Source organism: Rattus norvegicus, chromosome 1 (assembly GCF_036323735.1).
Source record: "Rattus norvegicus strain BN/NHsdMcwi chromosome 1, GRCr8, whole genome shotgun sequence".
Taxonomy (NCBI): domain Eukaryota; kingdom Metazoa; phylum Chordata; class Mammalia; order Rodentia; family Muridae; genus Rattus; species Rattus norvegicus.
The window spans coordinates 148,810,739-148,882,827 of record NC_086019.1 but is presented as its reverse complement, the minus strand read 5'-3'; the positions used below and the strand labels follow the sequence as shown (position 1 = coordinate 148,882,827).

Here is a 72,089-nt window from a genome sequence, read left to right as displayed (position 1 = left end):
CTGAGATTCCAACTCATACCAGTCAAAATGACTAAGATAAAAAAGTCAGATGACAACAGATGCTGACAAGGATGTGGAGAAAGAGGAATATTCCTCCATTGTTGGTGGGATGGTAAACTGGTACAACCACTGTGAAAATCAGTCTGGAGGTTCCTCAGAAAATTGGACATTGCACTATATGAGGACCCAGCTATACCACTCTTGCACATATACCCCAAAGATGTTCCAACATACAACAAAGACACATGCTCCACTATGTTCATAGCAGCCTTATTTATAATAGCCAGAAGCTGGAAATAACCCAGATGCCCGTCAACACACGAATGAAGACAGAAAATATAGTACATCTACACAATGGACGATTACTCAGCTATCAAAAATGGTGATTTCATGAAATCACAGTAAAACACATATGGTATGTCCTCACTGATACGTGGATATTAGCCCAAAAACTGAAGTTACCCAAGATACAGTACACAGACCACATGAATCTCAAGAAGACAAATGACCAAAGTGCAGATGCTTCACTCCTTCTTAAAATGAGGAACAAAAATATTCATAGTAGGGGATATGGAGGCAGAGTTTAGAGCACAGACTGAAGAAATGGCTATTCAGAGCCTGCCCCACATGTGACCCTTATATATACACCTACCAAGACTAAATAAGATTGAGGAAGCTAAGAAGGGCATGATGACAGTAACCAGATATAGATGTCCACTGAGAGACACAGTCAGAGCATATCAAATACAGAGGTGTATGCCAGCAGCAAATCACTGAACTGAGAACGGGACCCCCATTGGAGGAATTAGAGAAAGGATTGAAAGAGATGAAGGGGCTTTCAATCCCAATAAGAATAACAATGCCAACCTACCAGAGCTCCCAGAGATTAAACTACTACCCAAAAACTATACATGGACTGACCCATGGCTCCAGCTGCAAACGTAACAGAGGATAACCTTATTGGGCACAAATGAAAGGAGAAGCCGTTGGTCTTGCCAAGGTTGGACCCCAAGTGTAGGGGAATTTTGGGGTTTGGGAAGAGGGTATGGATTGGGAGGGGAACACACTTGTATTAGAAGGGTAATGGGATGGGATAGGAGGCTTATGTCCAGAAAATCTGGAATGGCAATGACCTTTGAAATGTAAATAAAAAAATATCCAAAAAAAAAAGAATGAGGACATCCTGAGTTTTGCAGGCAAATGGATGGAAGTAGAAAATGACATGCTGAATGAGGTAAGTTGGAGCCAAAAGGACATGCATGGTATGTTCTCACTAATAGGTGGTTATTAACAGAAAAAAAATTAGAGAATATCCAAGACACAGGCCACAGAATTCCAAAAGGTCACCAACCTGAAGGGCTCAAATGAGTTTGCCTCATTCCCACTTTGGGGGTGGGGGGTGATAAAGCAACAAAAAGCAGGGAGGAAGGTAGGGAAGGACAGGAGATGAAAGGGCATTGGTGTTAAGGGAAGGGGAACATGATCTTTTATTGGGTGGGGGAAAAGATTTAAATCCTGAGGGCCAACAGAAAGAATGGAAACAGGAGACCTCTGGAGAAAGGACTTTGGGAAGACCCTCTAGAATGTACTAGAGACCTGTGAAGTGAGAGACTCTCAGGTCTCAAAGGTGGGAACCCTAGATGAATGGTCCTACAGTGGAAAGAGGGAACTTATTTAATCCACCCCCAGCAGAGAGACAGGGCATCAAGTAAAGGATGGGGTTGCTATCCTACTGCTAAAGCTCTAACCCATAATTCTTCCTCTCTGAAAAAAAAGCAGGGATGGATGTGGAGAAGAGCCAGAGGAAAAGCAGGTCCAGTGACAGGCCCAATGTGGGATCCAGCTCAAAAGGAGATCCCAAGACCTGACACCATTTCTGAAGCTATGGGGTGTTCACCAAAAGGGACCTACCATGACAGCTCTCCAAAAGACCCAACATGCAGCTGAGCCAGTTCAGATATGTGTACCCAACCAATGAATAGAAGCTGCTGTCCCCTCTTATTGAATTAGGGAAAAGCTGGAGGAAGGTAAGAAGGAGGGAAATCCTATAGGAGTACTAGCCATCTCAATTAACCTGGAACCCTGAGATCTCTTTGACATTGGATCACCAACCAGGCAGCATACACATACCTCTGAGATGAGGTCTCCAACACATATACTGCAAAGGACTCCTGGGTCTGTGTTAAGTCAGTGAAGATGCACCTAACCCTTAAGAGACTGGAAACCCTAGGAAGTTTAGAGTTCTGTTGGGGTTGGTTGGGTCAAAACATCCTTGTGGAGATGGGGAGAGGGCAGGAAGGAGTGGGAGGAAGTATGGGATTTGGGACCTTCATGGAGTGGACAGTTGGACCAGGCAGGGAATAAAATTTATAGTGTAATATGTATATGTATATGTATACATGTATGTAAATGTATATACAATCCTGAAGGGATTAGGGATACAAGAGACATACCTAAACATAATAAAGACAGTGAACACCAAGCTCATAGACATCAACTTAAAAAAGAAACAAAAAGGGTCTTCCTGGTTGCTGCCGCTGCAGAGAGCCCGTGGGGAGCACCCCACGAGCGAACCTGAGCCTCGGGACCACAGGTAAGACCAAATTTTCTGCTGCAAGAAAGCTGCCTGGTGAGCTTGGGACACAGGAAAGCAGAATTTCTCTAGGACCGGGCACGTTCTGTGTTTACCGGAAGTCCCACACCCGCGGATCCCGGCCCGCAGCAGCTCTCTGCTCCCAGACCCTGTGAGAGAGAGACCCAACCGCCTGGTCAGGTGGGCACTCCTGAGGCTGCAGAGCAGAAGAGACCGCCAACTCTGCTCACCCCTGCCCACATCCCTGGCCCAAGAGGAAACTGTATAAGGCCTCTGGGCTCCCGTGGGGAAGGGCCCAGGAGCGGCAGGACCCCTGTCCCTGAGACACCGCCGGAACCTGAAAGAAACAGACCGGATAAACAGTTCTCTGCACCCAAATCCCGTGGGAGGGAGAGCTAAACCTTCAGAGAGGCAGACAAGCCTGGGAAACCAGAAGTGACTGCTCCCTGCACACACATCTCGGACGTCAGAGGAAAAAGCCAAAGACCATCTGGAACCCTGGTGCACTGAAGTTCCCGGAAGGGGCGGCACAGGTCTTCCTGGTTGCTGCCGCTGCAGAGAGCCCGTGGGCAGCACCCCACGAGCGAACCTGAGCCTCGGGACCACAGGTAAGACCAAATTTTCTGCTGCAAGAAAGCTGCCTGGTGAACTCAAGACACAGGCCCACAGGAACAGCTGAAGACCTGTAGAGAGGAAAAACTACACGCCAGAAAGCAGAACACTCTGTCCCCATAACTGACTGAAAGAGAGGAAAACAGGTCTACAGCACTCCTGTCACACAGGCTTATAGGACAGTCTAGCCACTGTCAGAAATAGCAGAACAAAGTAACACTAGAGATAATCTGATGGCGAGAGGCAAGCGCAGGAACCCAAGCAACAGAAACCAAGAATACATGCCATCATCGGAGCCCAATTCTCCCACCAAAACAAACATGGAATATCCAAACACACCAGAAAAGCAAGATCTAGTTACAAAATCATATTTGATCATGATGCTGGAGGACTTCAAGAAAGACATGAACACACTTAGGGAAGCACAGGAAAACATTAATAAACAAGTAAAAGCCTACAGAGAGGAATCGCAAAAATCCCTGAAAGAATTCCAGGAAAACACAATCAAACAGTTGAAGGAATTAAGAATGGAAATAGAAGCAATCAAGAAAGAACACATGGAAACAACCCTGGATATAGAAAACCAAAAGAAGAGACAAGGAGCTGTAGATACAAGCCTCACCAACAGAATTCAAGAGATGGAAGAGAGAATCTCAGGAGCAGAAGATTCCATAGAAATCATTGACTCAACTGTCAAAGATAATGTAAAGCGGAAAAAGCTACTGGTCCAAAACATACAGGAAATCCAGGACTCAATGAGAAGATCAAACCTAAGGATAATAGGTATAGAAGAGAGTGAAGACTCCCAGCTCAAAGGACCAGTAAATATCTTCAACAAAATCATAGAAGAAAACTTCCCTAACCTAAAAAAAGAGATACCCATAGACATACAAGAAGCCTACCGAACTCCAAATAGATTGGACCAGAAAAGAAACACCTCCCGTCACATAATTGTCAAAACACCAAACGCACAAAATAAAGAAAGAATATTAAAAGCAGTAAGGGAAAAAGGTCAAGTAACATATAAAGGGAGACCTATCAGAATCACACCAGACTTCTCGCCAGAAACTATGAAGGCCAGAAGATCCTGGACTGATGTCATACAGACCCTAAGAGAACAAAAATGCCAGCCCAGGTTACTGTATCCAGCAAAACTCTCAATTAACATTGATGGAGAAACCAAGATATTCCATGACAAAACCAAATTTACACAATATCTTTCTACAAATCCAGCACTACAAAGGATAATAAATGGTAAAGCCCAACATAAGGAGGCAAGCTATACCCTAGAAGAAGCAAGAAACTAATCGTCTTGGCAACAAAACAAAGAGAATGAAAGCACACAAACATAACCTCACATCCAAATATGAATATAAAGGGAAGCAATAATCACTATTCCTTAATATCTCTCAATATCAATGGCCTCAACTCCCCAATAAAAAGACATAGATTAACAAACTGGATACGCAATGAGGACCCTGCATTCTGCTGCCTACAGGAAACACACCTCAGAGACAAAGACAGACACTACCTCAGAGTGAAAGGCTGGAAAACAACTTTCCAAGCAAATGGTCAGAAGAAGCAAGCTGGAGTAGCCATTCTAATATCAAATAAAATCAATTTCCAACTAAAAGTCATCAAAAAAGATAAGGAAGGACACTTCATATTCATCAAAGGAAAAATCCACCAAGATGAACTCTCAATCCTAAATATCTATGCCCCAAATACAAGGGCACCTACATACGTAAAAGAAACCTTACTAAAGCTCAAAACACACATTGCACCTCACACAATAATAGTGGGAGACTTCAACACCCCACTCTCATCAATGGACAGATCATGGAAACAGAAATTAAACAGTGATGTCGACAGACTAAGAGAAGTCATGAGCCAAATGGACTTAACGGATATTTATAGAACATTCTATCCTAAAGCAAAAGGATATACCTTCTTCTCAGCTCCTCATGGTACTTTCTCCAAAATTGACCATATAATTGGTCAAAAAACGGGCCTCAACAGGTACAGAAAGATAGAGATAATCCCATGCATGCTATCGGACCACCACGGCCTAAAACTGGTCTTCAATAACAATAAGGGAAGAATGCCCACATATACGTGGAAATTGAACAATGCTCTACTCAATGATAAACTGGTCAAGGAAGAAATAAAGAAAGAAATTAAAAACTTTTTAGAATTTAATGAAAATGAAGGTACAACATACCCAAACTTATGGGACACAATGAAAGCTGTGCTAAGAGGAAAACTCATAGCGCTGAGTGTCTGCAGAAAGAAACAGGAAAGAGCATATGTCAGCAGATTGACAGCACACCTAAAAGCTCTAGAACAAAAAGAAGCAAATAAACCCAGGAGGAGTAGAAGGCAGGAAATAATCAAACTCAGGGCTGAAATCAACCAAGTAGAAACAAAAAGGACCATAGAAAGAATCAACAGAACCAAAAGTTGGTTCTTTGAGAAAATCAACAAGATAGATAAACCCTTAGCCAGACTAACGAGAGGACACAGAGAGTGCGTCCAAATTAACAAAATTAGAAATGAAAAGGGAGACATAACTACAGATTCAGAGGAAATTCAAAAAATCATCAGATCTTACTATAAAAACCTATATTCAACAAAATTTGAAAATCTGCAGGAAATGGACAATTTCCTAGACAGATACCAGGTATCGAAGTTAAATCAGGAACAGATAAACCAGTTAAACAACCCCATAACTCCTAGGGAAATAGAAGCAGTCATTAAAGGTCTTCCAACCAAAAAGACCCCAGGTCCAGACGGGTTTAGTGCAGAATTCTATCAAACCTTCATAGAAGACCTCATACCAATATTATCCAAACTATTCCACAAAATTGAAACAGATGAAGCACTACCGAATTCCTTCTACGAAGCCACAATTACTCTTATACCTAAACCACACAAAGACACAACAAAGAAAGAGAACTTCAGACCAATTTCCCTTATGAATATCGACGCAAAAATACTCAATAAAATTCTGGCAAACCGAATTCAAGAGCACATCAAAACAATCATCCACCATGATCAAGTAGGCTTCATCCCAGGCATGCAGGGATGGTTTAATATACGGGAAACCATCAACGTGATCCATCATATAAACAAACTGAAAGAACAAAACCACATGATCATTTCATTAGATGCTGAGAAAGCATTTGACAAAATTCAACACCCCTTCATGATAAAAGTCCTGGAAAGAATAGGAATTCAAGACCCATACCTAAACATAGTAAAAGCCATATACAGCAAACCAGTTGCTAACATTAAACTAAATGGAGAGAAACTCGAAGCAATCCCACTAAAATCAGGGACTAGACAAGGCTGCCCACTCTCTCCCTACTTATTCAATATAGTTCTTGAAGTTCTAGCCAGAGCAGTCAGACAACAAAAGGAGATCAAGGGGATACAGATCGGAAAAGAAGAAGTCAAAATATCACTATTTGCAGATGACATGATAGTATATTTAAGTGATCCCAAAAATTCCACCAGAGAACTACTAAAGCTGATAAAGAACTTCAGCAAAGTGGCTGGGTATAAAATTAACTCAAATAAATCAGTTGCCTTCCTCTATACAAAAGAGAAACAAGCCGAGAAAGAAATTAGGGAAATGACACCCTTCATAATAGACCCAAATAATATAAAGTACCTCGGTGTGACTTTAACCAAGCAAGTAAAAGATCTGTACAATAAGAACTTCAAGACACTGAGGAAAGAAATTGAAGAAGACCTCAGAAGATGGAAAGATCTCCCATGCTCATGGATTGGCAGGATTAATATAGTAAAAATGGCCATTTTACCAAAAGCAATCTACAAATTCAATGCAATCCCCATCAAAATACCAATCCAATTCTTCAAAGAGTTAGACAGAACAATTTCCAAATTCATCTGGAATAACAAAAAACCCAGGATAGCTAAAGCTATCCTCAACAATAAAAGGACTTCAGGGGGAATCACTATCCCTGAACTCAAGCAGTATTACAGAGCAATAGTGATAAAAACTGCATGGTATTGGTACAGAGACAGACAGATAGACCAATGGAATAGAATTGAAGACCCAGAAATGAACCCACACACCTATGGTCACTTGATTTTTGACAAAGGAGCCAAAACCATCCAATGGAAAAAAGATAGCATTTTCAGCAAATGGTGCTGGTTCAACTGGAGGTCAACATGTAGAAGAATGCAGATCGATCCATGCTTATCACCCTGTACAAAGCTTAAGTCCAAGTGGATCAAGGACCTCCACATCAAACCAGACACACTCAAACTAATAGAAGAAAAACTAGGGAAGCATCTGGAACACATGGGCACTGGAAAAAATTTCCTGAACAAAGCACCAATGGCTTATGCTCTAAGATCAAGAATCGACAAATGGGATCTCATAAAACTGCAAAGCTTCTGTAAGGCAAAGGACACTGTGGTTAGGACAAAACGGCAACCAACAGATTGGGAAAAGATCTTTACCAATCCTACAACAGATAGAGGCCTTATATCCAAAATATACAAAGAACTCAAGAAGTTAGACCGCAGGGAAACAAATAACCCTATTAAAAAGTGGGGTTCAGAGCTAAACAAAGAATTCACAGCTGAGGAATGCCGAATGGCTGAGAAACACCTAAAGAAATGTTCAACATCTTTAGTCATAAGGGAAATGCAAATCAAAACAACCCTGAGATTTCACCTCACACCAGTGAGAATGGCTAAGATCAAAAACTCAGGTGACAGCAGATGCTGGCGAGGATGTGGAGAAAGAGGAACACTCCTCCATTGTTGGTGGGATTGCAGACTGGTAAAACCATTCTGGAAATCAGTCTGGAGGTTCCTCAGAAAATTGGACATTGAACTGCCTGAGGATCCAGCTATACCTCTCTTGGGCATATACCCAAAAGATGCCTCAACATATAAAAGAGACACGTGCTCCACTATGTTCATCGCAGCCTTATTTATAATAGCCAGAAAATGGAAAGAACCCAGATGCCCTTCAACAGAGGAATGGATACAGAAAATGTGGTACATCTACACAATGGAATATTACTCAGCTATCAAAAACAACGAGTCTATGAAATTCGTAGGCAAATGGTTGGAACTGGAAAATATCATCCTGAGTGAGCTAACCCAATCACAGAAAGACATACATGGTATGCACTCATTGATAAGTGGCTATTAGCCCAAATGCTTGAATTACCCTAGATCCCTAGAACAAATGAAACTCAAGACGGATGATCAACATGTGAATGCTTCACTCCTTCTTTAAATGAGGAAAAAGAATACCCTTGGCTGGGAAGGGAGAGGCAAAGATTAAAACAGAGACTGAAGGAACACCCATTCAGAGCCTGCCCCACAGGTGGCCCATACATATACAGCCACCCAATTGGACAAGATGGATGAAGCAAAGAAGTGCAGACCCACAGGAGCCGGATGTAGATCGCTCCTGAGAGACACAGCCAGAATACAGCAAATACAGAGGCGAATGCCAGCAGCAAACCACTGAGCTGAGAATAGGTCCCCCGTTGAAGGAATCAGAGAAAGAACTGGAAGAGCTTGAAGGGGCTCGAGACCCCAAAAGTACAACAATGTCAAGCAACCAGAGCTTCCAGGGACTAAGCCACTACCTAAAGACTATATATGGACTGACCCTGGACTCTGACCCCATAGGTAGCAATGAATATCCTAGTAAGAGCACCAGTGGAAGGGGAAGCCCTGGGTCCTGCTAAGACTGAACCCCCAGTGAACTAGTCTATGGGGGGAGGGCGGCAATGGGGGGAGGGTTGGGAGGGGAACACCCATAAGGAAGGGGAGGGGGGAGGGGGATGTTTGCCCGGAAACCGGGAAAGGGAATAACACTTGAAATGTATATAAGAAATACTCAAGTTAATAAAAAAAAATAAATAAATAAATAAATAAAGAAACAAAAAGCAATTCCAATAAAATCAGGAATAAGACAATTTTGTCTGCTCTCTCCATACCTATTCAATATAGTGTTTGAACTCTGAGCTAGAGCAATAAGACAATTAAAGGATATATAAGAAATATGGGCTAGAAGTTAGGATGGTTTGAATAAAAGTAGTATCAGAAGTTCAAGCCAGGTCAATATCTCTCCCTTCTTAGTGCCTAATTCAGATTAGAACTCTCAGCTATCTTTTTAGTACCATGTATGACTGCTACTACCTTGTGTCACAGAATAAGTATAATGAACTAATCCTCTGAACCTGTATGCCAGCCCAAAATTAAATATTTTCCTTTATAAGTTTCAACACAATCATGTTGCATCTTTGAATCAATCAAACTCTAAAAGAAAAACTGGTACCAGGGATTATGGTAATGCTGTGATAAGCTAGACTATGCTTTTGTTTGGAGAAATGTGAACTTTGGGACTTCTGTATAGAAAAGCAATTGAATTTTTAAGCTGACCTTAAGGGGCCATAGTAGTATGAACATGGAAGACAATTGTGCAGAAAGTGATATGAACTATGACATGCTGGCACATGAAAATTTACAGCTTAGAAACATTTATTGTTATATTTTCATGAAGAATGTGACTGCTTTTGGCCCTTGGCTAAAATAAATCTACCTGAAGCTAAATTGAAGAATTTTGGATTAACAGCAATAGTAGTATAAAATAATTCTAATACTGACTATGTTGTCTACTTATTAGTGGACAGTCTTATAAATATCTATAATGAAAAAGAACAATCTAATAATATATACACAGTAGGTGAAAAAATGAATACTAGGAAAATGTTTGAAGAAAAGTCTGATCCTGCATGGAAAAAAATGAGTGGTGATTTAATGGTAAGACCCCACTCAACCAAGCTTACAAATTATGGAAAGAAAATAAAAGCTTGGGCCCCAGTATATTGATGCATACTTTCAATACCAGCTCTTGGGGGAACATATGTAAGCATATATCTCAGTTCAAAACCAGTCTGACTACAGAGAATGTTCCAGAACCACCAAATGCAGACAGTTAACAAAGCCATTGGAAAAAAATGTAGTGAACTTATAATTGAATTGGGAAGGACAGGACCAGCCCCAGAAAGTAGCAGAAATCGATAGCTTTGGCCATGTAGTTCAGGATTAAGAGTTAAGGATACAAGAAAGTAGATATGGAATATCCCACCATGAGTAAGGAAAGCTATAAGGCAGGTGTTCAACAAGAGAGTCCTGGAATGGATAGGTATGCTGCCTACAAGTTATGTTAATTCTATGGCATAGAGAGAGAGAGAGAGAGAGAGAGAGAGAGAGAGAGAGAGAGAGAGAGAGAGAGACAGACAGACAGAGAGACAGAGAGACAGAGAGACAGAGAGACAGAGAGACAGAGCGACAGAGAGACAGAGAGACAGAGACAGAGAGGCAGAGACAGAGAGGCAGAGAGAGACAGAGAGGGAGAGAGACAAGGGACAAGGAGGGAGGGAGGAAAGGAGGAAGAGAGAGAGATGACAGAGACCAACACAGAGAGACAGAGAGACAGAGACAGAGATAGCCAGAGAGAAAGATAGAAAAATGCAGAGAGTGACAGAGCAAGGCAGAGAATCAATAAGCTGACTCCTTCACTATATTCTGGATCAGTACCTTGCTTAGCAAATGTCAGAGCTTTCTCTCGCAGCAGATGAGAATAAATACAGCATAGCCAAACATTATGCAGAATGAGAGACCTTATAATAATCCTTGGCCTTAAATTGAATATCTCTATCAAATCCTTCTACTCAGGACTCAGAGAAATCTGAAGAAGGGTAGGCAGAGTATGAGAGCCAAAGAAGATGGAAGATCCTCTAAATCAGTCTGATAAGTCTCCATATGGACATAGAGAAACTGGGCACCATGTACAAGGCCTTCACTGGTCTGCATCAGATAGGTGCCCAAAACTAAAGAGAGAGAGAGAGAGAGAGAGAGAGAGAGAGAGAAGAGAGAGAGAGAGAGAGAGAGAGAGAGAGAGAGAAAGAGAGAGAGAGAACATACATTCCTACTCCTACCACAAAAGGATTCATCAATTGATAAATACTTTTAAATGATAATTTGGCTTACTCAAAATGAGACATACCAGGGTGGGGGTGAGGGAACTACTATACTAAGGATAGACTTCATGCCAGTATTACATGGTAAATAGAAAAGAAACTCAAGTGCACACTTTGGAATATCTTATCTCATAATGTAATATAAAATGTTTGCTTTATATTTGGTAATTTTTTATTATGGACTAATTTTATGTATTTTAGTATATTTTTTCTTCTCTTTTCTACCCTGCAAATCCTTTTCATGTACAATGTGGCTTCCAAGTTACTATTTTTATGGGGTTTCTGAGTCTCAAAACAAGTAGCTCTGTGATTCCTGTGCCTTCCTTTGGCTTCTCTTCTTTACGTTTATGTTTATCAGTTTCTCCCAAGTACCAGGGATTAGTTTTTGATTGTTGTGTTTTATTTTAGTTTATCTTAATTATCCCTAAGACCTTAGATACCTGTTTGTTTCCTGGGAAACGGAAATTTGGTGAATAACAATAGGAGGTTTTATGAGGAGGAAAGGAGAAAATTAGTAAGGGGAAAATGTGATCAAAATTTATGAGTTGAGAAAACAAGCTATTTTCAACAAGAGATAAAATTAAAACGAGAAATAATTCTTCTTAAAGAGGAAAGGAAAAGATACCCAAATGTATTATTTTATGACCAGGAAGAACTTATTCTAAAACTACTGAGTCCATTCCAGGTAGTACTCTATTCATATAAAAAGAATAAATAATGAGTAGAAGTACTATTTCAGTTAGGGAAATGTCACATCTTAAGATATCAATCCATGGGAAATGAGACCCATATTATGCACAGAAGTCAAACAGCATTTTAACGTCTGCCTTGATATTGAAAAACTGCTAGGTATTTCTGATTTCAGAATGATGATTGGTTCTCTAATACCTTCTATTTTGTGAGATTTAGTTCATTATAAGGGTAATTAGGTATGAGGGAAATGAGGGAATGTGCATGTGAAAATGTGTGTACATGTGCATAAACATTTATATGTGTGCATGTGTGTGTGCATGTGTGTGTGTGCGTGTGTGTGTATGCATGTGTGAAAGACAGGAAGAAGAATGTATGTTCTGTGGGTGTGTAGATGTCTGGACACCAAATATATTCCATATCACATCATATCACAGATATTCTAGGACATGGTACCTCTATGTCTATAGTACACTCTGTCTAGGAGTAGTTGTTTCCTAAGTTCCATAACAAACTTGCTGATTATGTCTGATATAATCTGCATCGAGTACTTAAAATTGTGATTTTATAGTTTACCCAGGAGGATACTTGCCTGGAGACGTCAAGTTGACTGATATGTACAGAATCATAAATACTATTGAAGAATGACCCTTAAACAAAATTACTGAACGTTGCTTGCTCCTGGGCATAAGAACACAGATGCAGAGCCCGAGGCCCGAGAATGCTGATGAGTTCTCCAGAGAGCAAGCTAAGAAGAAAAGAATTAATATAAATGCAGTGATTAGCAACTACGATAGTAAAAATAGGCATAGATATGTATGTGCCTATCTTGAAGGTGCTTTTCTGTGTAACTTGCTTTGCTGCACGTTTACAAATTATTTTTTCTTGGTGAAATTACTAAGATGTTCTCGTTTCTGTTTGCAATTCTTGTCCTGAAGCTTTCTTTTCCTTTGTGCAGTCCAATTGACAACCGTTGTTTTTGGAGATTAAAAACCAAGACATTTTGGGAAGGAGACAAAGAAATTGATTGCTTTTTTTTTATTTATACAAGGTTTGGTCATGTAAAGAATGAACAGTTCAGTGGGAATCTAGACAAGCGGTAAGAGCCTTTAATGTATTTCTTCTTAATTGTATATCAATGGAAATAATACATAGCATGGATATACTTTGCCAGACCTTAATACTCCATACTCTATGTCTTCTCTCTTATTTGCTTTCCCCCCTAAGACATAACCAAGATTTATTTTGTTTTATACCTGACAATTTCCATATTTATCATGCTTACTGTATCTGTTCCAACATTTCAGAGTCATATTTTTAATGCAAGAGTCTATATCACATATACTGCCTACCATTTTGTATATTCATACATTTTTATAGGGGCAGTGACATTTCATAATGTAAAGTGATGTCCTTGATCAAAACTCATCAGCATTGAATGGCAATTCTTGTCAAGTGAAGTATTAATACTTCCTTTTGGCTTTACGTGCACATTCCTTTTTTATTGAATATTTCATTTACATCTTAAATGTTATCACCTTTCCAGATTTCTTTTCCATAAACCCTCTATATCATCTCCCTTACCCCTTCTTCTGTGAGGGTGTTCTTCCACCCAACCTTGCACCCCTTCCTGCCTGCCCACCCTGACAGTCCCCTATACTGGGGCTCCAGCTTTGGCAGGGCCAAGGGCTTTTCCTCCCATTGGCGCTCAACAAGGCCATCATCTACTACACATGCAGCTGGAGCCATGAGTCTGTCCATTTATATTCTTTGGGTCATGGTTTTATTCCCTGGGAGCTCTGATTGGTTGGTATTGTTGTTCTTATGGGGTTTCAAGCCCCTTCAGCTCCTTCAATCCTTTCTCTAACTTCCCCAATGAGAACCCCATTCTCAGTTCAACCATTTGCTGGTATCATTCTCCCCTGCATTTGTCACATTCTGGCTGAGCTTCTCAGGAGACAGCTACATCAGGCTACTGTCAACATGTACTTACTGGCATCAGCAATATTATCTGGGTTTGGTGGCTATATATATATATATATATATATATATATATATATATATATATATATATATGACTGGATACCCAGACAGGCTAAGGTCTAATTGGCCTTTCCTTCAGTCTCTGATTCAATCTTTTTTCCTTATCTCCTTCTATGAATACTTTTGTTCCCCATTTTAAGGAGTGAAACATCTGCACTTTAATTGTCCTTCTTGAGCTTCATGTGGCCTGTGGATTTTATCTTGTGTAATCTGAGCTTAGGGGCTAATATCCACTTATCAGTGAGTGCATACTATGTGGGTTGTTTTTGTGTTTGTTTGTTTGGTTTTCGGGTTTTGTTTGTTGGTGGTGGTGGTTTTTTGTTTTGGTTTTTGTTTGTTTGTGGTTTTCTTGTGATTGGTTTACCTTACTCAGGATGATATTTTCTTGTTCCATCCATATGAGTATAAATTTCTTAATACTGCATTTTTAAACTAACATCACAAATATGGTATATTTATTAGTGTTAATTTTAAATTTCCATGTGTTGACTCTCTGCTGATTCCCTTTTCCTTGTTTCTGATTCATCAAAAATGTTTTGCTTATTGTGATAATATATACACAATGCATTCTATATCTGTATTTTTACCATAATTTTTCTTTATTAATGAAGTATACTGGATTTAAGATCTATTTTGTGCCATCATGGCAATGCCTCCTATGGCATGCTAAGGACATTGCATGTACATCATAAAGGAGAGTGCACAAAAAAATACTATAAATATTTGGTAGTGAACACTGCAAATGTGAAACAGAACTTCATCTCTGAGGCAAATCACAGTGAGGTTTTAGATGAATTTGCATTAATTATTTATAACATATGGATAAATGCAAAGATGATTTTAGGGACTGTGGAAAAGAAGCAAGACAGTTTCATTAAAACAGTGGAAACAATTAAAAATCTGCAGTGATCTGGTCTAGAGATATAAAACATATCCACAGAGATGATGAAAAATGAGAAGTGATACTAAATGTCATCATATATTGGTTAAACAGACAAAATAATATTCATGATAAAATGGAAAAGCAAAGAGATATTTCAGAGAAACAAGGAATCAGAGAAATAAAAATATTAGAGGTAACAATCAATAGACTTTGAATTTGAAGATCACTTAAATTAGGCAAAGTTCTGCTGTATGCTATCTTAAGTATTCTGGAAGTTAAAGAGAAACTGTTTTCTTAGAAGTTGAGGTAAGGGTATTTGCAATTCCTCAGATCTGATGAATTAACATACGTCAGTGATGTGATCTCCCCTGTGTTCAAGTATTGCTAGAATACTTTTCTATCCAATAGTGAATTATGTTAGCATAGATTCCACAAACTACAAAAGTTGCTGTAATAGTATTGATCATTTCTTAAACTTTGTAAATAAAAGCACAAATTTATTGAAAACTATTATTATATATAATCTTCTCTCAAATATCCATTTATGATATAAATTATCATAAAAGCATGTTTCTATACCTGAAATTTGTCTCCATTCATATATTTTTCCGACACATTTGAATGATGTTTAATAACTATTTGGATACTTCTATTATGGTTAATAACATGAAAAAATAGTTAACAAAGTCTGACATTGTACAAAATATATTGGAGCACATATATACCTATACATTACCTATATGCTCTTTTGTCAAATTTAGTTAAGATATAATTTATGGAGTCAGTGGAGTAATGATGATTTTGTAAACAGAGCTAAATTACAAATTATTTAGCTGAAATATATATATATATTCATCATTTTGGATGTATACCTATATGCCTTATGGAAATTTATTTGGAATTATGACTAGCTATTCTGCCCAATTATTTTCTTTTAACATTTTTATGGTATTTTATTTATATAGACAATGAATATATATTATATACATGATTATATACATAGGTGAGCAATCCATATATTTTCAAAATGTTTATATAAATATAAACAAGTAGTCATGATGATATTAATCTATAATATTTCATATACTTATACATTTATATATAACAGTTTTCTAAAATCATTATGAAAAACAATGAAAACACAGATTTTAAAATAATATTCTCTTTTTATGTTCTAAAAACTTCATACATATGCCGTGGATTTTAATTATATGGATATGCTTCTTCCTACCTCTTTTCAACTACTACCTACCAGGACATCTCCCTCTCAAATTTCTGCTTTCCTCTTTGTTTTAAATCAATAACCCCTAAGTCCAATTAGTCTTACTCATATGCACAAGGATATAAAACCAACCACTTGTGAATGGGCTACCTACCAGTGGCCGCATAATCAAGGAACTGACTTTCTCTCCCTCTACAGTCACCAATGGTGATCAGCACCTCTGCCAATGATGAGGCATGTGGAGTCCCTTCCCAGTGAACATTGGAAGTTTCCTCTGCTTGACCTTGTATAAGTTTTATGCAGGAGACTCTTGTGAGTTAATGAAATTTAACAGACATGTCATTTCTGTAAGTTAGTATTTATTTTACCGATTTCCTCTCTGTTCCCTAGCTTATGCATTTTTCTGCCTCCTTATACTTCATTTTCTGAATGTCACATGGGGATAAGTGACTCACCTGCAACTGAACACTCAGTGTTATTTATGTTAGATACATTGAATAGCCATAAGTTTCTCAGTACTTACTACTCACTGAAAGAAGAAGCGTCTCTGACAAAGCAGAAAGCAATACAAACTGCTGTAGAAGCATCAATACTTAAAAAGCAAATTGACAGTATGACCACTTGGCAAAGCAGCTATCTCCCCAGTCAAGAACATTTGGCCATATTTACAGTACCAGACAGGAACAAAAATTGCAAAGTGCTTGGAAAATCCCATAAATATCCCACTACAATGTGACCAAAAGACACATAACAGGCAGGTCAGTATTATGAAATGCTGAGCACTGTGTTGGGTAAGACCTTTGTTGTCCTCCTTTCTAGATGCCTACAGACCACCTTCTGGAACTGTGTAAGCTAGTTATTAGGGAAATCATTCCTGAATCATAAAGGATGATTTATTTACATCCTACATTCCAAGTGAGTGGATGTAATCAGCAATAAGTACATAGTAGAAGGTACGATCTAGATATGGTGAACAGCAAAGAGTAAAGGCAATGGTCTATGTTTTGAGAAGAAAAGAGTTTTGTTTTATTCACAATTCAGGAAAGATGATCTAGAACTGTCAGAGTCTTGACGTTACTGTGGATATCAGGGCATATAGTATCACAGAGGTGAAAGCAAGTGCAGAGATACTGAAATGAAAAACAAGTAGCGAGAGAACAAGACAGCAAGATCTCAAAAGAAATATGTTAATCTTTTATAAACAAAAACCAATATCCTTACAACTTAATGTGTCCATCATTACTACCAAGCATCAACTTGTGGAATATTCAATGTTTAAGGGTCTCTTGAATAAATTCAAGTCTAAACTGTAAGATCATGAATATAAGAATTGTACAGTATTGACATTAAAGCCCATCCAGTCACTTTACATTCCAGTCACTGCGGTCTTCTGGTCCTCCATCATAGATTCCTTCTCTCCATCTCCCCTTTCTCTTCTCTTCAGAGAGGGTTGGGACCACCTGGGCATTCCACCCACGCTGGTACATCAAGTTTCTGCAAATTCAGACTCATCACCTCCCACTGAGGCTAGACAAGTTAGCCCTGTTAGGGAACAAATTCCAGTCAGACACCAGCTTTAGGGACAGCTTTTCTTCAGTTGTTGGAGTATCCAAATGAACACCAAGCTGAACATCTGCTGTGTATGTGCCAAGGACCTTAGTCCAGCTTGTATATGCTCTTTGGTTGGTGGCTCAGTTTCACATAGCCCCCAAGGGTCCACGTGGGTTGACTCATTTGGTCATCCTGGGAGTTTATACCAAATACAGGCCCTGTAATTCTTCCCTGAAATGTATCATGAAAGTGCCTGAGGTCCACACAAAGTTAGAGTATGGGTATGTGCATCTGTTTCAGTTAGCTGATGAATGGAGCCTCCCAGAGGACAGTTATGGTAGGGTCCTGTCTACAAGCTTAACAGAGTTTCATTAATAGAGACGGATTGGTGCTTGGCCATGGGATGGGTATCATGTCGAACTGGTTATTACTTGGCAGTTCCTTCTGTCACTGTTCTATCTTTGTCAATGCACTTCCTGTAAACAGGATAAATTTTGAGTCAAAAATTTTGTGAGTGGGTTGGTGTCCTTATCCCTCCACTAGAGTTTTTGCCTGGCTCAGGAGGTGACCTCTTTGGGTTCCATATCCCTACTGATTTGCATCTAGGCTAAAGTCACCTGCATTGACTCCTGGGAACCTCCCGCATCCCAAGTCTCTGGCGCATCCTAGAGATTCCCCCAGTCTCCACCACTGCCAGCTGCAGATTTCCATTTATTCTTCTGGCTCTCTTGCCCTTTTCTCTGTCTCTCCACACACTTGATCCTGACTCTCCTCCGCCCTCTCCATCTCATCTTTCAACCGTTGTCTCTAGTCTTCTGCATTGTATGACTATTTTACTCACCCATCTAAGTGAGATTCAATCACTCTTTCATAGCACTTCCGTCATGTTTAGCTTCTTTGGGTCTAGATTGTATGGTGGATATCTTGCACTTTATGGCTAATATCCATTTATCAGTGAGTTCATAACATGCACATAATTTAGGGGCTGGGTTTTCTTGTTCAGGATGATATTTTCTAGTTCAGTCGACTTGCTGGCAAAATGTATGTTCTTCTTGTTTCTAATAGCTCGTATACCATTGTGAATGTGAACGTCATTCTCCGTATACATTCTTCAGCAGAGGGACATCTGGGTTGTTTCCAGTTTCTAGATATTACAAATAAAACTGCTATGAATATAGCGATGCATGTGTCCCTGTGCAATGGTGGAGCATTTTGGGAGGTATATGCCCTGGAGCATTATAGATGGATATTTAGGTAAAACTATTTACTATTTTATGACTGATTTCTAGATTGCTGCACAAGCGTGCAATCCCACCAGCAATGGAAGAGTGTTCCCCATTCTCTGTATTTTTGCTAGCATGGGATGACATTTGAGTTTTTATCTTAGTTATTACATCTGGTATAAGATGGGATCTCAGGGTTCTTTTGATTTGTATTAACCTGAGGACTAAGGACTTGAACATTTCTTTAAGTGTTTCTCGGCCATTTGATATTCCTCTGTTGAGTATTCTGTTTAGCTCTGTTTGAAATTTTTTTTCTTTTTTTTTTTTTTATTAACTTGAGTATTTCTTATATACATTTCAAGTGTTATTCCCTTTCCCGGTTTCCGGGCAAACATCCCCCTCGCCCCTCCCCTTCCTTATGGGTGTTCCCCTCCCAACCCTCCCCCCATTGCCGCCCTCCCCCCATAGACTAGTTCACTGGGGGTTCAGTCTTAGCAGGACCCAGGGCTTCCCCTTCCACTGGTGCTCTTACTAGGATATTCATTGCTACCTATGGGGTCAGAGTCCAGGGTCAGTCCATATATAGTCTTTAGGTAGTGGCTTAGTCCCTGGAAGCTCTGGTTGCTTGACATTGTTGTACTTTTGGGGTCTCGAGCCCCTTCAAGCTCTTCCAGTTCTTTCTCTGATTCCTTCAACGGGGGAACTATTCTCAGTTCAGTGGTTTGCTGCTGGCATTCGCCTCTGTATTTGCTGTATTCTGGCTGTGTCTCTCAGGAGCGATCTACATCCGGCTCCTGTCGGTCTGCACTTCTTTGCTTCATCCATCTTGTCCAATTGGGTGGCTGTATATTTATGGGCCACCTGTGGGGCAGGCTCTGAATGGGTGTTCCTTCAGTCTCTGTTTTAATCTTTGCCTCTCCCTTCCCAGCCACGGGTATTCTTTTTCCTCATTTAAAGAAGGAGTGAAGCATTCACATTTTGATCATCCGTCTTGAGTTTCGTTTGTTCTAGGGATCTAGGGTAATTCAAGCATTTGGGCTAATAGCCACTTATCAATCAGTGCATACCATGTATGTCTTTCTGTGATTGGGTTAGCTCACTCAGGATGATATTTTCCAGTTCCAACCATTTGCCTACGAATTTCATAGACTCGTTGTTTTTGATAGCTGAGTAATATTCCATTGTGTAGATGTTTGAAATTTTTAATTGAGTTACTCAGTTTGTTGCAGTCTACCTTTTTGAGTTCCTTATATATTTTGAGTATTATCCCTCTGTCAAATATAGGGTTAGTGAAGATTTCTTTTCTCACTCTGTAGACTGTTGTTTGTAGCTATAGACTGTGTCCTTTATCCTACAGAAACTTTTCACTTTCATGAGGTTCTATTTATCAACTGTTAATATTCAAGCATGAGCTATTGGTGTTCTTTCCAAGAAATTGAGCCCTATTCCAATTTGTTCTCAAATATTTAAAGTTTCTCTTCTATTAGACACAGTGTATCTGATTTTAAGTTGGTGTCCTTGATCCACTTGGATTTGACCTTTGTAATGGATGATAAATATTGGCCTATTTGCATTCTTCTACATGTTGACCAAGAGTTAGACCAGCACTATTTTTTGAAGTTTTTTCCTTTTATACTTTTGGTTTCTTTGTCAAAAAAATGAAGTGTTCATGGGCGTGAGGGTTTTCCTAGGTCTTCAATTATATTACATTGATCAATATGTCTGTTTCTATACCAATACCATCCAGGTTTTATTACTATTGTTGTGTAGTGAAGCTTGAGATCAGGGATGCTGATTCCTCTAGAAGTTTTATTCTTCAGTAATATTTTTTCTGTCTGGGTCTATTTCATTTTCCATATAAAGTTGCTCTCTCAAATTCTATAAGACTGTCTTGATGGTTTGATAATAATTGCATTAAATCTATTCATTGCTTTTGGTATGATGGTCATTTTCCTTATGTTAATTCTACTAATGCATTAACATGGAAGATTTTTCCACATTTTAATATCTTCTTCAATTTATTTTTCCAGAGACTTGATAATTCTTTTCATGCAGGTGTTTCACTTTCTTGGTTACAGTTAAACCAAGATACTTTATACAATTTGTTCCTACTGTGAAGGGTGTCATTTGTATAAAGGAGGGTTATCACTTTGGTTGAGTTAATTTTGTATCCTGCCACTATGGTGAATGTATTTATCCACAGGTAGGAGGTCTCTGGTAGAATTTTGGGGTTGCTTATGTGTAATTTCACATTGTCTCCAAATAGGAATGCTTTGACTTCTTTTCCAATTTGTATCTACTTGATCTTTTTTAAGTGTTTTGTTGCTCAGGCTTGAACTTCAATTACTATAATGAATAGATAGGGAGACAATGGGCAGCATTATCTTGTCCCTGATTTTAGTGAGATTGCTTTAAGTTTCTCTCAAACTTAATGTTGGCCATTGCCTTGCTTTATGTAGCTTTCATTATTTTTAGGAATTTGTCTTGTGTCCGTGATCTCCGAGAACTTTCTTTTACTTTTTTTAACACAAATGAAATATCAAAAATTAGATGCATTTAATGAGATAATCATTTGATTTCTTTAACTCTCTGTTTGTTTATGTGGTGGATTATATTGAACTGTCCCTTTATCCCTATAATGAAGCCTATTTAATCATACTAAATGATGTTTTTGATGTATTCTTGGAATTAGTATGTGAGAATTTAACTGATTGTTTTTTCATAGATGTTCATAAGATATATAGGTCTGAAATTCTTATTCTCTGATGAGTCTTTCTGTGGTTTAGCTATCAGGATGACTGTGGCCTTATAGAATATATATGGCAGTGTTCCTTCTGTTTCTGTTTTTTGGAAGAATAGCTTGAGGTGTATTGGTATTAAACCTTCAGTTTAAAGTCCATTAGAATTCTGTTCTAAAACCATCTGACACTGTGATTCTTTTCATTGGGAGAATTGAAACTACAGCTTGGATTCTGTTTGGGGACTATAGGATTATTTAAGTTGTTTGCTTGATCTTGATTTAATTTTGGTGTTATCTGTCTAGAATACCATTCATTTTGTTTACATTTTGAAATTTTGTGAAGTACAAGCTTTGGAAGTAAGACCCAATGACTTTTTTAATTTCCTAAATCTCCCTTGTATCTCTATCTTTTCACTTCTGACTTTGTTACTTTTGATGCTTTCTCTTTGACTTTTGGTTAGTTTTGATCATGGTTTGTCTATTTCTTGATGTTTTCAAAGAATCAGCTCTTCCTGTTAATTATTTGTATTGTTTTCCTGTTTCTAAGTGATTGGTTTTGACCATGAGTTTGACTAGTACCTGTCCATTGACTATGACATATCCATTGGTGAGAGTGGGATGTTGAAGTCCTCATTATTGTGTAATGTTCAACGTGTGGTAAGACCTTTAGTAATGGTCTTTTATGAATGTTGGTTTTGTTGCATTGGGATACAGACATTCAGAATTGAGATGTCATCTTGGTACATTTTCCCTTTGATGAAAATGAAATGCCCTTCCCCAAGTGTTTGGATTAATTTTGTTTTAAAGTCTATTTTATCAGGTACTATACTAGATTCCACAGCCTGCATCTTTATTCCATTTTATTAGAATACCATTTTACACCCTTTATTCTGAGGTAGTGTCTATCTTTTCTCTGAGGTATATTTCTTGGTATGCAGGAGGATAATGGGTCCTGTTTATGTATTCAGTTTGATAGGCTGAATCTTTTAATTGGTGAGTTGAGTCCAATGATATTGAGTGATATTAATATCCAATGACTGTAAGTTCCTGCTTTTATGATGTTGGTGATGGCTCTGTTTGTGTGTGTGTGTGTGTGTGTGTGTGTGTGTGTGTGTGTGTGTGTGTGCATGGGGGGTGTATGTCCTCTTTTTGCTTTTCTGTGAAATGATTAATTTCTTGTGTTTTCTTAGTGTAGTTATCCTCATTGTCTTGGCATTTTCCTCCTAGTATTCTCTGTAAGGATGGATTAGTTGAAATATATTGTTCAAATTTGGTTTTGTCATGAAATATTTTGGTTTCTCCATTTACAATGATTGGAAGTTTTACTGAGTAAAGGAGTCTGAGCTGAAATACCTGGTTTTTATGTCTCTGTTGAAAAAACAGGTGCACTTCTCATAGTTCTGTATTTATATATTACTTAGTCATTTTCCCTTGAAGCTTCTAATATTTTTTCTTTGTTCTATATATCTCATGTTTTAATTATTATGATGTAGGAGGATTTTATTTTCCAGTCCAATATATTTGGTGTTCTACAAGCTTCCTATACTTTTGTAACCATCTATTTTCTTTATTTTCAAATTTTGTTAGATAACCATATTACCATCATATTTAATTTAAAACATTTTGACCATTTGTACAAAGGGAAAATCTTGTTAGTATTATAAATGCCACCTTTTAGTATTTAGAATTAGCCCAATATTGTGTGGAAGTTTTGTTTGTCCACTCATTTTAAGAGTTAAAAACAGATAAAATACTCTTTAATGTTGTCCTTGTTTTTTATATAACTGTGGGGGGTGTTGACCATGGCATCATAAGAATCTTCTTCTGAGACCAGCAGGATCAGAACTCACTTGGTCCTGGGTTTTGGGATTGCTTCAGATCATGTAACCATGTAACCAAGGGACCTCAAACCAAGTGGTCACAGGTAGTATGCCAAGTCACTTACCAATGGAATTCTTACCCAGGCAAATAGAGTATCACTATCATCTCAAACTCAGTTAAGAGAATGCACTTACCTACCCCTCAATACCATCCAACTCAGTAAGTTTTATATAATTCCTGACCTTATGTAATAAACACCATAAGCTAATTCACCAAGAATTGTCTTACACTGACTGTTTTTAATTGAGCAGTAACAAATAATGGAAGTCTTTCTTTCCTCAAGCACTCATCATTGTCCCTTTGGACCTACCTGTTGAGGCAAAAATCAGAACCACATATGCCTTTTATTTTCAAAGACTGTTTACTAAGTGATTAAATGTCATTTGTGATTGAAGACTTAATAATATTCTTTGACTATTATTTGTGATACACATTTGACTGTATCATGTTATGGCAATAGTAACATGACGTTTTAGGAAGCACAAAATATCAGATTCTGTCAGACAGTTCATATGAACATCCTCTGCCATTTTAGTGTACCTGAAAAAGTAGTCATACAATAATCCTATACATTGTTTTCTATTAACAGACCAAATAGAACATTGGAATTTTACTCTGAAAATAATTAGAGTATTTGGAATAAAACAAACATTGGAATCTATTTTAATAAATTTATTGAATTAAAGGAATACATTCAACATTCTGGATTAATATTCTATATGTATGAATGTTCACAAAACATATCCCTTTAGAAGGGTTATCCCTTCTACAAACATATTCCTCAACATTCAGGATGTCCAGGTGTTGCAGTTACAAATGCCTTGGACAGAACTGTGGGAAGTATGGAATAGTGAGGTCTGTTCTTTCCCCTAATTTCTGACAAGTTTACTAAACTTCTGACTTGAAATAGCATTTCTTGGTATACGGTTAAGAAATTTAAAACCCACATATGTTAAAATATCTCATGTGTACCTAATCAAAAAATTGCTGTGAGTGAGAAAATATGCTTTCCTTGAGGTTTTTGTTATTAACTAGAACTTGTAGGGTTTTTTAACTGTTTCTAATTAATTTTTTACTCTCCAAATTTTATTCCCTTTCTGGTCCCCCCTCCAACAGTTCCATATGGCATACCTCTTCCCAACTCACCTTGTCTCCAAAAGGATGTACCCATTTACATCTCCCACCCTACCAGACCTCTAAATGCATTGGGTCCCCCAGTATTTGAGTTTAGGTGCGTATTCTCTGAGTGAAACACAGACTCAGCAGTCCTCTGCTGCTTATGTGTTAGGGCCTCCTATCAGCTGGTGTATACTGCCTAATTGGTAATCCTGTGTCTAAGAGATTTGGGGGTCCAGGTTAATTTAGACTGCTGCTCCTCCTACAGGGTTTCCCCTCCTTCTTATCTTCTTCCATCTTTCCCCTAAATAGACAAAATGGGGCAGCAGCTTCTGTTCTTTGGTTGGGTACACATATCTGCGTCTGACTCTTTCAGCTGCTTATTGCGTCTTTTGGAGAGCTGTCATGGAAGGTCCCTTTATGTGAATGCCCCATAGCTTTAGTAATGATATCTGGTCTTGGGGGCCTCCTCTTGAGCTGAATCCCACTGTGAATCTGTCACTGGACTTTCTTTTCCTCATGTTATTCTCGATTTCCATCCCTGTGGGGCAACCCCATCCCATATTTGATGCACTGTCTTTCTGCTGGAGATGGGATTTACAATTCCTCTCCCCACTCTAGGCCATTTCATCTAGAGTCCCTCCCTTTAAGTCCTGAGAATCTCTCACCTCCTGGGTTTCTGGTACATTCTGAAGGGTCCACTGAACCTCCTACCTACCAAAGCTGCCTGTTTCCATTCTTAATGCTGGCCCGGGCTTCAGTGCTTTTCCCCCACCCAATACAAAATGATGTTAATTTTTCTACAAACACTCACCCCCTTTCCCTCCCCTGTACCTTGCTCCTCCCAACCCACTTGTAATTGCTTTCTTCTCCTCCCAAGTGGGACTGAGGTGTCCTCACTTGAGCCCTTCAGCTTGTTGACGTTTTTGAGTTCTGTGGACTATATTTCAGGTATTCTGTATTTTTTTAGCAAATATCCACTTATTAGTGAGTACATATCATATATGCCACTTTCTATATGAGTTACCTCACTCACGAAGACATTTTATAGTTACATTCATTTGCCTACAAAACTAAGGATGTCCTCATTCTTAATAGCTGAATAATATTCTACTGTGTAAATAAACAGCATTTTCTGTTCCCATTCTTCTGTCATAAGACATCTGGGTGGTTTCCAGCTTCTGGCTATCACAAATAAGGCTGCTATGAACATAGTGAAACACGCGCTCTCATAGCACAGTGGGGCATCTTTTGGGTATAATCCCAAGAGCGATATTGCTGGGTCTTCAGGTAGATCTATTTCCAGTTTTCTGAGGAAACTCCAAATTGATTTCCAATGCGATTGTATCAGTTTGCAATCCCACCAGCTATGGGGGGGGGGTGCCTTGTTCTCCACATCCTTGCCAACTTGTGTTATCACCTGAGGTTTTCAACATAGCCATTTTGGTTGCGAAAAGTAGGAACTTCAGGGTATTTTTGATTCACATTTCTCTGATCACTAAAGACTTTGAACACTTATTTAGGTACTTCTAAACCATTCAAGATTCCTCTGTTATGAATTTCAGTTTAGTTCTATACTCCCTTTTTTAATTGGGTTTTTTGCTCTTTCATGGTTAGTTTCTCGAGTTCTTTATATATTCTGGATATTGGCCCTCTATCAGATGTGAGGTTAGTGAAGGTATTTTTCCAATCTGTAATTTGCAAGTTTGTCTAATTTACTATGTCAATTACAGAAGCTTCCCACTTTCATGAGGTTTCATTTATCAATTCTTCATCTTAGAGCATGAGCCATTGGAGTTCTCTTTAGGAAATTTCTACCTGTGTCAAAGAGATCAAGGCTCTTTACCCCTTTCACTTCTTTTAGATTGACTGTATCTGGCTATATTTTGGGCCCTTGATCTACTTGGACTTGAGATTTGTGCAAGCTGACAATTATGAGTCTATTTTCTTTTTTTCTACATATAGACAGCCAGTTAGACAGCACCCTTCATTGAAGACACTTTTTATTCCATTGTATATTTTTGGCTTATTTATGAAAACCAAGTGTATGTGTCTGGTTTTATATTTGGGTCTTCAATTTTATTCAATTGTTTAACCTGTCTTGTCTCTATACCAATATTATGCAGCTTTATCACTATTTCTCTGTAACAGACTTTGAGATCCAAGATGGTGTTTCCCTTTTTTCCTGGTCCTTTTTGCTGGAACAGACTGCCAACCATTCTGCTCCCCTAGAAGACACCATATCCTGAGGCATTCCATAAATTCCCTTGTACTCAGAGCATTTGGTAAGAAAATTCCCAAAGTCCAAGCTGCAGCTGAGAGCCCAATGGACTAAGGGACCTACCCCCCCCCAGTACTTCAACCAAATAAATACTACTCCCATTTTCCCTGGTCTTTCTGCTGGGACAGACTGTTAGCTAGACTTCTCCCTGGAAGAGACTATATCTTCAGATATATCAAAGGATCAGCTGCACTCAGCATTTGGTAAGAACAACCCCCCAACAAGTCCCAAAGCAGCTTCTGCAGTCCAGTGGAATCAGGAAACCACCATCTCCCCAAACCCCCGACCCACCAAATACAAATCCCCTACTGCTTGGTCCTTTATGTTGGGACAGGATGCAAGCATATCTGCTCCCTGGAAGAGGCTATATCCACAGACACACCAGAAGACCCACTGTACTCAGAACATTTGACATAATATCTTGAAATATCCACAGACATACCAGAAGAACCACTATACTCAAAATATTTGATATCACATACTGAGGCATTCCAGAAGATCTGCTGCACCTGGGGCATCTGACACCATTATTGGAGACATCCCAGGAGATCTACTGCACTTGGACACCACAGCTTGAAGCCATCACTAGGAGAACTCAAATGCCTGCCCTGGTTGCTATATCCAGCAAAACTCTCAATCAGCATGGATAGGGAAACCAAAATTTTCCAGGACAAAGTGAAATTCAAACAGTATCTATCTGCAAATCCAGTCCTAAGAGATCAGGAATTCAAGGCATAAACCTAAGAATAATAAAAGCAATTTACTGCAAACCAACAGCTAATATCAAATTAAATTAGGAGATACTTGAAACAATCCCACTAATATCATGGACAGGACAAAGATGCCCACAGTTCCATATCTATTCATTATAGTACTCAAAGTACTAGAACAATAAGACAACAACAACAACAACAAAGATTAAGTGGATACAAATTGGCAAAGATGAAATAAAGAAATAAAGGTATGACTACTTGCAGATGGTAAGATAGCATACAGAAGCGGCCACAAAATTTCAACCTGGGAACTTCTCCAATGAAGAAACAACTTCAGTAAGGTAGCGAGATACAAAATTAACTCAAATCAGTAGTCTTCTTTTATACAAATGATAAACAGCCTGAGGAAGAAAGTAGGGAAACAACTCTCTTCACAGCCATAGATAATATAAAATATGTTGGCGTAACTCTAACCAAGCAAGTGAAAGATCTGTATGACAGTAACTTCAAGTCTCTCAAGAAAGAAATCCAAGAAGATCTCACGGATTGGCAGAATTAACATAGTAAAAATGGCCATACTACCAAAGGCAATCTACAGATTTAATGCAATCATGTTCAAAATCCCAATACAATTATTGAAAGGCATGGGAAAGCAATTCTCAAATTCACTTGGAAGGCAAAAATACCAAAGTATCGAGAACATGTAATTTGTTGATAGATGGAAGCGGGATATATATATATATATATATATATATATATATATATATATATATATATGCATGTATGTATATATATGGTTTGATTTAGTGGTCTCAGAGTCTCAGTATACTTGTAAATCAAAGGATAGAATTTCAGTTTGTCAATATCTATATCGTATATAAGTATTAAATTATTCATAGTGTGTATCCTCTATTGTAACTGAAGATATTTTTTCTTTTATATTTAAAAGAGGAGGTGAATGCTTTTGACAATCGCTCTCTCCCATGTAGTAGAGAGTGTTATCAAAGACAAAAATATTTATATTCTGTTTTCATGGTAATTACTCTCCTCCTGAAAAAAAACCCATCTAGTGTAATTCATGCCGCTGACATTCTTTTGCATATTGTACCTGAAAGTTGAAATTTTTTGTTCCATTAGAAACCATGTCCTTCTAGAAAACTGATTCCTAGCACCTACCATTTGCAAATATTCATTAATTTTTATTTATTTACTAAGATAGAAAGGGATATTTGAGTCTACATATTTCTGCTCTTCATAAATACTGTATTTTCAGAGCAGAGCAAATTTGTGAAATTAAATGAAGCCAAAAAATTTAGAGAAATACAGGTAATACATGAAAATAAGAAATTAGGATTATCACTATTAATAATGAACTACATTTATCCTAAAATCTTAGTATTTTCATAAGATTATAAGCAAATGATGACCCCTAAATTTGGGGCTTAAAATTAACAGTGCATGCAAGATTTAAAATACCATGCCATTTTCATGTTTGGGAGCAGAAAAATATGTGGATTGTTAAAGAGATTATCTCCAACTAAACTCGATTAGCCATAGATCAAAGATGGGAACTAGTAAATAAATGGTGATCAAACAAATAAGGAAATGTGAAAAGATTAGTTATGTGCATATATATATGCGCAGTATATCCAGTTAGGACAGGTTCTTAATGGCCATGCCTTCTGTCTTTGCTCCAAAATTTGTCTCCATAGTTCCTCCTATGAATATCTTTGTTCTCCCTTTTAAAAAGGACTGAAGTATCTGCACTTGGTCATCCTACTTGAGCTTCATTTGGTCTGTGGATTTTATCTTGGCTAATCCAAGCTTTTGGGTTAATATACACTTATCAGTGAGTGCATACTATGTGTGTGTGTTTTTGTGATTGGTTTACCTCACTCAGGAAGATAGGTTTTCTAGTTCAATCCATTCCCCAATGAATTTAATGAAGACATTGCTTTCAAAAGTTCAGTAGTATTACATTGTGTAAATGTACCACATATTCTATATCCATTCCTTTTTTTAAGGACATCTGGGTTTTTCCAGCTTAGGGCTATTATGAATAAGACTGCTATGAAAATAGTGGAGCAGGTCTTGGTATATGTTTGAGCATTTTGGGGTATATATCTAGGAGTGGTACAGCTGGGTCCTCAGGTAGTACTATGTCCAATTTTCTGAAGAACCTCCAGACTGATATCCAAAGTGGTTGTACCTGTGTGCAGTCACACCAAAAGTTGAGTAGTGTTCCTCTTTCTCCACATCATTGCCAGCTGTTGTCACCTGGGGTTTGGATCTTAGCCATTCTGACTGCTGTGTGATACAATCCCAGTCTTGTTTTGATTTGCATTCCCCTCATGACTAAGGATATTGAACATTGCTTTAAGTACATCTCAGCAATTCGATATTCCTCAGCTGAGAAATCTTTGTTTAGCTCTCAACCCCATTTTATAGGGTTATTTGATTCTCTAGTGTTTAAATTCTTGAGATCTTTGTATATATTAGATATTAGCCATCCCTTTGATATAAGATTGGTAAAGAAGTTTTCCTAATCTGTTAGTTGCCATTTTGTCCTAATAACGGTATGCTTGACCCTGCAGAAGTTTTCAATTTTATGAGGTCCCATTTGGCGATTCTTGATCTTAGAACATTAGCCATTGGTGTTCTGTTCAGGAAATTTTTCCACAGTGTCCATGTGTTCAAAGTTCTTCCCAAATTTTTCTTCTATTAGTTTGCTTTATCTAGTTCTATGTGGAGGTCCTTAATCCACTTGGACTTGAGATTTGCACTAGGTGATAAGAATGGAACAATTTGCATTCTTCTACATGCTGACCTCCAGTTGAACCAGCACCATTGGTTGAAAATGCTATCTTTTTTCCACTGGGTGGTTTTAGCTCCATTGTCAAAGATCAAGTGACCATAACTGTGTGGGTTCATATCTGTGTCAATTCTATTCCATTGATCTACCTGCCTGTCTCTGTACCAATGCCATATAGTATTTATCACTATTGCTCTGTAATACACTTGAGGTCAGAGATAGTGATTTGCCCAGTTCTTTTATTGTTGAGGATAATTTTCTATCCTGGGTTTTTGTTAATCCAAATAGATTTGCAAATTGCTCTTTCTAACTCTATGAAAAATTGAGTAGAAATTTTGATGGGAATCACATGGAATCTGTAGATTGCTTTTGGCAGAATGGCCATTTTTACAATATTAATCCTGCCAATGCATGAGCATGGGAGATTTTTCCTTCTTCTGAGATATTCTTCAATTTCTTTGTTCAGAGATTTGAAGTTCTTTTCCTACAGATCTCTCACTTGCTTGGTTAGAGCCACACAAAGGTATCATATGTTGTTTGTGACTATTGTGAAGGGTGTACTTTCCCTACTTTTTTTCTCAGCCTGTTTATAAGAAGTAGAGGAAGACTACTGATCTGTTTGAGTTTGTTTTATAGCCAGCCACTTTGCTGAAGTTGTTTTCCAGGCTTAGTGTTCAATAGTGTAACTTTTGTGGTCACTTAGGCATATTATCACATCATATAAAAATATTGGTGCTTTGACTTCTTTTTTCCCAGCTTCTATCCCTTTGACCTCCTTTTCTTGTCTGATTACACTGGCTGGGTCTTCAAGTACTATATTGAATACATAGGGAAAGAGTTTTCAGCCTTGATTAGTCCTTGATTTTAGTGGGATTGCTTCAAGTTTCTCTCCATTTAGTTTCATGTTGACTACTAGTTTGCTGTATATTGCTTTTACTATGTTTTGGAATTGGCCTTGAATTCCTGAACTTTCCAGGTCTTTTAATATGAAGGAATGTTGAATTTTGTCAAATTATTTCTCACGATGTCACCATCTCACCATCTAATGAGATGTTTATATGTTTTTCCCTTTGAGTGTGTTTATATAGTAGATTACATTTCTGGATTTCTGTATATTGAACCCATCCCTGCATCACTAGGATGAAGCATACTTGATTATGATGGATGATTGTTTTGATGTTTTCTTGGACTTAATTTGAAAGAATTTTATTGAGTATTTTTGCATTGATATTCATAAGAGAAATTGCTCTGAATTTCTCTTTCTTTCCTGAGTCTTTGAGTGATTTATGTATAAAAGTAGTTGTGGCTTCATTGAAGGAATTGGGTAATGTACCTTCTGTTTCTATTTTATGGACTTTTTTGGACAGTATTGGTATCACATCTTCTCTAAAGTCTGATAGAATTCTCCACTAAACCAATCTGGTCCTGGGATTTTTTTGAATGGGAGACTTTTAATAACTGCTTCTATTTTTTTAGGAGTTAGGGGAATGTTTAGATAATTTCTCTGATTCTGATTTCACTCTAGTACCTGGTAGCTATCTAGAAAATTGTCCATTTCATCCAGATTTTCCAGTAGGGTTGAATATGTAAAGCACTAAATTGAAAAGATTTTATATCAAAAGTTTAAGTACAAAAGAAATAAATAATATGAGTTCACAGAAACTGATGGTTTGCCTTCATAATTAAAACAAGTACAAATTCTAAAACTGTACTTGGAAGACAAAGATCTATGCAATTTAAGATATTAATATCTCTAAAGTAATATGATTGTGTAAATTGTAGAATTCAAATATAATAGTGAAGACAACATACATCAATAAAATCCAATATAGTATGGCAAGGCACTAGAAAACATTGCAAGTTAGAGTATTTCTTAGTAAGACAGAAATGTTTAAGAAATAAACACTCTGAAGAACTCTCTTAGACAACCATGAGAACCACAAAATTATAAAACACATATATTTTCTTTTCATTTTCATATTAACCATACATCTTCCAAGTGGTCTAATATATTTTAATGTAAACATTCTTACAAAGCAATAAAATAATTACATGAGAGAAATGAAACACTGGAACATTACAAAGAGCATTAAAGTGATACACATTATTAGACACAACTGTGAAAATGAATAAGAAATTTATATCAAATGATATAAAGCATATTATAATATATAGGATAAAAATGTACAGATTAAAGCTGAGTGACTAAAGAAGAAACATACCTTTATTTATCAAAAGAAAGCAACAAGAATCACAGCCAAATCTAAGGTGCTCATATGACTGAATAAAGGCAAAATGCATCATTATAAATCTAAAGATCCATGGGAAGATAAAAACTTACTACTTATAAGAAAAAGTTATTGTTATTATCAACAGCATACCACCAGACAGTGAAAATATCGAATCAAATAGGAAGAGGGAAAATCTATATATAAGAGAAAGACTAAAAGTAACAAGGCTATGTGCTTAAATCCAAAAGAATTTTCAGAGCTAGTGATTCAGATAGATATGCCTATCTATTTAATCTACTCATAAATAAATCATGTCTTTGGCCAGCCCTGCTTCTGAGTAAAAGAAATATCATAATTTAGGTAGCAGGTTTAGAGGCCTGCATTTTTTACATATGGTAAGTGTTAGCGTTCCAAAATAAAGGAATGAGCAGATTCACTGTCTTAGAGGACGTGCTTCCTACCATGCTAACAGATATGGTAATAAAATTGTATTAAAGTTCAAAATTACAGAATCTCACTTGAATCATAATCTACTAAAACATTTTTTGAAATACTTATATAATTACAGAGAAATTATATTCTAATACACCACAGTAACAGTGCTTGTATCACAATAGCATTAGTTTAAAAAAAACAAGCATTAAATACATAAACAATATTAGTGTTATTTAATATTATGTTAAGAGTCTAATCTACAATGATCCTTTTCTTCTGTTTTCAGGTTGACATCTAAGACTATCCACTTGATTTTGACTCTTTATTTTGCCCTTGAAGAAATAAACAGGAACCCCCATATTCTACCTAACATTTCACTGCTAGTTAAAATTGAATGTAGGCTGCTGGATGATTGGAGAATAAACAGTTTATCTTCTAAAAGAGAAAAATATCTTCCTAACTACTACTGTATAAATCAGAGAAGATATTTAATTGTACTTACAGGACCAATGTGGTTAGCATCTGTCATAGTTGGGCCACTCCTATACATAACTAAGAGACCAGAGGTAAGTTTGAAGAAGCTGATGTTAATGAGGCATTGATTCTTTTCTTTCTGTAAAAATAACATTTATTTGCCTGATCTAATTGTATTCTTTAAAGCTTATGACTAAATAGGCTTGCACTTTCAAGTATATTCTGACCTCTGCCTAGATGTATCAACTCAACTCTTCTGGCTCAAACTCTTCCCTAAAGTCACTAATTGGATATGGCTTTACTCAGCTTCTCATTGATTTGCTTTGCTTGAACAATCACTGCCAATTTCTTTTAATCTTCTGTCTCCTTTATATTCTGGCTACAACTGCCTCTACTGATGCACATTGAACTGCATGAACTCACAAATTAACTCAACACCATTGCACTGCATTCTTTGCACTGAGTCTCAAAAGTCTGGTTTAACTCTTCTGCATTGAACTCACTGACTAATTAGAACTCAGAAATCTGCATCCCTCTGTCTCCTGAGTACTTGGATTAAAGGTGTGTACTATCACACCTGCACCTAAACTTTTCTATACTAAAAAATTGCTTTATACTAGGCTGACCTTGAACTAAGTGATCTGCTTGCCTCTGTCTCCTGCCTTCCAAGGAATGCCTATTTCCCAGCAGGATATTTTTGGCCTACAAGTCTTCAGATGTGATCCATTAAATGTAGTCATGTTGCTGGATTAAAATTCCTCTACAGATTTAATTTTCTGATCCTGAGGCTAGTGAAAGTAAGCAAATGAATTTGTCTATTTTGATGCATAGAATTCAAAGCATAAATACACAGATATTTAGAAGCACATGCCATTTTTTTAGCATGAATAAGACTTAAGTGCAATAGACATCTGATGTGCTTCACTATCAGACTTAGTCTTTTCTGTACTTTACAAGACTTAAGAAATTATGTACAATTTTCATAATGGTACAGTTCCTAACATTCCCAAGTTTTGTTTATCACACTTTTTTAGACTAGCAATTTGTTATTTTTATTGATATTTTTATGTACACTTCAAATGTTGTTGTTCTTTGAGAAAATAAACAAGATAGATAAACCCTTAGCCAGAATAAACAGAGTGCACAGAAAGAATATCCAAATTAACAAAATCAGAAATGAAAAGGGAGACATAACAACAGAATCTGAAAAAATTTTAAAAATATATTAGATCCTACTACAAAAGGCTATATTTCACAAAACTGGAAAATCTGGAGGAAATGGACAATTTTCTATACAGATACCAGGTTTTAAAGTTAAATCAGCATCAGATAAGCCATCTAAACAGTCCCATAATGCCTAAACAAGTAGAAGCAGTCATGAAAAGTCTCCCAACCAAAATAAAGCCCAGGACCAGATGCGTTTATTGGAGAATTCTATCAGACCTTCATAGAAGAAATAATACCAATACTCTCAAAACTATTCTGCAAAATGGAAACAAACAGACCACTACCCAATTCCTTCTATGAAGCCCCAGGTGTGCTTATACCTAAGCCACACAAAGATCCAACAATAAAACAGAAGTTCAGAACAATTTTCCTTATGAATATCAATGCAAAAATACTCAATAAAATTCTCGCAGCACAAATCCAAGAAAGAACACATCTAAACAATCATCCATCATAATCAAGTAGGCTTCATCCCAGGGATGAACTGATGGATTCAAAATATGGAAATCTGCATTGGGCACTTGCCTATCTTTAGAGTAATACCCTATAGTTCTGTGGCCAGTTTTTTTTAACTGAAGGATTTCAAACATGAGTCCATTTGCATTATTTCACACAGTGGTATCTGAATTTTTTTCTTTTAACAACAGCTGCCGCATGCCTATTGTTTTTCATCTAGGGAAATTTTGTGAAATTCCATCTATGTGGGCATGTTCACTGGTATAGACCTTGAATTTTAAAAAATATTCTACCTTTTAATTTGTATAAGTTCTTTAAATATTCTATGTATCACTTCTCTGCCTTTTGGCTTAGATCAAGTGTAAATATTCTATGTACAAATCTATTCTCAAATACATGACCTGCAAGAATCCCCCCCCCAAAAAAAACAAAATATGGAAATCTGTCAACATAATCCACTGTATAAACAAAAGCAAAGGAAAAAAAACACATGAACATGTAATTATATAATAAGAAAGCATTTGACAAAACTCAACACTCTTCAGGTTAATAGACTTGGAAAGATCAGGAATTTAAGGCCCATACCTAAACCTAGCAAAAGCAATATAGAGCAAACCAGTAGCCAACATCAAAATAAATGGAGAGAAACTTGAAGCAATCCCACTAAAATCACAGACTGGACAAGGCTTCCCACTCACTTCCTACTTATTCAGTATAGTACTCTAAGTCCTAGCCAGAGCAATTAGACAACAAAAGAAGGTCAAAGGGATAAAAATTGGGGAAGAAATTCAAAATATCACTATTTGCAGATGATGTGATAATATACTTAAGTGACCCCAAAAGATCCACAGGAGTATTGCTACAGTGGATAAACAACTTCAGATAAGTGTATGGATATAAACTTATCTAAAACAAATCTGTAGCCTTCCTCTAGTCAAGGGATAAAAAGATAAATATAGTAAAAATGGCCATTTTACCAAAAGCAATCTAAAGATTCAATGCAATCCCCATCAAAATACTAAGCCAATTCTTCAGAGAGTTAGACAGAACAATTTGCAAATTCATCTGGAATAACAAAAAACCCAGGATACCTAAAACAATGATTCTCAACAATAAAAGGACTTCTGGGGGAATCAATACCCCTGAACTCAAGCAATATTACAGAGCAATAGTGATAAAAAACTGAATGGTATTGGTACAGAGACAGGCAGATAGACCAGTGGAATAGAATTGAAGACCCAGAAATGAAGCCACACACATATGGTTACTTGATTTTTGACAAAGGAGCCAAAACCATCCAATGGAAAAAAAGATAGCATTTTCGGCAAATGGTGCTGGTTCAACTGGAGGTCAGTATGTAGAAGAATGCAGATCGATCGATGCTTATCACCCTGTACAAAGCTCAAGTCCAAGTGGATCAAGGACCTCCACATCAAACAAGATACACTCAAACTAATAGAGAAAAACTGGAGAGGCATCTCGAACACATGGGCACTGGAGAAAATTTCCTAAACAAAACACCAATGACTTATGCTCTAAGATCAAGAATCAACAATGGGATATCATAAGACTGCAAAGTTTCTGTAAGGCAAAGGACACTGTTGTTAGGACAAAACGACAACCAACAGATTGCCAATAGATCTTTACCCATCCTACAACAGATAGAGGGCTTATATCCCAAATATACAAAGAACTCAAGAGGTTAGATCACAGGGAGACAAATAACCCTACTAAAAAATGGGGTTCAGAACTAAACAAAGAATTGACAGCTGAGGAATGCCGAATAGCTGAGAAACACCTAAAGAAATGTTCAACGTCTTTAGTCATATGGGAAATGCAAATTAAAACAACCCTGAGACTTCACCTCACACCTGTGAGAATGGCTAAGATCAAAAACTCAGGTGACAGCAAATGCTGGCGAGGATGCGGAGAAAGAGGAACACTCCTTCATTGTTGGTGGGATTGCAGACTGGTACAACCATTCTGGAAATCAATCTGGAGGTTCCTCAGAAAATTGGACATTGAACTACCTAAGGACCCAGCTATACCTTTCTTGGGCATATACCCAAAAGATTCCCCAACATATAACAAAGACACATGCTCCATTATGTTCTTAGCAGCCTTATTTATAATAGCCAGAAGCTGGAAAGAACCCAGATGCTCATCAACAGAGGAATGGATACAGAAAATGTGGTACATCTACACAATGGAATATTACTCAGCTATCAAAAACAATGACTTTATGAAATTCATAGGCAAATGGATGGAACTGGAAAATATAATCCTGAGTGAGGTAACCCAATCATGGAAAAACACACATGGTATGCACTCATTGATAAGTGGCTATTAACCCAAATGCTTGAATTACCCTGAGGCACAGAACACATGAAACTCTAGAAGGATGACCAAAATGCAAATGCTTCATGTTTTCTTTAAAAGGGGAACAAAAATACCCTTGGCAAGGAATAGGGAGGCAAAGTTTAGAACAGAGGCAGAAGGAACACCCATTCAGAGCCTGCCCTCATGTGGCCCATACATATACAGCCACCAAAGTAGATAAGATGGATAAAGCAAAGAAATGCAGGCTGACAGGAACCGGATGTACATCTTTCCTGAGAGACACAGCCAGAATACAGCAAATACATAGGTGAATGCCAGCAGCAAACCACTGAACTGAGAACGGGACCCCCTTTGAAGGAATCAGAGAAAGGAATGGAAGAGCTTGAAGGAGCTTGAGACACCATATGAATAACAATGCCAACCAACCAGTGCTTCCAGGGACTAAGCTACTACCCAAAGACTATACATGGACTGACCCTGTGCTCCAACCTCATAGGTAGCAATGAATAGCCTAGTAAGAGCACCAGTTGAAGGGGAAGCCCTTGGTCCTGCCAAGACTTAACACCCAGTGAAGGTGATTGTTGGGGGGAGGGTGGTAATGGGGGGAGGATGGGAAGGGGAAGCCCATATATAAGGGGAGGTTGAGGGGTTAGGGGGATGTTGGCACGGAAACCTGGAAGTGTAATAGCAATCGAAATGTAAATAAGAAATACTCAAGTTAATAAGGATATAAAAAAAGTAGGGAAACTACACCTTTCACAATAGTCACAAATAACATAAAATACCTTGGTGAGACTAGCATTTTATATTTCGGCTTCCTCATGTTATTTCTCACATTCTATGGCTTACAGCTTTACTATGGGCCATTTCACCCTCTCTTGAGCAACCAAGAACTGTATCCATATCTTTACCAAATGGCTTCTAAGGACCTATCTCTGGCATTGGCCATGGTTTCCTTGCTTGTCCATTTCAGCTGGAACTGGGTGGGAGCAGTTGTTTCAGATGATGACCCAGGTTATGAATTCATCTTGGAATTGAGAAGAGAAATGCAAAGGAACAATTTTTGTTTAGCATTTGTGAGTATCATTGTTAGTGATGACAATTTATTTCTGAAAAGGTATAATATCTATTACAACCAGATCAAGATGTCATCAGCAAAAGTTGTTATCATTTATGGAGACAAAGACTCTCCTCTACAGGTGAACTTTAGACTATGGAATTTATTTGATATCCAAAGAATCTGGGTCACTACCTCACAGTGGGATATGATCATAAATAATGGAAAATTCCTCCTTAATTCCTTCTATGGGACTCTCAGTTTTTCACATCACTATTCTGAATTATCTGGTTTTAAAACATTTATCCAGACAGCATACCCTTCAAACTACAGTGATGACTTTTCTCTTGGTATATTATGGTGGGTGTATTTTAATTGTTCTTTGTCATTATCTGAATGTAAGGATCTGCAAAATTGTCCAAAGGAAAACATATTTAGATGGTTATTCAGGCACCATTTTGAAATGTCTTTGAGTGATACTACTTATGACCTATATAATTCTATGTATGCTGTGGCTTACACACTCCAACAGATGCTTCTGAAACAAGCAGATACATGGCAAATAGATGACGGAAAAGAACCAGAATTTGACTCTTGGCAGGTAATCGCTCTTCCACTACATATCTCATAGAGTCATAGACTTAATTTTTCCGATGAATACTGTAGCTTCTAAGATTCTAAGTTCTTTTCTTTCAAATACACCAATTGCTGTATTCCTTCACTGCATATCATTGAAAATTCTTTTGTTTCTTAAACTCAAGTACAGCCAATACTGAAACTTCCATAATTTCATAATCTGTTTGTGCTAGTTTCCATAATATTTCCACCATAAATGTGTTTCTTATCTTTAATATTTGAAACAAAATATGTTGCTTTCTCATGAAATTCTTATTGGAACAAGAAGGTGACTGACCTTTTTAAATGATCAAGGAATTGATAATCTATGTAATGAATAGGTCCCAAATAACAGAAAAATTCTAGCATTTTCTTCCTCAACAAGGGCCTCAATTTCCTACTTGGTTATCAGATAATAATATACAGAAAATGAGGTGAAGAATGTTTAACTATTCCCACTCATATTTAAGCTGTGCATATTTTAGAGGATTAACTTCACTGAGAAAGAATTATTTAGGAATTTTAATGTTATTGTGCCTATATTGGCATTTTTCCCACTCTGATATCAGACTATTTGTAATTAAGACACATTATTAAGACAAGTTAAAATCAGAGACAGATTAAACTTTATATTTTCTTTCCTAATCTGTAGGCATAGTTAAAACTAAAATAATAAATGTTTCAGATGCTCTCTTTCCTGAGAAATATCCAATTTATAAACCCTGTTGGTGACAAAGTGAACCTGAATCATGAAGAAAAACTGGATACAAAGTATGAGATTCACCAGACTTTGACTTTTTTGCCAAATCCTGTATTTAAGCTGAAAATAGGAACATTTTCCCAAAATCTATCACATGGTCGACAATTATATATGTTGAAAGAAATGATAGAGTGGAACACAGGCCACCAACAGGTTTGTTGGATTTACTTGTAAAACACTACATGCAACATAAGTTGATCTTATCATTTTCATAGGATACAGCATTTTAAAATTTATTTACAAACTCATTTCCTATATTCCTATACTTGTTTTCAAGACAATTTATTTCCACTAGGACATCTATCTATCTTTATCTATCTATCTATCTATCTATCTATCTATCTATCTATCTATCTATCATCTATCTATCTATCATCTATCTATTTATCTATCTAGGATTTATAGACATAGATAATATATGTACATATAAATGCACATATTTGTATGTAAGTCATGATATAATTATATAATTCAAAACATATAAATCACAATACAACTATAATTTTATCACAGACTACAAAGAAGTATTTCTTTTTAATTTAATGCATTATGAAGACATCTTTTTCAGTTTTTCATTTCATTTTTTTTCATTGTCTATGTCATTGTAACTACTGACAGGTAGGTAAATGTTTTTATTTATAATTAATTTGTGATTTTCCTCAGTCTCCAACCTCAGTTTGCAGTATTCCTTGTAGTCCAGGATTCAGAAAATCCCCTCAGCTGGGAAAGCCTGTTTGCTGTTTTGATTGTACACCCTGCCCAGAAAATGAAATTTCCAACATGACAAGTAAGTATTTAACTTACCAAAAGTTTAATTACATTGATTAATTTCTCTCATCTATACATGGTTCTTAATGAGGAATTACCACAACTGCGAAGTTAAGTCTCAACCTAAAATAAAATGAATCAGGAATTCTGACCATTGACTTAAAAGCCTCCCAAATCCTGGATTACATTTTGACTCATTATTCTCAAAACATTGTACCTAATAGGTTCTTTTGGAAATTGCTTTAGAGTTCTAACAATCACTATAGCATTTCTCTTCAGCAGGATGTATCATAGCACTATGTAATACACCTAAATTTAGGGGGTTGGGGATTTAGCTCAGTGGTAGAGCGCTTGCCTAGGAAGCGCAAGGCCCTGGGTTCGGTCCCCAGCTCCGGAAAAAAAGAATAAAAAAAAATACACCTAAATTTAATCTTCTCTGAGAAATGTGAGTTGCATATACTTATTTATCCAGTATACTACAAGTTTAAAGGAAAGGTGTCGATGCTCAGAGATGCTGAAGCCTGTTTGAAAGGCGGGTATTTTGTAGTGTGTCCTAACATAGGGCATGCTGTCATTTCATGAATTGTATTTTCATTTGTACTCAATCCATAAATGCGTTTGGAAAGCAGAATAAAATTTTAATCAAAATTTTAGAATAATTTTGAAAAGAATTATGAAATAAACATTTCATATTTAGAAGGATATAACTTCTTTGTGACAATGATCCTATGATACATTGATACTGATGCCATTATTACTGCACCAAGTTATTGAATGATGGAAGTAATTTCTTTTGCAGTTATGGCACATATGTGAATAATAAATGTACACTTTCATTTAATGTACTTACCTTTTGTTTCATATAATTTGAATTTCTACATCCTTTTGTTTTGTATAATTTAAATTTAAGATGCATGTAGAATTCAGAGACAGAGAATTGAAGTGATAAGCACACAAGTGAATAGTAGGTAAAAACCAGCTACTAGATAGTGGAGTACTATCTAGAAAATACTGAAGAGTATTATGTTTTAAATATACTGAATAAGCAATTGAAAACAATGATACCCCTACACAATGGAATATTACTCAGCTATCAAAAACAACGACTTTATGAAATTCGTAGGCAAATGGTTGGAACTGGAAAATATCATCCTGAGTGAGCTAACCCAATCACAGAAAGACATACATGGTATGCACTCATTGATAAGTGGTTATTAGCCCAAATGCTTGAATTACCCTAGATGCCTAGTACAAATGAAACTCAAGACGGATGATCAAAATGTGAATGCTTCACTCCTTCTTTAAAAGGGGAACAAGAATACCCTTGGCAGGGAATAGAGAGGCAAAGATTAAAACAGAGACAGAAGGAACACCCATTCAGAGCCTGCCCCACCTGTGGCCCATACATATACAGCCACCCAATTAGACAAGATGGATGAAGCAAAGAAGTGCAGACCGACAGGAGCTGGATATAGATCGCTCCTGAGAGACACAGCCAGAATACAGCAAATACAGAGGCGAATGCCAGCAGCAAACCACTGAACTGAGAATAGGACCCCCGTTGAAGGAATCAGAGAAAGAACTGGAAGAGCTTGAAGGGGCTCGAGACCCCATATGTACAACAATGCCAAGCAACCAGAGCTTCCAGGGACTAAGCCACTACCTAAAGACTATACATGGACTGACCCTGGACTCTGACCTCATAGGTAGCAATGAATATCCTAGTAAGAGCACCAGTGGAAGGGGAAGCCCTGGGTCCTGCTAAGACTGAACCCCTAGTAAAATAGACTGTTGGGGGGAGGGCGGCAATGGGGGGAGGGTGGGGAGGGGAACACCCATAAGGAAGGGGAGGGGGGAGGGGGATGTTCGCCCGGAAACTGGGAAAGGGAATAACACTCGAAATGTATATAAGAAATACTCAAGTTAATAAAAAAATGAAAAAAAATAAAAATAGAAAGAAGAAAGAAGAAAGAAAAAAGTGAACAAAAAGCAAAACAAAATAAAAACAATGATACCTCGGAAATTTTAAAATTTGCTTGCTACTATTTGTATATTAAAAATTTGAAAAAACATTTTATAGCAAGTAATAATTATAAATTACTTGAAAAATAAAATGTTTGAATATTTTCCCAAAAGGTTAGATATAATTGCTTAGAAAATATAAGAAAACATGATTAATTATAAAGGAATATACATTCCTGAGTATAATTAACAATTACATTGCTTTTAATTTTGTGCTATTGTCTATCCATAATTGAAACAGATTTGAAAATGTCATATTATATGTTACATAATATATGTTAACCATCTCTCCTGTGTTTAATGGCATGTTTACATCTTCAAGAGATAAAGTTTCCTTTCATGCTGTTTTGGAATATGTTTTTATTTTTTGAAACACGCGAAGACTAGTATCATATAAAACACTTAGAAATATTTTAATTTTTAGATCCTCATTTCTCCTACTTCTATAGGCTCTTCCACTATTCCTCACCCCTTTTCCTCTGAGAAGATGGACCACCCCCCATATCCTCTCACCCTGGCCCACCAAGTCTCTGCAGTGCTAGCCATATCCTCTCCCACCGAGGCCAGATGAGGCAACTTAGAAGAATCTATTCCAGAGATTGACAACAGCATTAGGAATAGCCCGTTTCAGCACATCAGGACCCACTGGAAGACCAAGCTCCAAATCTGATAAATATGTGCTGGGGTCCTAAGTCCAGTCCATGTAAGCCCTTTGGTTGGTGGTTCAGACTCTAAGCCCCCAATGGTCCAGGTTAGCTGACAGGTCTGGCTTCTGTGGAGTTCACATCCTCTTCAGGAGCCTCTATCTTTTCTACCACACTCCTATGAAAGTCCAGAACCTTCAGCCTATGTTTGGACATGGGTCTCTAAATCTGTCTTAGTCAGTTTTCCTCAGAGGACAGACATATTAGCTACCTGCCTGCAAATATAACAGTTTCATTAATAGAATCAAGGATTAGTGCTTGCACCCAGGATGAGTCTCCAGTTGAGCCTGTTTTTGGTTGGACATTATCTTAGTCTCTGCTCCATCTTTGTCCCTATATGTCTTGTAGACAGGATAAATTTTGGATCACAGTTTTGGGTGAGTTGGTTTACTTATCCCTCCACTGGGATTCCTGCCTGGCTACATAAGGTGGCCTCTTCAGGTTCATACCCCACTTCTGCAAATCTCATGTAAGTCACCACCATTGATTCTTGGGTGCCTCCTTCAGACCAGGTCTCTGGCACATTGTCTAGGTGTCCTCCACCAGCCCACTACTTCCAATTACAGAATTCTAGTCTTTCTTATGGCCGTCTGACCATCTCTCCCATCCCACCTGATCCTGTACCCCTCCAAACCCTTTCCTATACCATCTTCCGCCCACTTCCTTCTCTGAATCTGCCTACAGGACTATTTTATTTCCCCTTTTACGTGCTATTCAAGCACTGTCATGTGGGCCTTCCTGTTTTGTTTAGTGCCTTTGGGTCTGTGGAATACAGAATGGGTGTCCTTTATTTTATGGCTATATCCACTTATAAGTGAGCACTTACCATGCATGTCCTTCTGAATCTGGGTTAACTCATTCAGGATGATATTCTTAAATTCCATACCTTTTATTTAAGTGAAAGAATGGAATTCTATTGTGCAGCTGTACCTTACATTTTTTTCCATTTGTAAGATGACAGACCTCAGGCTTTTTACAGTACCTGGTTAATTTTAACAAAAATGCTATGAATATAGTTGAGCAAGTTTCTCCCTAGTATAAAGGAGCAACTTTTAGGTGCAGGCATAGGAGTGATATACTTTAGTCTTGAGGTAGAACTATTTGCAGTTTTTGGAGAAAACATAAAATTGATTTCCAAAGTGGTCATAAAGTTTGCACTCCCACCAGCAATGGAGAAGTGTTCTCCTTGTTCCATACATTTGCCCTGCACTATCCGTTGAGATTTTGGATCTTAGCTATTCTGATCCGTATAGGATAGATTCTCAGAGACATTTTATTTTGCATTTTCATGATGATTAAGGACTTTGAACATTTCTTTAAGTGCTTCTCAGTCATTTGAGATTCATGAGTTGAAAATTGTTTCCCTCTGTACCACACTTTTTACTTTGATTATTTGGGCTGTCAGAATCTAACATCTTATGTTCTTTATAAATTTTGGATAGTAGTCCTCTGTCAGATGGAGGATAGGTAAAGATCTTTTCCCAATTTTGAGGATGCCATTTTGTGCTCTTGGAAGTCTCTCCTTCGCCCTATCAAAGATTTTAATTTTCATGAGGCCCCATTTATCAATTGTTGATCTTAGAACCTGAGCCATTGGCATTCTATTCGGGATATTGTCTCTTATACCAGTGACTTCAAAGATATTCCCCACTTTCTCTTCTATTAGACTTACTATATGTGGTTTTACATTGAGATCTTTTATCCACTTGAACTTGAGGGGAATTTTTTTGTTTGTTTTTTTTCTTGGTTTTGTTGTTGTTGTTGTTGTTGTTGTTGTTGTTGTTTCAGGGTGATAGGGATTTATTTGCATTATTCTACATGCACCATTAGATAAGTATCTTTTCTGGTTGCAATGTCAAAATTCTAAAGTCCATAGGTATATCATGTTATTTCTGGGTCTTCAATTCATTTTCACTGATAAACCTATCTGCTCCTATATCAACACCATGCAGATTTTATTACTGTTGCTTTGTAGTAGAGCTTGAAATAAGTGATGGGGATACCTCCAGCCAGTTAGTCTTTTACTGTTCAGGGTTGTTTAGATATCCTGATTTTAATGTTTATTTATTTGTTTGTTTGTTTGTTTGTTTGTTTTAGCACATGAAGTTGAGTATTTCTCTATCAAGATCTGTAAAGAGTTGTGTTGGAAAATTTGATGGCATTGAATTAAAAATGAACACTGCTTTCAGTATGATGGCATTTTTCTGTACATTTTTACTACGTTAATCCTACTGATACATGAGCATGGACCATATGTTATATAATTTGAAGATGTGAGGGCTGTTGTTTCCCTAATTTCTTTCATGGCCTACTTACCATTTACAATAAGGAAGGCAATTAATTTTTTTAGTTAATATTGTATTCATCCATTTTACTGAAGTTGTTTATCAGCTATTGGAGTTCGCTAGTAGAATTTTTATGGTTGCTTATGTTTATGAATACTGTCCCATGATCCACAAACATTGAGAATTTGACTCCTCCTTTTCCAATTTCTATCCCCTTGATCTCCATTACTTGTCTTATTGCTCTATATAGAACTTCAAGTACTGTATTAATTAGATTGGGAGAGAAGGAATAGCCATGCCTGGTTTCTGATCTTAGTGGAATTTCTTTAGTTTTTCTCCATGTAAAACTTGTTGGCTCATGTCTTGTTGTATATTTCTGATTATGTTTAGGTATGTGCCTTGTATTCATGATCTCTCTAAGACTTTCATAGTGAATTCTAAAATATTGGATTTTGCTAAAGCCTCTTTCAACATGTAATGAAGTGCTCATATGATTTTTTCCTATCAGTTTGTTTAAGTGATGTATTATGCTTATGAATTTTTTATAGGGCACCATCCATGCATCCTTTGGATTAATCCTAATTGATCATGGTGGATGGAGTTTTTGATGGCTCCTAAAATTTGGTTTACAAGCACTTTTTAAAATTGTTTTTCCATCAATGTTTATAAGAAAAATGGTTCTGAAATTCTCTTTGTCTATTCTTTGTATGGTTTAAGCTTCAGGATGACTGTGGCTTCATATAATGAGTTTGGCAGTCTTCCTTCTGTTTCTGTTTTGTTCAGCAGATTCACGGTTGTTAGTGTTAGCTCTTCTTTCAAACTCAGGTAAAAATCTGCACTAAAACCAACTGGACCTGGGCTTTTTTTTTTTTTTTTTTTTGCTCAGGAGCCTTTTATTGACTTCTCTTTCTTTAGGGTTTATAGGAATGTTTTAATAGTTTGCCTGATCTTCACTTAACTCTGTTAATTTCTATTTGTATAGAAAACCATCCATCTAGATAAGACATTTGTTGCAGTTTTTTTGTTTTGTTTCGTTTTGTTTTTTGGTATGACACATAGGCTTTTGAAATAAAATCATTGAATTTCCTATTTGTCTGTTGTTATGCTTCCATTTTCCTTCCTGGTTTTGTTTATTGGGATACTGTCTCTCTGTCTTTGGGTTAATTTGGCTAAAGGTTTATTTATCTTCTTCATTTTTCTCAATAAACTAGCTCTTCTTTTCCTTGATTCTTTGTATTATTTCTAATTTATTGACTTCAGCCATAATCTTGATTATTTTCTGCCTACTTTTTAAAAAAATAAAATCTTATTTTATTACGTTAAGTATTATGTAAGAAAAAACTGCTTACTCTGTAGTATTTATGAGATTACAAATAAGTTACAATAAGTCAATGTTATAAAATACATAAATTATCAGAATTTACATATGGAACAAACAGGCTTTATATTTACCCTCATCAGGAAAATTATTCTTGTGGTTTCTCCTATGACTCACAAGTTAATTATGCAGTCATGCTTGAATTCACACTAAAATTTTCAGATCTTATTTACAACAGAACATTTTTATTTTATTTGTCTTGGATACTTTATGTAACTCCATTTCAAATGTTATCCCCTTTTGCCCCTCTCCTCTACTCCCTCCTCCTCCTCCTGCTTCTATAAGGATGTTCCCATTCGATTCACCCACTCCCATGTCACTGCTTTAGCATTCCGTACGTTGGGGAAATGAGCCTTCACAGGATCAAGGTTATATCCTCCTATTGATTCTGGACAATGTCATTCTCTGCTACATATGTGGCTGCAGTCATGGGTCCCTCCATGCATATGCTTGGTTGGTGATTTAGTCCCTGGTAGCTCTAGGTTTGGGTGGGGCATTGGGGTTTTGGTGGTTAATACTATTGTTCTTTTTATGGTGTTGCAAACTCCTTCAGCTATCTCTAACTCCTCCATTGTTGTCCCTTTGTACAGTCCAATGGTTAACTGCAAGCCTCCTTCTCTATATCAGTAGGGCTCTAGCAAAGCCTCTTATGGAACACCCATATCTGGCACCTGTCAGCAAGCTCTTCTTGGCACCAGCAATAGTGACTGGGTTTGGTAGCTGTATATGAGATGGACTCCCATATGGGGCAGTCTCTGGATGACCTTTTCTGTAGTCCTTGTTCCACTCTTAGTCCCTGTATTTCCTCCCATGAGTCTTTTGTTCTCCCTTCTAAGAAGGACTGAAGCATTCATATTTTGACCTTCCATCTTCTTGATCTACATATGTTCTGTGATTTTTTTCCTTACGTATTCCAAGCTTGTGTTTTTGCTTTCCTTTTCTGGAGGTTTCCTGTGTACCTTTAAATTCTTGATATGAGAACTTTCTAATTTCTTTATGAAGACAGTGCTATGAACCTTTCTCTTAGCACTGCTAACATTGTGTCCCATATGTTTGAATATGTTGTGCCTTCATTTCACTTGAATTCTAGAAAAGTTTTTATTACTTGACTTCTTTGATGTCCTAGAGATTATTGAGTAGACAGTCCTTTTTTTCCATATGTGTGTAGACTTTCTGGGGTTTCTACTGCTGTTAAAGTACATCATTATTTAATGGTCATTTTATAATGTACAATATAGTATTTCAATATTTTGTATCTGTTAAGATTTGCTTTGGGACTGATTATATGGTCAGTTTTGCAGTAGGATTCATGATGTTCTGAGAAGAAGATATATTCTCTTGTGTTTGGGTGAAATATTCTGTAGGTCTTAGATAGGTTCACTTGATTTATAATGTCAGGTAATTTCATCATTTCTGTGCAGTTTTTCCTGTTGGACATGTCAAACTTTTTGACTGGGATGTAAATATCTTCCACTATTAGTGTTTGGCGTTTGATGTGCCATTTAAGCTTTATTAAATTATCCTTCACAAACATAGTTGCTCTTGAGTTTGAGGCATACATGTTTAGAATAAAGATAACATCTGGGTAGATTCTTCCTTTGATGAGTATGATGTTTCATTTCTTGTCTGTTTCAATTAATTTTGGTTGAGACTATTTTATTAGCTATAGAATGGTTACTCTACTTTTTTCTTGTAACCCTTTGCTTAGAAGGTATTTCTCCAGCCCTATAACCTAATGTCTATCTTTATTGCTGAGATATGTTTCTAATATGTAGCAGAATAATGGATCCTGTGCTTGCATTCATCGTCTTAGCCTTCATGCCTTTATTGGGGAATTGAGTCCATTGATCCATTGATGTTCATGACTATTAATGAAAAATGATTTTTAATTTCTGTTATTTTGATGTTGATGGTGTTATTATGTGTGCATGTGCACATTCTTGTGTGTGCCTCTCTTGTTTGTGCTAGTACAGAATTACCTTTCTGTTTACTTGGGTGTTATTATTCTCTTTGGAGTGGAATTTTCATTCTAGTATTTTCTACAGTAATGCATTTGGGGACAGATAATATTTAAATTTGGATTTGTCTTGAAAGATCTCATTTTTTTATCTATAGTAGTATAACTGGGCATATGTGGATTTTTAGAGGTTGCAAAATATCTGTGCAGGCTGTTATAGCTTTTAGAGTCTGTTGAGAAGTCATGTGACATTCAGCTAGGTCTGCCTTTATACGTTACCTTGCCTTTTCCACTTGCCTCTTTTAATATACTCTTCTTAGTTTTGTGGACTTGTTGGAAGATATTTTTCCAGTATACTCTAATTTACTTTCTATAAAATTCTTGTATGTTCATAGGCATCTCTTTGATCAAATTGTAAAAGTTTTCTTTTATAATTTTGTTAAAAATGTCTTCTGGTCTATGGAACTAGAACTCCACCTTCTTTTTCTATGCCTTATATTCTTAAGTTAGGTTTTTTTTCCTGTTATCCCATGTTTCCTGGATTTTTTGGGGAGTGGTATTAGAATTTTTTAGATTTAATAGATTCTTTTACTGAGGAATAAATTTGTACTACTGATTCTTGTATGCCTGAGATTCTCCCATCTATCTTCTGTTAGTGATGCTTGCATCTGTTGAACCTCTTCTATTCCCTAGGCTTTACATCTCCAGAATTCCCTTGGTTTATCTTTTCTTTATTGCTTCTGTTTCCATTTTCAGGTCTTAAACAGTTATATTTATTTCCTTCACCCATCTAATTGTATTTCCCGACACTAATTTAAGGGATTTATTTGTTTCACTTTTAAAAGCCTCTACCTTTTCGACTGTAGTTATCTGTATTTGGTTAAAGGGCTCATTTATTTCCTCTTTAAAGGCCTCTATTGCATTTCCAAGATTGAATTTATAGTCATTTTCTTATGCATTTGTTATTTTAGGTTATTCAGTGCTTGCTGCGGTAGTATATCTGTATTTTGAAACAGTCATATTGCCCTTTTTTATTGTGTTGTTTCAAGGCCCTTTAGTTACCTGAATGGCTTTAATTACTGAATGTTCTGTTATACAGGAGTATTTGGAGGAGGACTAACCTCAGTGATCCTTGCTCAGAATATCCTGGCCTGGAGTGGGTTGATATGGGATATAGAATAGAACTCTGGTAGGACTTTAAAGACTGAGGGTCTCCAGATGTCCCAGCTCTCTAACTATACCGAAATGCTCATGATAATGTCTAAAACATCCTAAACACTTTCTTGCAATTTCTAAGGGTAAAAAGTTCTGGCTTAGGTGATGGACACCTGTTCTCTAACAGCAGGGGATTAAGTAATGTGACCTTCGTTCTATGTAAGCAGGTACTACTGTGATGTTCTAACTTTCAGTCTGCTCACAAAAAGAAAAGTGATTTTAGAGTTTATAATTAAATTGCCAAAATTTCCTCTCTTACAACATGCAAAAAATGGAATGAATGAAAAAGGTAGATAAGAAAAAATTCTATGCACTCTTCCCTATGTTCGCAGTACTTATGCATCTTTCATAATACATGACTGCATGGTAAAAGTCCATCACAAGTTCACTCACTAAATCAAATCAAAGATCGAATAAGAAGTCTATAACAGTGAATGTTTACATGAATATACACTAGGAATATTTATATGACTAAACATTCATTAACCGTCACAGCTCCACAGGTTCATCAAGCGTTAAAAACTATAACAAAGTTATTAGTGAAGTTTTGTAGAGATAAACCCAGTTAATATTTTATCTTCTGTCATAGGACCAAAAATAAATAATCAGTTCCCATTTTATAACCTTTGGTTAATGGCTTTACATTATCTTGAAATGTGTTCTGAGTACAGAAAGTCTGGGTTTTCTTTAAGAGGCAATTAACTGTTAACATAATTGGAGGCTAACAAAGTCTTCATTGCAGTTTTAACTATCAGAAAAGAACCTAACAACAGTCCCACTATTAAAGAGCTTCATAAATACTCATATAATTATAGGAATTCTTATAAGATCATCATTAAAAATTAATGATAGCATCACTACCAGACAGTACATCTTCATAGTTCTGCAGAGATTTGCTCAAAAGGAATTGGCTAATTCCTAGTGATTGTTGTATGTGTAACAATAACAGGAAAAGCATATTAATAGCAAGAATCTTTTCTAAAAGGACTTTCTCCTGGGCTTGCCTAATGGAGTTCATCATAGATATTAATCTAAGGCAAAGTTATTTCAGGAAGATCACCTGCCAAGTATTAGCTTATAGGCTCTTGACAGATCCTGAGGCAGCAGGACTCTGATGGGTATTCCAGTTCAGCAGGTCTGATGAAGGTGTGCAGAGACGTGACAAGAAAATGGATACCAACCAGAGATAACAGGATGTTCATGGCACCCGGGCATGCCCAGAGGGCTCAGCAGGCACGGAAAAGAGGTGCAGCAAGGGAATCTCCCTGTATAGTTCTTGATCAGTATCTTTGCTTCCTTAGAAATAGATTAATTTAATTGCAATACAATTAGGACACATAAAATGTGAAATAATTAATTATTCAGTATGCTTTCAGAGGTGTTGAAGGTGAATATCCATATAAATGAGTTTCACATGATGCTGTTAGGGGAATCATTTAGGAGAAAGCACTTTTGATGCCAATGACACTGAAAGAGAGATGTCATTTGGAGACAAAAGTCATAATAACTCCTAAAAGGCTTTGATCCCAGGTCTAGTTTGCTTCCCATTTTTTTAAATTTATTTACTTTCTAATTTTTTTTGAATTGGGTATTGTTTATTTACATTTCAAATATTCCCTTGCTGGGATTCCTCTCCAAAAGCCCCCTAATCCCTCCACTTCCCCTTCTATAAGGATATTCCCCTCCACACCCACCCCCCTTACTGCCCTCTCTCAACAATCCCCTACACTGTTGATCCAACCTTGGCAGGACAAAGGGCTTCTCCTTCTATCAGTGCCCATAAAGGCCATCCTTTGCTACATATTCAGTAGAACCCATGGGTCAGTCCATGTATACTCTTTGGGTTGTGGTTTAGTTCCTGGGATGTCTAGTTGGTTGGTATTGTTGTTCTTATGGGGTTACAAGCCCTTCAGCTCTTTTAGTCTTGTCTCTAATTCCTCCAATGGGAGTCGCATTCTCACTTGAGTGGTTTGCAGCTGGTATTTCTCTCTGTTTTGGCTGTGTCTGTCAGGAGAGATCTATATCTGGTTCCTGTCAGCATGCACCTCTTAATTTCATCAATCGTATCTACTTTTGGTAGCTGTATATATATATGGGCCGCATGATGTGTGGCAGGCTCAAAATGGCCAATCCTTCAGTCTCTGCTCTAAACTTTGCTTCCCTATCACCTCCTTTGGCTATCTTTATTCCTCATTTTAAGATGGAATGAAGCATCCATATTTTGGTCATCCCTCTTGAGTGTCATGTGTTCTGTTGATTGCACCTTGCGTAATTTGAGCTTTTGGGCTAATATCCACTTATCACTGAGTGCATACCATGTGTGTTTTCCTATGATTGGGTTACATCACTCAAGATGTTATTTTCTATTTTGATTCATTTTCCTATGAATTTCGTGAAGTCATTGTTTTTGATAGCTGAGTAGTACTCCATTGTGTAGATGTACCATATTTTCTGTGTCTATTCCTCTGTTGAAGGGCATCTGGGTTCTTTCCACCTTCCTGTTATTATAAACAAAGCTACTGTGAACATAGGGGAGCATGTGTCTTTGTTGAACGTTGGAGCATCTTTTGGGTATAACTGGGTCCCCAAGTAGAGCAATGTTCAATTTACTGAGGAACCTCCAGACTGGTTTTCAGAGAGGTTGTACCAGATTGCAATCCCACCAATAATGGAGGAATGTTCCTCTTTCATTGTTGCCAGCATCTGCTGTCAACTTAGCTTTTGAACTTAGCCATTCTGATAGGTATGAGGCGGAATCTCAGGGTTGTTTTGATTTGCTTTTCCCTGATGACTAAGGTTATTGAACATTTCTTTAGGTGCTTTTCAGGAATTTGATATTCCTCAGCTGAGAATTTTTTGTTTAGCTCTGTACCCCATTTTTAATAGGGTTATTTGTCTCTTTGGAGTCTAACTTCTTAAGTTCCTTATATATTTTGGATATTAGACCTCTATTGGATGTAGAATTGGTAAAGATCATTTCCCAATCTGTTGGTTGGCATTTTGTCATAATGACAGTGTCCTTTACCTTACAGAAGCTTTGCAATTTTTTGAGTTCCCATTTTGTCAATTCTTGATCTTAGAGCATAAGCCATTGGTGTTCTTTTGAGAAAATTTCACCAGTGCCCATGTGCTCTTCCCCATATTTTTTTTCTTTTACTTTGAGTATATCTGGTTTAATGTGAAGGTCCTTGATTCACTTGGACTCAAGCTTTGTACAAGGTACTGAGAATGGATCAATTTGCATTCTTCTACGTGCTGACTTCCTGTTGTACCAGTACCATTTGTTGAAAATGCTATGTCTTTTCCACTGAACGGTTTTGGCTCCTTTGTCAAAGATTAAGTGACCATACATGTATAGGTTCATTTCTGGGTCTTCAATTCTATTCCACTGGTCTATCTGTATGTCTCTGTACAAATACCATACAGTTTTTATCACTATTGCTCTGTAATATTGCTTGAGGTCAGGGATGTTGATTACTCTAGAAGTTCTATTATTGTTGAAGATAGCATTAGCTACTCTGGGGTTTTTTATTCCAAATGAACTTCCAAATTGTTCTCTCTAACTCTACTAAGAATTGAATTGGAGTTTTGATGGGGATTGCATTGAATCTGTAGATTGCTCTTGACAAAATAGTCATTTTTATTATATTAACCCTGCCAATCCATGGGCTTGGGAGATCTTTCCATCTTCTGAGATCTTCTTCAATTTCTTTCTTCAGAGACTTGAAGTTCTTATCATACAAATCTTTCACTTGCTAGGTTAACATCACACTGAGCTATTTTATATTATTTGGGACTATTATGAAGGGTGTCATTTTCCTCATTTCATTCTCAGCCTGTTTATCCTTTGAGTTGAGGAAGGCTACTGATTTGCTTGAGTTAATATTATACCCAACCACTTTGTTGAAATTGTTTATCAGGCTTAAAAATTCTCTAGTGGAACTTTTGTGGTCACTTAATTATACTATCATATCATCAGCAGTTATATTTTCATTTCTTCCTTTCCAATTTGTACCTCTTTGACCTCCTTTTGTTGTCTATTTTCTCTGGCTAGGACATGATTACTATATTGAATAAGTAGGAAGAGAGTGGGCATCCTTGTCTAGTCCCTGATTTTAGTGAGATTGCTTCAACTTTCTCTCCATTTAGTTTAACATTAGCTACTGTTTTGCTTTATATGGCTAATACTGTGTTTAGTTATGGGCCTGTGCTTCCTGATCTGTCCAGGGTTTATATAATGAGGGGGTGTTGAATGTTGCCAAATGCTTTCTCAGCATCTAATGAAATGATCATATGATTTTATCTTTGAGTTTGTTTCTATATTGGATTACATTGATGGACTTCCACATATTGAACCATCCCTGTATACCTGGGATGAAGTCTACTTGATCATGGTGGATGATCGTTTTGATGTGTTCTTGGATTCAGTTTGCAAGAATTTTATTGTTTATTTTTGTGTTGATATTAATAAGGGAAATTGGTCTGAAGTTCTCTTTCTGTGTTCAGTCTTTGTATGGATTAGGTAGAAGAGTAATTGTGGCTTCATAGAAGGAATTTGGTAGTGCTCTGTCTGTTTCAATTTTGTGGAATAGTTTGGAAAGTATTAGTATTAGGTCTTCTACGAATGTCTGATAACACTCTGCCCTAAACTCTGCAGTAAACCCATCTGATCCTGGGCTCTTTTTGGTTGGGAGACTTTTAGTGACTGCTTCAATTTCTTTAGGAGTTATGGGGTTGTTTAAATGGTTTATTTGTTCCTGATTTATCTTTGGTGCCTGGTATTTGTCTAGAAAATTGTCCATGTCCTCCAGTATTCTAGTTTAATTAAATATAAGTTTTGTAGTAGGATCTGATGATGTTTTTAATATCCTCACATTGTTTTTGGATCTCCCTTTAATTTCTGATATTGTTAATTTTGATACACTCTCTGTGTGCTCCGGTTACTCTTACTAAAGTTTTATCTATCCTGTTGATTTTCTCAAAGAACCAGCTCCTAGTTTTGTTGATTCTTCATATAGTCATTTTTGTTTCTATTTGGTTGATTTCATTCCTGAGTTTGATTATTTCCTGCCTTCTACTCTTATTAGATGTATTTGCTTCTTTTTGTTCTAGAGCTTTTAGATGTGCTGTCAAGCTGCTGTTGTATGCTCCCTCCTGTTTCTTTTCAGGCACTCAGCGCTATGAGTTTTCCCTCTTGGCACAGCTTTCATTGTGTCCCATAAGTTTAGGTATGTTGTACCTTCACTTTCTTTAAATTCTAAGAAGTCTTTAATTTCTTTCATTTTTTTCCTTGACCAAGTTATCATTCAGTAGAGCATTGTTCAACTTCCACGTGTATGTGGGAGTTTTTTTTCTTATTGCTTTTATTGAAGACCTGCCTTAATCCATGGTGATCTGATATCTTCCTGTATCTGTTGAGAGCTGTTTTGTGACCAAGTATATGATCAATATTGGAGAAGTTACCATGAGGTGGTGAGAAGAAGGCATATCCTTTAGTTTTAGGATGAAATCTTCTATAAATAACTGTTAAGTAATTTGGTTAATAAGTTCTGTAAGTTTCTCTATGTCTCTCTTTAATTTCTGTTTCCCTGATCTGTCCATTGCTGAGAGTTGGGTATTTAAACTTTCTACTACTATGGTATGAGGTACAATGTGTGCTTTCAGTTTTAGTAAGATTTTTTTATGAATGTAAGTGCCCTTGTATTTGTAGCATAGATATTTAGGATTGGAAGTTCATCTTGATGGATTTTTCCTTTGATGAATATGAAGAGTTCCTCCTTTTCTCTTTTGATGGTTTTTGGTTGAAAGTAGATTTTACACAATATTAGGATGGCTAATCCAGCATGTTACTTTGGAACATTTGTTTGGAAAGTGGTTTTCCAGCCTTTTACTCTGAGGTAATATTTGTCTTTGTCTTTTAGTTTTGTTTACTGTATGCAGTAAAATACTGTGTCTTCTTTACATATTCAGTCTGTTAATCTATGTCTTTTTATTGGGGAATTGAGTCCATTGATGTTGAGAGATATTAAGGAAGAGTGATTGTTGCTTTTTATTTTTGTATTTAGAGGTGACATTATGTTTGTGTTTTTCTCTTCTTTTGGTTTTGTTGCAAGGAGATAATTTTCTTGCTTTTTCTACGGTATAGTTTCCCTCCTTGTGTTGGGCTTTTCCATCTATTATCCTCTACAGGACTGGATTTGTAGAAAGATATTATGTAAATTTGCTCATATCATGGAATATCTTGGTTTCTCTCTCAATGTTAATTGAGATTTTTGCTGAATATAGAACCCATTTGTGTTCTCTTAGTGTCAGTATGACATCTGTCCAGGATCTTCTGGCTTTCATAGCCTCTTTTGAGACATCTGTTGTAATCCTCTTAGGTCTGCCTTTATATGTTACTTTACCTTTTCCCCTTACTGCTTTTAAAATTCTTTCTTTGTTTTGTGCATTTGGTGTTTTGACTATTATGTGACAGGAGGAATTTATTTTCTGGTCCAATCTATTTGGAGTTCTGTAGGCTTCTTGTATTTTTTATGGGCATTTTTGCTTTAGGTTAGGGAAGTTTACTTCTATAATTTTGTTGAAGATATTTACTGGCCCTTTAATTTTGGAGTCTTCACTCTCTTCTATACCTATTGTCCTTAGGTTTGCTGTTCTCACTGTGTTCTGGATTTCCTGTAAGTTCTGGGCTAGGAGCTTTTTCCACTTTACATTATCTTTGATGGACGTGTAGAAATTTTATATGGTGTATTCTGCTCCTGAGGTTCTCTCTTCAATCTCTTGTATTCTGTTGGTGATGCTTGTGTCTATGCCTCCTGATATCTTCCCTAGGTATTCTATCTCCAGTGTTCTCTCTGTTTGTGCCTTGTTTACTTTTTCTGTTTCCATTTTAATCTCCTGGATGACCTTGTTCAATTCTTACCCCTGTTTGGTTGCATTTTCCTGTAGTTCTTTAAGGGACTTTTCTTTTTCCTCTTTAAGTGCTTCTACTTATTTACTTGTGTTGTCCTCTATTTCCTCAAGGGAGTTATTTATGACCTTCTAAAAGTCCTCCATCGTCATGAAAAAATGTGATTTTAAATCTAAATCTTGCTTCCCTGGTGTGTTTGGATATCCAGTGTTTACTTTGGTGGGAAAACTGGACTCTGATGATGCCAAGTATTCTTGGTTTTTGTTGCTTGGGTTCTTGTGCTTGCTTCTTGCCATCAGGTTGTCTCTGGTGTTAACTTGTCTTGATGTTTCTGATGGTGGCTTGACCCTCCTGTAGACCTGTGTGTCAGCACTCTAGTAGACCTGTTTTCTTGTTTTATTTCAGCCAGATAAGGGGACAGATTTTTCTGCTCTCAGGTGCGTAGTTGCTCCTGGTGGCTGGCTTTCAGCTCTCATTGAGAGCAGCAACCAGAAGGGTCCTGCCCCTATTGATCCTAGGTCCCTGTGTGTAGGGGGCACAGATGGCACTAGACATTTTCCTCTTGAGTTGGGAATATGGGCAGAGAGTACTCTCTTCTGGTTTCTCAGGAGTGTCCTCACTTCTCAGGGTATAGCTCTCCCCCTGCTTCTCATGTTATACTTTGAAACTGCATGGTAGACTAGGCAAAAAGGAAGGTTTTACAGAATTTTATTGGTAATCACCAGGATAAGGAGAGCAAAGACTCACTCTTCTGGCTATTTCTCCAGGTCATTTTCTTCCAGATATCTCATGAAGTCATGCTTGATAAATAGGACTACAAGCAGTACTTCAAATAAATCACTAATGAAATCAGTAAGTCAATTTATAATAATTGGTCTTTTATTTCTTATTCCACTGTAATGTGAGAAAGGTTACTCCTTTCAAAGAGTGAGTTAGAAGTACTTGGATATCTGATCCTTAGTGGAGAATGGATTTTTAATATCATTTCTAAATTGACTAAATAACTTAGATCTTATATTTTGAGGTAAACCCTAATTTTGAATTTTAGTTGTCAAATGTAAGTCTTATATAATACAGTATGTTTTTTTCAGAATGACCAAATTTTTTGAACATAATTAAATAATTTTGCATCAAAAATATTTGTAAATATTTTTGGATAGCACTGAAAGTCAAATAATTATAAATTAGTAAAACTGGTGTGTACAGTTTCTTACTAAAATTCATACATTGAATCCTAATTGTGATGTGTTAACATGTAGAGGTTTTAACTGCAAAATGATTTAGGAAGTTTCTGGTTGGCTTTAATCCCTATTCATGAACTGTTTTCTGAAATTATAACAGAAAATTTTTAGTATGTGGTTTTAACCTTATATCTAATAGATGTATTAAAATATACAGGGAAAAAGCTGGTTTTCTATTTCTGTATTTCACAGTTTACATAAACGTTAAATATGAAAAGGTGCCTCTGTGTTTTTCATTCAGAAATATATTTAGTTAAAAATTATCAATAGTCTATCATATTCTATCATTTTCTAGCAAGCTGCTGAAAATTTTTTGAATATGCAATATAAATACAATCAAGAAGTTTACCTAATTGTACAATGACAATAGATTTTGAAAATGCTCCTAATTCTTTTTTGTTTGTTTTCTTTTTTGGCATTGCTTTGTTTAATTGTGTTTTAATCCATCATTGTATACATTTACATTTAAAATGATATCCTTATTTCCAGTCTTTCCTCCACACTCCCCCATCCCACAAACCCTCTTGCCGCTCTGCTTTGGCACTTTGAGGATGCTCCTCCACCTATTCAACTACTCCCATCTCACCCCTCTATCATCCTCTTATACTGGGACATCAGACCTCTATCCCCACCCATTGGTGTACAAGAAGGCCATCCTCTGCTACACATGTAGTTGGAGTTCTTGGTCCCTCCATGCATACACTTTGGTTGGTGGTTTAGTACCTTGGATCTCTGGGTCATCCATTTAGTTGGTATTGTTCATCTTTGGAATTGCAATCACGTTCAGCAGAGGATGGGGAATTATGAGTAACCACTAGAAAGTCATAGCCTCCAAGGATTGAAAGGTTTCAGGAGCCAATGACAAATGCCTTTAGCTAAAATATCCAACAAAGGGAAAATACAACCTGTACAGACCACTTCCATTAGATAGCCATGGCCCTAAGTTCAGGGATGGGGCCAGTCATGCTTCTCAAATGTTTTAACCCAGAAATATTCCTGTATAAGAAAGAACAGGAACAAAAAATGGAACAGAGACTAAAGGAAAGGCCATCTGGATAACATCCTCCCACCTAGGGATCTATGCCATATACAGAAACCAAACCCCCATACTATTGATAATACCAAGAAATGCTTACTGGTTAGAGTTTAATATGTCTGTGCCCTGAAATATTCTACTACTGCTTGACTAATACAGATGCATATAAACACAACCAAGCATAGGACTGAGCCCAGGGACCCAATAGAAATGCAAGGGAAAGGGTTGAAAAAGCTACTAATTCTTAAACAGCAACCAAATATAATGTCTCATTTATCACAAAAGCTAAGGCCATCCTGACAATGAAATCTGATGTATCATTATGTCTTGTGAAAAATTAAGAATTATTAAATCTGATATTTTTTCTTTCCCAGACATGAATCAATGTATCAAGTGTCTAGATGATCAGTATGCCAATCCTGGAGGAACTCACTGCCTCAAAAAAGTTATTGTATTCCTGGGTTATGAAGATCCATTGGGAATGTCTCTGGCTATCTTGGCTCTGTGCTTCTCTGCTCTCACAGCTTTTGTACTTAGTATCTTTTTGAAGCACCAAGAAACACCCACTGTCAAGGCCAATAATAGAACTCTCAGCTATGTTCTACTCATCTCCCTCATCTCTTGTTTTCTCTGTTCCTTGCTCTTCATTGGTCATCCCAGCTTTACCACATGTATCATGCAGCAGACCACATTTGCTGTTGTGTTCACTGTAGCTGCATCTACTGTCTTGGCCAAAACAATTATTGTAATATTGGCCTTCAAGGTTACTAATACAAGTAGAAAAATGAGGTGGCTGCTGGTATCAGGGGCACCTAAATTCATCATTCCAATTTGCACAATGATTCAACTGATTCTCTGTGGAATTTGGCTGGGTACTTCTCCTCCATTTGTTGATGCTGATGGACATGTTGAAAAAGGCCACATTTTGATTTTCTGTAACAAAGGTTCAATTCTTGCTTTCTATTGTGTCCTGGGATACTTAGTCTCCATTGCCATTGCAAGTTTCACCCTTGCATTCTTCGCCAGAAATCTGCCCGACACATTCAATGAAGCCAAGTTCCTAACATTCAGTATGCTAGTATTTTGCAGTGTCTGGGTCACCTTTCTTCCTGTCTATCATAGCACCAAGGGCAAGTCTATGGTGGCTGTGGAAGTTTTCTGTATATTGGCCTCTAGTGCAGGGCTGCTTTTTTGCATCTTTGCACCAAAGTGCTTCATTATTTTGTTAAGACCTGAGAAAAAATCTTTTCAGAAGTTTCAGAATATACATTCTAAAATTTAAAACATTCATTAAATTTTTCTGACACACTTGCTAGACCAAACTTATTCAGAAGACTCCACTGACACTACTAGTTGAAATCAAATTTGAGATCCAAACATGGAATTTGTTCCCAATAAAGAAAGGAAGCACTATGTATTAGAATTTAAAAACACGTCTTAAATCTTGGTTCTCATAAATCAAACTGTATGATCAGTCATTTCAATAACTGTTTGCTGTATTTCTTAATTTTATGCTTATACTTGAAGAATGTAAAGACTGGGAATTGGTTCTGAGTTTTATGAATTAATTTCTAATTTTACTTTCCTTGGAAAAAATGTCTAGTGTGTGTTGTTGTGCTCTATAATAAATAATTATGAGATAAATGCATATGGATATTTCATAAATTAAAGGATGCTTTATTTTGATATGAGAGATAAATATATTATGGAACTATGGGTGATACAAGGAAACATCTTGTAAAATAAGAAATTCCACCTTCTTTCAGTTTAAATCCTGGCAGTATGACAATGCTTCACCAAATCATTCCCCATATGTGCAAATATTAGCAGAATTAAAAGGACATTGTGAGTAATTAAAAAGCAACATTAAAAAGTTGAAAAAATGGTATTTGGGGTGGAAAAGAGTTAACTTGTATGGGTTAACAAATAGTATATTTAATCATATATCATTTTCTAAAAGTCTCACTCAGAAATAGAACCAGTAACATAGTGGAACAAGAAAAAATAAGTAAAACAAAACATATATACTACAAAGTTTTAAAATGGAGTAAATTATGAGTTGTTGGAGGACCTCTACAAATGTTGAGGAACACATTTCACAAAATAACTTAGAGCAGGTCAGTTACAAAATGAAAATGATCTCATGGGGATAATGAATGTAATTTTGATTACTTTCACACAATTTTCAGTTACTATAGTCTCAATAATAAAAAACATAGAATCTTAAATTTTCTAAAGTCTAATTAGCATTTATGAGAAGAACTTTGTTACTTCTTTGTCATTTTATATTTTAGCAATAGTGTCTGATAGAGTTCTCCTCTACCAGGATTGAAGTGAGCATGATTTTGTTACTTTAGTATGTATCATTTCCAAAGAAACAAAGACATCCTTATTCCTATTAGATTCTTTTTTATTTATTCACTTTACACCCTGCTTACTGCCACTCCCCAAGTCAAATACTCCCACAGTCTTTCACCTATATTCCCCTCCTCTTCTCTGAGGAAGTACTGGGCCCCTCCTGAGTATGCCATACCCTGGCACATTATGTCCTTTTGAGTCTTAGTTAATACACTCAGGATGGTACTTTCTAGTTTTCTGCATTTCCCTGCGATACTCAGAATGGCATTGTTTTTAACAGTTGAATAGTAGTGCATTGTGTAAATGAACAGCATTTTCTCTATCCACTCTACCCTCACGGGTGATCTGTGATGGGGGCCTCATATCAGCTGATGTACACTACCAGGTTGGTGTTTCAGTGTCTGGGAGATCACCAGAGTCCAGGTAAAATTGAGAATGCTGGTCTTCCTACAAGACTGCCCTAATCCTCTGCTTCTTCCAGCTTTTTCCTCATTCAACAACAGAGGTCAGCAGCTTCTTTTCATTGGTTGGGTGCAAATATCTGCAGCTGACTCTTTCAGCTGCTTGTTGGGTCTTTCCAAAGACACTTATGATAGGTCCCTTTTTTTGAGCTCTTCATAGTCTCAGTAAGTGTCAGGTCTTTGGGTCTTCCCTTGAGCTGGATCCCATTTTGGTCCTTTTGCTGGACCTTCTTTTTCTTAGGATCATTACCATTTCCACCCCTGCAATTCTTCATACAGGAAAAATTATGTTTCAGAGTTGTGACTGTGGGATAGAAACCTCATCACATACTTAATATCCTGTCTTTCTGCTAAAGATGGGCTCTACAGATTCCCTCTCCCCACTGTAGGGCATTTCATCTATGGTCTCTCCATTTGAGATCTGAGAGTCTCTCAACTTCCAAGTCTCTGGTACACTCTGGAGGGTCTTCCAAAACTCCTACCTCCTGATGTCGCCTATTTCTATTCTTAATGCTATCTCTCAGGGCTTCTGTCCTTTCTCCCACCCAATACCAGATCATGTTCCCTTCACTCTTTTCCCTGTCCATTTCCACCTTTCCCCACTGTGATTGCTTTCTTCTCCCTCCCAAGTGGAACTGAGGTGTTGAGTGGACCCTTGAGCTTGTTGAATTTTGAGTACTGTGGACTGTATCTTGGGTAACTTCTATATATTTTTGGCTAATATCCACTTGTTAGTGAGTATGTAACATGTGTGCCTTTTTGGGTCTTAGTTACCTCACTCAGGAAGATATTTTCTAGTTCCATCTATTTGCCTTCAAAAGTCAGGATCTCCTTGTTCTTTATAGATGAGTAGCATTCCATTGTGTAAATGAACCACATTTTTCGTATCCATTCTACTCACATGGGACATCATGGTTATTTCCACTTTCTAGATAGTATAAGTAAAACAACTATGAACATAATGAAACTCTTGACCCAGTGCAAGGTGGTGCATCCTTTGGGTATATTCCGAAGAGTAGCATTGCTGAGTCTTCAGGTAAATCTATTTCCAATTTTCTGTGGAATCTCCAGATTGATTTCCAGAGTGGTTGTAGAAGTTTGCAATCCCATCAGCAATTGAGGAGTGTTCTGCTTTCTCCACATCCTCCTCAACATGTGTCGTCAGCTGAAATTTTGAACTTAGCCATTCTGATTGGTGAAAGGTAGAATCTCGGGGTCATTTTGATTTGAATTTCTCTGATCATTAAGGATTTTGAACATTTCTTTTGTTGCTTCTCAGCCATTGGATATTCCTCTGTTGTGAATTCTCAGTTTAGTTCTTTACCCAATCTTTTGATTGGATAGTTTGGTTTGGTGGTGGCTAACTTCTTAAGTTCTTTATATATTTTGGATAGTAGCGCTCTATAGGATCTAAGGTTAGTGAAGATATTTTCCCAGTCTGTACATTGCTGATTTGTCTTATTGACTATGTGTTTCACCTTCAGAGTCTTCGGAGTTTCATGAGGTACCATTTATCAATTCTTGATCTTAGGGCATGAACCATTCAAGTTCTGTTTAGGAAATTTCCCCAGAGCCAATGAGTTCAAGGTTCTTTCCTACTTTCTTTTTTATTAGGTTCAGTGTATCTGGTTTTATTTTGATGTCCTTAATTGACTTGGACTTGAGCTTTTTACAAGGTGATAAATATGCATCTATTTTCATTTTTGTACATAGAGACAGCCAGGTAGACAAGCACTACTTATTTCTTTTATCCATTGTATAATTTTGGCTTCTTTGTCAAGATCATATGTGTGTAAATGTGTAGTTTTATTTCTGGATCTTCAATTCTATTCCATTGATCAACCTGTTCCTTTCTGTAAGAATACCATGTAGTTTTTATCACTACTGATCTGTAGTATAGCTTGAGGTCAGGAATGATAATTCCCCCAGTCATTCTTATATTCTTAAATAATATTTTCACTATTCTCTTGGTTTGTTTGTTTGTTTTGTTGGGTTTTGTTTTGTTTTTTGCATTTCCAGATGATTTTGAGAACTGGTTTTTCCATATCTTCGAAGAATTATGTTGGGATTTTGTTGGGGATTGCATTGAATCTGTAGATTGAATCTGTCGGATGGCCATTTTTACAATGTTATTTCTGTGAATCCATGAACATGGGAAATCTCTCCATTTTCTTAGATCTTCTTAATTTTCTTTCTTGAGAGACTTGTAGTGATTGTCATACAGATTTTTCATTTGTTTGTTTAGCGTTACTCCAAAGTATTTTATATTATTTGTGGCTATTAGGAAAGGAATTGTTTTCCTAATTTCTTTCTCATCCTGTTTAACATTTGTATAAAGGAAGGCTATTGATTTATTTGAATTAATTTTCTATCTTGCCACTTTGTTGAAGTAGTTAATCAGTTGGAGAAGTTCTCTGGTAGAATTTTTGCAGTCACTTATGTATACTATCCTATAATCTGCAAATGGTGATACCTTTATTTCTTCTTTGCCAGTTTGTATCCCCTTGATCTCTGTTTGTTGTCTTATTGTTCTAACTAGCCTTTGGAGTACTATATAGAATAGATATAGGGACAATGAGCATCCTTGTGTTGTCTCCAATTTTAGTGAGATTGCTTCAAGTACCTCTCCATTTAATTTGATATTGGCTGTTTCTTTGCAACAAATTACTTTTACTATGTTTTGCATGGGTCTGGAATTCCTGATTTGTTCAATACTTTTAACATAAAGTACTGTTAAAAAATATTGTCAACTGCTTTTTCTGCAACTAAGGAGATGGTCATGTGATTTTTTTTCTTTGAATGTGTTTATATGGTGGATTACAATAATGGATTTTGGTATATTGAACCAACTTTGCATCCCTGGCATGAAGCCTACTTCTTCGTGGAGAATGATTTTTTTGATGTGTTCTTGAATTCAGTTTTAAGAATATCATTGAGTATTTTTGCATCAATATCCATAAGCATGTTCGTTCTGAACTTCTCTTTTTTGGGGAGTGTCCTTCTGTGGTATAAGTGTCAGAGAAATTTTGGCTTCATAGAATGAGTTAGGTAGTCTTCCTTCTGATTCTCTTTTATGGAGTAGTTTGAGTAATATCGTTATCAGGTCTTCTTAAATGTCTATAATGATTTCTTCTATTTCCTTATGGAATATGGGCCTAGGTAGATAGTTTACCTGCTCTTGATTTAACTTTAGTATATTGTATCTGTCTAGAAAGCCATGCATTTCATCTAGATTTTCCAGTTTTGTTGTGTGTAGGCTTTTGTAGTAAGATCTGATGACTTTTTTGAATTTCCTCCATTTCTGTTTTTATGTCTCTCTTTTCATTTCTGATTTTGTTAATTTGGATTTTGCCTCTAAGCCCTTTAGGTAGTTTGGATAGAGGTTTATCTACCTTGTTGATTCTATCAAAGAAACAGCTTTTGGTTTTGTTGATTCTTTGTATTGTTCATTTGGTTTCTATTTGGTTATTATGTGTGTGTGTGTGTGTGTGTGTGTGTGTGTGTGTGTGTGTGTGTGTGTGTGTGATTTTGGCTATTTCCTGTTATCTACTCCTCTTGGGTGAGTTTGCTTCTTTTGTTCTAGAGTTCTCAGGTGTGCTGTTAGGTCGCTAGTATAAGATCTCTCCAGTCTCTTTACCAGTGCCTTTAGTGCTATGAATTTTCCTCTATCACTGCTTTCATTGTGTCCCATAAGCTTGGGTATGATGTGTCCACATTTTCATTAAATTGCAGGAAGTTCTAGTTTCTTTATTTCTTCCCAGACCAAACTATAATTGAGTAGGGAGTTGGTCAGTTTCCATGTGTATATTGGATTCCTGTTGTTTTTACTGATATTAAAGACCAGCCTGATGCCATGGTTGTCTGATAGGGTGCATGGGATAATTTGAAACTTCTTGTATCAGTTGAGGGATGTTTTGTCATCAATTATAAGTTCAATTTTGGAGAAGGTTCCATTAGATGCTGAACAGAAGGTATTTAGGGTGAAATATTCTGGAGACTTTTGTTAAATCCATTTGGTTCATAACTTTATTAGTTTCACTGTGTCATTATTTAGTTTAGGTTTCAATTACCTGTCCATTGGTGAGAGTGGACTTTTGAAATATCCCCCTCTTATTTTGTGGGGTTCAATGTGTGTTTTGAGATTTAGTAAAGTTTCATTTATGAATCTGTGGGCTCTGGCTTTTGCGGTATATATGTTCAGAATTGAAACTTTCTCTTGGTGGATTTTCCCTTTGTTTAATATGAAATCTCCTTATTCATCTTGGTTGATAACTTTTGGTTGAAAGTCTATTTTTTGGATATTAAAATGGCAACTCCAACTTATTTCTTGGGACCATTTGCTTGGAAGACCTTTTTTCCATCCGTCTACTCTGAAATAGTGTTAGTCTTTGTTAATAAAATGTGCTTCTTATATGCTGCAAAATGCTGGACTTGTTTCCATATCCAGTCTGTTAGCTTACATCATTTTACAGGTGAGTTGAGTCCATTAATATTGAGAGATATTAAAGTAAAATGACTGTTTTTTCCCATTATATTTGTTATTGTAGGTCTCTTTATGTGCTTATGGTTCTCTCCTTTTTGCTTTATTGTGAGATGCTTAATATTTTGTCTTTTCTTTGGTATAGGTACCTTCTTTTTCTTTGTAGAATGCTCTTTAGGGCTGGATTCCAGAGAGATACTGTTTGAATTTGCTTTTGTCCTGGAATACTTTGGATTCTCCATTTAAGTTGATAGACAATTTTCCTGGGTGTAGTAGCCTGGGTTGGCATTTGTGTTCTTTTAGTGTCTGTATGACTTCTGACCAGGCTTTTCTGATTTTCATAGACTCTGCTGACAAATCTGGTGTAATCTGATAGGTCTAGCTGTGTATGTTACATGGCCGTTATTCTTTGCAGCTTTTAATATACTTTATTTGTTCTGTGTGAAGAGTGTTTGCTTTTCTGGTCCTATTTCTTTGGTGTTCTATAGGTTTTATGTACCTTTATCGACATCTATTTCTTTAGGTTAGGGAAGGTTTTTTTCTATGATTTTGTTGAAACATTTTCAGAGCCATAGAGCAGCAAATCTTCATTTTCCTTTATTCCAATTATTATTAGATTTGCCCTTTTCAATCTATCCTGAATTTCTGGTTGTTATGGTGTAGGGGCTTTTAGGTTTTGAATTTTATTTGACAATTGTGTCAATCTCTTTTATGGTATTTCTACACCCGTGATTCTCCCTTCTATTTCTCATTTTCTGTTGATGATACTTACATCTGTAATTCCTGATCTCTTACCCAGGTTTGCCATTTCCAGGTTTGCCTCCAGCAGTATTTTCTTTATTGTTTATACTTCCATTTTTAAGTCTTGGACTGCTTTATACAGTTCTTTTGCCTATTTGATTGTGTTTTCCTTTATCTGTTTAAGGGTTTTACTTGTTTCATCGTTTAGGGCTTCTACCTGTTTATTTGTGTTTTCCTGTATTTCTTTCAGTGAGTATTTTATATCCTCCTTGAAAGACTCTAGTATCTTTATGTGACAGAATTTTCAGTTGTGCTGGTGTATTTGGGGCTTGCTGTTGTAAGAGAATTGGATTCTAGTGATGTAAAAATATACTGGCTTGTGCTGCTTATGGTCTTGTACTTGCCCTGGCTACAATAGGTCTGGAGGCCTTCAGACTGTTGAATCTTCAGAGGAGTAATCAAGCTGTTGTCCTGAGTGAACCTTTCCTCCAGGGGGGAATACAGACTGTGGGTTCTTTCTCTGTGTGCAGCATAACTCCATGGAGACATTCAGTCTTTTGCATCAGTTTCCTGGCAACGACCCAGAGCCTCCAGGTGTTCTTCAGACTGTGGTGTCAATTGCACAGTTGCTTCGTGTACAAAGGAACTCCTGGAATGCCTTCAAGCTGGTGTGTCCAGCGTATTGTGGATCTTTCAGGATGCCTCTTGTTGTGCAGTCAAATGCCCCAAAGGGTAGGAGATATCCTAGGATGCCTCAGGATGTGCTATCATTCTCTCAGTACAACACATCTTTGGGATGCCTCAGGATATGGAGTCTTCTCAGGAGCACAGTAACCAGCAGTCTGTCCCAGCAGAAAGGAATGGCCATAAGAGGAATCCTATTCTGTAGGCAGAGATTTTAAGGTGTGATGGGTCCCAGAGACCCTGTGTTTCCAGTGGCAGCTTTGGGACTATAGGAGGATTCTTACCAAATGCTTTGCATGCAGTGTATCTTCTGGAATACCTCAGTATATGCTAGTCTTCCAGTGAGTAACATATCTATAAATTCTTAATCCTATAGCTGGGACATTGGAGTTCTACTAAGAAAACACTGCCCCCATCACTCACCCCTTTGGCAATAAGTTCAAGGCTCTTTCCATTTTCTCTTCTATTAGATTCAGTGTATGTGGTTTAATGATGAGGTCTTAGATCCACTTGAACTTGAGCTTTGTGCAAGGTTACAAATATGAATCTAATTTTATTTTTTACATACTGATTGCCAGTTAGACAAGCATTTATTAGAGATGTTTTCTTTTTTCCATTTTATACTTTTGGCTTTTTTGTGAAAGACCAAGTGTGTGTAGGTGTGTGGTTTTATTTCTGGGTCTTCAATTCTATTCCATTGATCACCCTGTCTGTCTCTGTATCAATACCATTCACTTTTTAATTTCTATTTCTGTGTAGTATAGTTTGAGGTTAGAGATGATGATTCCCCAGAAGTTCTTTTATTATTAAGAATTATTTTCTCCATCATGGTTTTTGTCGTTGTCGTTGTCGCCGTCGTCGTTGTTGTTCTTGTTCTTGTTCTTGTTTTAGCATATAAATTTTGGGGTTTTGATGGGTATTACGTTGAATCTACAGATTGCTTTTGGTACTATGGCCATTTTTACTGTGTTAATTCTACTAATCCACGGCCTGGGAGATCTCTCAATTTTCTGATGTCTTCTTTGATTTCTTTTTTGAGAGACCTGAAGTTATTGTTTAGAGATACCCCAAGAAATTTATATTATTTGTAACTATTGCGAAAGGTGTGTTCTGAACTTTCTTACCAGTTTGTATACCTTTGATATCCTTTTGTTGTCTTTTTGCTTTAGCTAAAATATCAAATACCATATTAAATATATATGGGAAGAGCAGGCATCCTTTTATTGTCCTAGATTTACTGAGAATGCTTCACATATTTCACCATTTAACTGGATATTGGCTGTTGGTTTGCTATATGATGTTTTATAGGTTTAGGTATGGGCCTTGAGTTCATGATCTTTCCAATACTTTTAACATGAAGGGGTGTTCTGTTTTGTCAAATACTTATTCAGCATCTAAGGAGATGATCGTGTGATTTTTTTTGTGTTTCTTTATATAGTGTACTACAAAGTAGATTTTTAAATATTGGAACAAACTTGCAACCCTAGAGTGAAGTTTACTTGATCGTATTAAATGTTGATTTTGATTTGTTTTGGGATTCAGTTTGAGAGAATTTTTCTGAGTATTTTTGAATTGATATTCATAAGAGAAATTGGTCTCAAATTTTCTTTTTTGGTTGAGGTCTTGTATGGTTTAGGTATCAGAGTAATTGTGGCTTCATAGATTGAATTTAGAAGTGTTTCTTCGGTTTCTATATTCTGGAATAGTTTGGAGAGTTTTAGTATTACCTCTTCTTTGAATATATTGTATCATTCTGCACTAAAGCCATATGTCCCTGGGCCTTCCTTGGTTGAGAGGTTTGGAATGAGTTCTTCTATATACTTAGGAGATGTGGGCATGTTTAGATTGTTTGTCTGGAACTCATTTAAATTTGTTATGTGTGAACTGTCAAGAAAATTATCCATTTCACCTAGCTTTTCCAATTTTGTTGAGTATATGTTTTGTAGTATCATACTATATCACATCCAAATACGAATTTAACAGGAAGCAACAATCACTATTCCTCAATATCTCTCAACATCAATGGACTCAGTCTCCCAATAAAAAGACACATATTAACAAACTGGATATGCAATGAGGACCCAGCATTCTTTTGCCTACAGGAAACACACGTCAGAGAGAAAGGCAGACACTACCTCAGAGTAAAAGGCTGAAAAAAACTTTCCAAGCAAATGGTCTGAAGAAGCAAGCTGGAGTAGCAATTCTAATATCAAATAAAATTGATGTTCAACCAAAAGTCATCAAAAAAGATAAGAAAGTACACTTCATATTCAAAGAAAAAAATCCATCAAGATGAACTCTCAATCTTAAATATCTAAGCTCCAAATACAAGAACAAGAACACCTACATACATAAAAGAAACCTTACTAAAGTTCAAAGCACACATTGCACCTCACATGATAATAGTAGAAGATTTCAATGCCCCACTCTCATCATTGGACAGAACATGGAAACAGAAATTAAGCAATGACACAGACAGTCTAAGAGAAGTCATGAAGCAAATGGATTTAACATATATTTATAGAACATTCTATCCTAAAACAAAAGGATATAATTCTTTCTCATCACCTCATGGTACTTTATGCAAAAGTGACCATATAATTATAAAACAGGCCTAAACAGATACAGGAAGATGGAAATAATACCATGCATCCTATCAGACCACCATGGGCTAAAACTGGTCTTCAATAACAATAAGGGAAGAACACCCACATATACATGGAAGTTGAACAATGCTCTACTCAATGATGAACTGGCCAAGGAAGAAATAGAGAATTTAAAGACTTCTTAGAATTTAATGAAAAGGAAGGTACGACATACCCAAATTTATGGGACACAATGAAAGTTGTGCTAAGAGGAAAACTCATAGCTCTGAGTGCCTGCAGAAAGAAATAGGAGAGAGCATATATAAGTATCTTGACAGCACACCTAAAAGCTCTAGAACAAAAAGAAGCAAATACACCCAGGAGCAGTAGAAGGGAAGAAATAATCAAACTCAGATCTGAAATCAATCAACTAGGAACAAAAAGGACTATACAAAGAATCCACAGAACCAAAAGCTGGTTCTTTGAGAAAAACAATAAGATAGATAAACCCTGAGCCAGACTACCCAGAGGAAACAGAGAGTGTCCAAATTAACAAAATCAGAAATGAAAAGGGAGATATAACAAGAGAGCCATAGGAAATTCAAAAAATCCTTTTATTGTTGGGGATAGTTTTAGCTATCCTGGGTTTTTTTGTTTTTCCAGATGAATTTGCAAATTGTTCTGCCTAACTCTCTGAAGAATTGGATTGGTATTTTGATGGGAATTGCATTGAATCTGTAGAAAGCTTTTGGTAAAATGGCCATTTTTACTATGTTAATCCTGCCAATCCATGAGCATGGGAGATCTTTCCATCTTCTGAGGTCTTCTTCAATTTCTTTCTTCAGTGTCTTGAAGTTCTTATTGTACAGATCTTTTACTTGCTTGGTTAAAGTCACACTGAGGTACTTTATATTACTTGGGACTATTATGAAGGGTTTCATTTCCCTAATTTCTTTCTCTGCTTGAATCTCTTTTGGGTAGAGGAAGGCTACTGTTTTATTTGAGTTAATTTTATACCCAGCCACTTTGCTGAAGTTGTTTGTCAGCTTTAGAAGTTCACTGGTGGAACTTTTGGGATCAATTAAATATACTATCATATCATCTGCAAATAGTGATATTTTGACTTCTTCTTTTCCAATCTTTATCCCCTTGATCTCCTTTTGTTCTCTGATTGCTCTGGCTAGAACTTCAAGAAGTATATTGAATAAGTAGGGAGAGAGTGGGCAGCCTTGTCTAGTCCCTGATTTTAGTGGGATTGCTTCAAGTT

General features: G+C 36.8%; 1 protein-coding gene and 1 pseudogene across 1 annotated transcript; both read left to right on the top strand.

Moving 5' to 3' along the window:
- The first annotated feature begins 12,761 nt into the window (after nt 1-12,761).
- Nucleotides 12,762-61,161, top strand: Vom2r41 (vomeronasal 2 receptor, 41). The gene is given in 6 exon segments (NM_001099500.2): nt 12,762-13,036; nt 33,355-33,634; nt 38,417-39,223; nt 39,923-40,150; nt 40,661-40,784; nt 59,888-61,161. Coding segments are annotated over 6 exon segments (2,544 nt in total). The 5' UTR covers nt 12,762-12,839; the 3' UTR covers nt 60,796-61,161.
- Vom2r-ps64 (vomeronasal 2 receptor, pseudogene 64) lies at nt 59,887-60,792 on the top strand (annotated as a pseudogene).
- Nucleotides 61,162-72,089: the final 10,928 nt, after the last annotated feature.